Source organism: Antechinus flavipes, chromosome 5 (assembly GCF_016432865.1).
Source record: "Antechinus flavipes isolate AdamAnt ecotype Samford, QLD, Australia chromosome 5, AdamAnt_v2, whole genome shotgun sequence".
Classification (NCBI taxonomy): Eukaryota; Metazoa; Chordata; class Mammalia; order Dasyuromorphia; family Dasyuridae; genus Antechinus; species Antechinus flavipes.
Window position 1 is genome coordinate 54410013 of NC_067402.1, and position 72089 is coordinate 54482101.

General features: G+C 34.5%; 1 protein-coding gene across 1 annotated transcript; it reads left to right on the plus strand.

Moving 5' to 3' along the window:
* The first annotated feature begins 6879 nt into the window (after positions 1-6879).
* ARL5B (ADP ribosylation factor like GTPase 5B) lies at positions 6880-50111 on the plus strand. Its single transcript, XM_052000175.1, has 6 exons — positions 6880-7268; positions 34509-34569; positions 36193-36340; positions 40513-40596; positions 41830-41981; positions 43656-50111. The coding sequence occupies exons 1-6, from the start codon at positions 7223-7225 to the stop codon at positions 43702-43704; spliced, it is 540 nt and encodes a 179-aa protein (XP_051856135.1). The 5' UTR covers positions 6880-7222; the 3' UTR covers positions 43705-50111.
* Positions 50112-72089: the final 21978 nt, after the last annotated feature.

The following is a 72089-nucleotide window of genomic DNA, read 5'->3' on the forward strand; positions in this document are numbered from 1 at the left end:
GGTCTCTTTGTCAAAGAAATCCACTTCCATCAGAATACATCCTCATACAATATCGTTGTCGAAGTGTATAATGATCTCCTGGTTCTGCTCATTTCACTTAGCATCAGTTCATGTAAGTGTATCCAAGCCTCTCTGTATTCATCCTGCTGGTCATTTCTTACAGAACAATAATATTCCATAACATTCATATACCACAATTTACCCAGCCATTCTCCAATTGATGGGCATCCATTCAATTTCCAATTTCTAGCCACTACAAACAGAGCTGCCACAAACATTTTGGCACATACAGGTCCCTTTCCCTTCTTTAGTATCTCTTTGGGGTATAAGCCCAGTAGTAGCACTGCTGGATCAAAGGGTATGCATAGTTTGATAACTTTTTGAGCATAATTCCAGATTGCTCTCCAGAATGGTTGGATTCGTTCACAACTCCACCAACAATACATCAGTGTCCCAGTTTTCCCATATCCCTGCCAACATTCCGCATTGTCTTTCCCTGTCATTCTAGCCAATCTGACAGGTGTGTAGTGGTATCTCAGAGTTGTCTTAATTTGCATTTCTCTGATCAATAGTGATTTGGAACACTTTTTCATATGAGTGGTAATAGTTTCAATTTCATCATCTGAAAATTGTCTGTTCATATCCTTTGACCATTTATCAATTGGAGAATGGCTTGATTTCTTAAATTAGAGTCAGTTCTCTATATATTTTGGTCCTTTATCAGAACCTTTAACTTTGAAGATGTTTTCCCACTTTGTTGCTTCCCTTCTATCTTGTTTCATTAATTTTGTTTGTACAAAAGCTTTTTAATTTGATATAATCAAAAATTTCTATTTTGTGATCAGTGATGGTCTCTAGTTCATCTTTGGTCACAAATTTCTTTCTCCTTCACAAGTCTGAGAGATAAACTATCCTATGTTCCTCTAATTTATTTATAATCTCGTTCTTTATGCCTAAGTCATGGACCCATTTTGATCTTATCTTGGTATACGGTGTTAAGTGTGGGTCCATGCCTAATTTCTGCCATACTAATTTCCAGTTATCCCAGCAGTTTTTATCAAATAATGAATTCTTATCCCAAAAGTTAGGATCTTTGGGTTTGTCAAACATTAGATTGCTATAGTTGACTATTCTGTCTTGTGAACCTAACCTTTTCCACTGATCAACTAATCTATTTCTTAGCCAATACCAAATGGTTTTGGTGACTGCTGCTTTATAATTTTAGATCAGGTACAGCTAGGCCACTTTCATTTGATTTTTTTTTTTTCATTAATTCCCTTGAGATTCTCTACTTTTTATTGTTCCATATGAATTTTGTTGTTATTTTTTCTAGATCATTAAAATATTTTCTTGGAAGTATGATTGGTATAGCACTAAATAAATAGATTAGTTTAGGGAGTATTGTCATCTTTATTATATTCGCTCGGCCTATCCAAGAGCACTTAATATTTTTCCAATTATTTAAGTCTGACTTTATTTGTGTGGAAAGTTTTTTGTAATTTTGCTCATATAATTCCTGACTTTCCTTTGGTAGATAGATTCCCAAATATTTTATGCTATCAACAGTTGTTTTGAATGGAATTTCTCTTTGTATCTCTTGCTGTTGGATTTTGTTGGTAATGTATACAAATGCTGAGGATTTATGGGGATTTATTTTGTATCCTGCTACTTTGCTAAAATTATGAATTATTTCTAATAGCTTTTTAGTAGAATCTCTGGGGTTCTCTAGTATACCATCATATCATTTGCAAAGAGTGATAGTTTGGTTTCCTCATTGCCTACTCTAATTCCTTTAATCTCTTTCTCGACTCTTATTGCAGAGGCTAGTGTTTCTAATATGATATTGAATAATAATGGTGATAGTAGGCAACCTTGCTTCACTCCAGATCTTACTGGGAAAGGTTCCAGCTTTTCCCCATTGCATATGATGCTTAGTGAAGGCTTTAAATATATGCTCCTGACTATTTTAAGGAAAAGTCCATTTATTCCTATGCTCTCAAGTGTTTTTATTAGGAATGGATGTTGGATTTTATCAAATGCTTTTTCTGCATCTATTGAGATGATCATATGGTTTTTGTTTGTTTGGTTATTGATATAGTCAATTATGCTAATAGTTTTCCTAATAACTTCAATACTTTTCTAAGGAGATCTATGGTGATAATGAAGGAATATGATTTTTTTTGGTAGGGTAGGAAGGAAGATATTGTATTAATGATATATATTGACATTTGGAACAACCAATATTTTCCATTTGAACCCAAATGGAGATAAAATCACTCATATGTAAGAAATAATTCAAATATTGGGGAGCCACAATTAGGATTACCCAATACCTCACAGCTTCCACTTTAAAGAAAGGACCTGAAATATGATATTCTGGAGGACTAAAGAGTTTGGTTTGCAGCCAAGAATTAAGTACTCCACAAAACTTAGCATTATCTTTCAGGGAAAAAGATGGACATTCAATGAAATAGGGGATTTTCAATTATTTTTTACGAAAAGACCAGAGCTGAATAGAAAATTTGATCTTCAATAACAGAACTTAGAAAAACAGGAAAGTAAAAAAGGAAAGGCAAAAAACTGTTTTTTAAATGTTAAAATGTCTACATCCCTACATGGGAAGATAATATGTTTAACTCTTGAGAACTTTATCTTTGTTAGGGGTATACTTAGAGGGTATAGGTATAATTTGACTGTATCGTGATGGTACAAAAAATCATTCATGGGTAAAAGATCCATTCAAATGCAAGATAGACCAATAGATCTTAATGTAATAGAAAAAAAATTATTGATATCGTATCAGATTCCACATTGCAACTAAACTCTAAGAAACTACTATTTTGTTGGGTTTTTGTGTAAGATCAAAGAAGAGATCCACAATGACCTGAGAAATAAGATACTCTTATTCATGAAATATCTCATGAAGCATCCCTGAAGCTAAGTTCCAATCTGTGCCAGAGGCCCCATCTCTTGACACATTTGTCCTGGTACTTTTTGGTGGGCCAGATGCAAAAAGGTTTGGCATTTAGTGATATTGCAGCAAATCCTGTTGGATTTAGGAATATCTAAATTCAAATTCTGGTTCAGACATTTAGCTGCATCACACTGGGCAAATCATTTAAATCTTTCTCAGTCTCAGTTTCCTCATCTGTAAAATGGGGATAATAGGAACTCTTCTTAGATTTGTTGTGAGAATCAAATGTAATAAGGATAAAGTGCTTTGCAAATTTTAGATCACTTTATAAATAGATTTATGTTGATCTGAAAATATTTGCTTCTTTGCATTTTTTTTTTTTTTCTTTTCCTCTTCTTGTTTTTTTTTTTTGAACTTCCAGACCCCAGGGCAGAAGATCAGGGGGACTCCCAGGAGAGAAAAAAGAGAACATATGTCCAGATGATATTATGAGAATAGTTACTGGGCTTCCAAATCTTAGCTACTACTTCTTCCTTTTTTTTTTTTTAAAACCTTTTGTGAGCCTTGTCAAACACTAGTAATCTTGAGGATAGTTATTTCCATCTTTGGAGTAAGACTGAGTTGGAAAGTTCCCAATTCTGAGAGTTCCTTTGTTTGAAAGTCAAGTACTCTCAGAGGGATATTTCCCTCTTGTTCACTTTTCAGAGAAGATCCTTCATTGAAGATTGCCCTCTATGTCACAATTGGCTAAAAATCTGGAATTTGACAATATTTTCATAATATTACTATGATTTGTTTAGACAATGAAAGTAGAAAATGAATGGAAATGTGTGTTTATTGGTTCCTTGTAATGGGCCAGATCCTGGAGAAATATACTTGAAACAAGTATTCTTACAACAAGGTGTTAACTCAGTGGAACTAAGACAATGGTTATCTAGTTTAGCATGGTGATTAATAGTTCTCTAGTTCAGTATGACTGACTTAATTTTATAACAAATAATGATTCCATAGTGATATAATGATTGACTTATACTCGGTATGATGAATAGATTTAATTTTAACAGAGTATTTAAGAGGTCAGAGTCAGACCTAGAGATAGACTCAGAGAATATAGAGGACTGGAGCAGGACTCAGAGAGACATTCCTTCTTCATCAGCCTGGTGGCTGGCCTGTCCTCCTGTTTGCCTCACTGAGAGCAATCAATGCCTGGCTGAAGGGCCTCCAGAAAGCTAGCCGTGCCCCAGGCAAGGAGACAGGCTGTGAAGGAGACAATAAAGACTTTGGGACTTTATCTCTGGCTATTCTCCTCGTGATTACTCAGCTGAAACGAAGGCTGGTCCAAAGACCTCCGAAAAGCCAACCAGAACATTATGTTTTTTTTTTTTTTTTAATTTGGATGGAGTTAACTGGCTTAGTACTGAAGATACAAAGGGAAGTTAAAAAACAAACAAACAAACCAGTGTATGTTCTCAAGAGTTCTCGATCTAAGGGAGGAATACAACATGCAAACAACTATGTTCCAAGAAGATATAAAGAAGATAAATTGGGGATCTCAGAGGGGAGACACTAAAATTAAGAAGGACAGGGAAAGGCTTCCTGTCGGAGGTAGGACTTGAGCTGAGTTTTTAAAAGAAGCCAGGAATTAGAGATGAGAAATGAGAATTCCAGGTATGAGAAAATGATTGGATTTGGAAGATGGAGCATCATGTGGGAGGAACAACAAGGAAGCTAATGTCATTGGATCTCAGAGCATATGCAAAGGAATATGGAAATAAGAATGAAAAGATAGGAGGAGACAGGTTATTTAAGAGCTTCAAAGGTAGGAGACAGGTTATTTAAGAGCTTCATAGCCAAACAGGATTTTATAATTGATCCTGGAGTTAATAGAGCATCCCACTGGAATCAGAAAGATCTGAATTCAAATATGGCCTTAGGTACTAGCTGTGTGATCCTGGACAAGTCACTTCACCCTGTTTGCCTCAATTTCCTCATCTGTAAAATGAGCTGAAGGAAATGACCAATCATTTTGCTATTCTCACCAAGAAAATCCCAAATAAAGAATTGGACACAGCTAAAGAAGAAAAATAGGGAGCACTGGAAGTGACTGAATGTGTGTGTGTATGTGTGTGTGTGTTGTGTGTGTGTGTGAGGGGGGGGAAGGGAAGGAGGGAGAGAGGGGGAGTGTCAGGTGTGCTCTGGGATATCAATTTGACAGAGGAGAGACTTGAAGAACTGAGAACCAGCAGAAGGCTTTTAAACAGGGAAGGAGATAAGGAGTCTAGTTTATATTTCTTTGTGAGCACCTGTGAGTCCTGCATCTTTAAGCATTTTCTGGGTTAAATAAAACCTGGCTCATAAAAAAATACCCATACAGCACTTTGAGTACCTTTGGAAGAAGGGCTGTTAACCACCTAAGCTGTTTTAAAAGATTCCTGGGGACTTTTAGTCTAAGGTAGGGCAACAAATCAGAAAGCGAAAATGCACTTTTGGGATTATAACTTTGGCATTCTATCATGACTGATTTATGTGTGATTTTTTTTGGAAGCGCAACGAGCTCTGGATTACCGGTGATACTCCAGCCAAGTGACAGTAGCTAACAATATGTGAGCACTTCACAATTCTGCTTACTATAGTCTCTTAGAAGGAGGTAAGATTCTTTGTCAATTTTCTGTGACCAATATGAGTCATAACAACCGTAATTAGTTTACGTTTTTGTTTCTTTTCCGATTACATTGTTGCGGTTACTAAGTCTATCTTCTTTTAGTCCTGCTGTATGTTTCCTTTTGGTTTCATTTATTGACTATGAGTCTTTCCATGTAACTGGATCCAGGGGCATCACCAGTCGTCCTAATCTGTATCTTGCTCCTGGATCCAGATGGCTTTGGGGGAGAGAAGTGAGGCTGATGACTGCACAGCTTTCCTTCTCTTTCAGTTCACTTTAATGTCATTACATCACCAGAATGACGTCTCGAACTTCCAGATCAAAGGATAAACAACAACTTTTAAAATTGTAATTTCTTATTTCATGCCCGGTGGAGGACAGAATTCAAAAGTCGAAAACTTCGGTTTAAGGGAGAGGTCGGGACCAGCTATCTAGTGGTGATGGCCCAGGGAATAGAAACCTGGACCTTCAGTGAGAAAGACCTGAGTTCAAATCCACCTAGATATGCCACTTGTTTGCCTCAGTTTCCTCAATCTGATAAAATAGGGATAACACCTCCTTCCCATAGCTGTAGTCTAAAAAATATGTAAGGCGCTTAGCACAGTGGTTGGGACGCAGTAGTTTCGCCTTCATTGACTGACCGACTGTTGATTCAATCATTCCCCCGGTTGTTGAGCAGCCGTAGGGTTTCCAGTTTGGTTTAATTCGAAGTCAGGGACGGTCCCCTGGTAAGCCGCACCCCACTTTTTAGCACAGTGCTAGGCACACCGGAAGCGCTAAATAAATGCAGTTTTCTTTCCTGGCTCCCGGCTTCCTTTCCTCCCTCCAGCGTTTTCCTTTCTTTGTCACAGCACAATAGAGTTGGGACGTCCCAAGGAAAGGAAGTTGGGCTCCACCCATCATCCTTATACCCCACTAAGATCGCCGACCACACACTCCTCGGCAGGGAGGGCCGAGCCCTTCAGGGCCCCGCCTCGGCCCCGCCCTCGTCGGGTGCCGGAGGGGATTGAACGTCAGAAGGCGCGCCTAGCATAGGCTCGTGATCTCATGGTTTCGACCTCACCGCGACCCGTGTCCTCCCTCCCCTTCCCTCCCCTTCCCTCCCCTTCCCTCCCCCACTGTCCCGGGAAACTCCTACCCGCCCACAAGGGAATACCCGGCTTTGTGGAAACCAATCGGAACGAGGGTCGGGGCCATGCCACGTCCGTGGCGTCAGCATTCGTCAGCGCGATGACGCAGAACGCATCGGGACGGGGAGGGATCGGGCCCGGAGGAGGGCGGGCCAGGGAATGTGGGGGCGGGGTTTACGAGAGGGCGAGCTGGAGTGAGCGGCGGTGGGCTGCTGCGGGAGGAGGGTCGAGGCCCAGGGCCCTACGGATTGCCGCCGGGCTCAGCCGGCCGAACAAAGAGACCGCCGGGAGCCGCTGGCATCCACACGCGCGTCCTCGCTCTCCGTGACGGTGCAAGCGGGTGTTCGTAGCAGTTTTCCTGGGGGTCGGTGCGAGGAGCTCCGGCCGCCACCGCCTTCCGCGAGCCTCTGCCCGGTCCCGGCCCGCGCCGCTCCCGGGCGTGGGGGCCCGGGCGGCTTCTCGTCCTTCGGCGCCGCGGCACCTGCGAAGGGCCCCGCAGCGGGTTGGCCTCGCGTGATGGGGCTGCTCTTCGCCAAGCTGTGGAGCCTTTTCTGTAACCAAGGTGAGAGGGACCGGAGGCGGGAGGATGCCCGGGGCCGGAACCGCGGGGGAGCCCCCAGCCACGGGTCCCCCGAGACTGGGGGCTTAGACGCCAATTGTCTGAGGTGTGCCCAGTGCTCCGGGCTGCCGGCCCCTAGCTCGCCGGCTTGGCTTCGGTGCAGGGCAACCGCTGCCTTTGTCCGCTCGCCCTCTTCCCTGCCTGTGCGCGCTGGAGGCGCCCGGGAGCTCGCAGGCACAGCCGGGCGCCCACGGGGTGCCTCGGGGTTCCTGTCACCCCCCGCCCGGCGGCCCGAAAGCCGAAGGCGATCAGCTTCAGGTACATCGATTACGTGTCATTGGAGTGAGGAAAGCTCCTGGAGCACTCGGTAGTGGCGGGTCCGCAGACACACACAGTAGTTAGACCTGTTCTGTTTGAACTAGGGAACACAGGACGGTTTTTTTTCCTATAAGGAAGGGAGCAGAGAAGGTAGCAGAGGCAGAGACAGGGAGACAAAGAGAAAAACAGAGGAAAGAGACCGAGAGAACACTTAAAATCTGTTAACCGACTTTCAGTTTAGCAACTTAACATACTGAGGCTATTCCCTTAAAAGTTTTTACATTTGCAATTAGGCCCTTTGCTTCATTTTTAAACAAGTGCTCTTAAGTGTTTTTAGAATTTCTCACTAATTAGATTGGCTTGGATTGGTGTTAAAAATTGTTTAGCTTGATTTTTGTGAACATGTGTTAAGATGAAAAATTTTGTCTTGGTTAAAATATTGGATAAATTTTGTACACATTTTGTTTGATGTATTTACGAAGGGAACACAGGCACGGTGAGTTTAGCTCATTTTGGAGAAAATCATAAATCCTCCTCTTGGTGGATTTAATAATTTAGTATAATCTTTTTTTGGAAGTAGGTTTTTTTTTTTTCAATCTTAGTTTTTTAAGTTTATATTTGTATAAAGTGTAATTTCTTTTTATTTATTTGACATCTTAATGCTTCCAGGAGTTTTCTCAGGAATTAGGATTCCAGAATTTGGTGAATGATATCTCTGTTCTTTCCTATCCAGAAACTTTATAATATCGTGTTTCTTCAGTCTTCGTCTTTACAGACTGAAGCCTTAACCTCTCCTCTATTCCCATATCAATAATTCTATTTCCTTGACTAATTTTAGTCTTTCTTAATTCAGCATTTCTGGATCACTTACCATTTTTCAGTTGCTACAAACCAAGACTACTGAATTTATTTTGTTATGTCCACTATGGTTTTGTACAGGGACTAGAATTATCTATCTTTCAAATGAAGGGCTTGCACTAGAAGTTACCTCAAACCCTTTCCAGATTTGTATCTGTGACTTGTGTCTTTATTGGTTTTCATTACTTTTCTTGATGTTACCAACTTTTTGCTAAGTGCTAATGGACTGAAATAATATCTTAAAGAATCAGGTGATACCAAGTAGACGTAAACTCTAGTCTGGAATTCATTCTATAAGTAGTGTTTGGATAATTTGTCTTCATGTTACATTAATTCATCTGTAGCTCTGGGTAAGTCATTTAATCTGAGTGAGACTCAATCTTCTCATCTGTAAAATTTATTTCAATTGTACTTTCTTTGTCATAAAGCTTACTTTTAAGGAAAGTACTAAAAATTAAATCATTATATGAATGTGAATTATTATTCCTTTTTTTTTTCCATTGGTAAGAAAATATGTCCTGTAGCATAATGAAAACCAAAAGAAACCCTCCCAGTAGCCATATGAGTTAGAGAACAAAGAGGATTGTGTAAGAAGTTGTTATGATTGATAAAAGTAACTAGAAATTCCAGAAAATTATTGATCATTGACTTTGTAATTATCATGTTAGAGATTTCAGATGAAGTATAAGACACCTATACCTTTCAAGGAGTTTACAATTTTATTTGAGGAGACAAAACATGAAATAGAGGAAAACAATGCTAATATCTAGACTTAACTATATGTTTAGTAAGATGTAAATAGTAGTATAAACAGAAATCTCAGAGAAAGCTTCATAAAATTGGGACCAGGTTATATAGGATTTGAATAAGTGGATTAGCAAATGCTCAGGTGGGACTAGTGTGCAGGAGTTATGGCATATTAAAATAAAAGTCTGTGGTCTTTATATTGACTTAGGAAACCACATATTAATATTATGTTGTATTGTACTTTTGTTTATTTTGCTAACATTTCCCAATTACATTCTAACATAGTTTGGGCTGCTTGCAGGAGTTGTGGCCTGCAGGCAAGAAATTTGTCACCTATGGTATACAGTAGTTTTGAACTGTGAGATTCGGATCTTAAGCTTTCCTTTTAGAATGATAGCACAACAATGCACAGGCACATTTCAGAAAGATCAAAGCCTATACTAAAAATTTGTAGGCTTTGTCTCATACCAGAGAGGGGTGTGTTTGTGTGTATAGATACACACATGCATTCTACATGCCAGTAGTAATAAAATCTACTGTTAAGCTTGTTTGATAAAGTACCCATCAGCAATAGTTACCATCTGTTTTCTCAAAAGAATTCTGTTCCCTCTCACCCTTTTCCTGGTGTCTCCCACCCCCCCATGAATATGTGTTTGAGTCAAGGTTGTGGTTGCACTTCTTGCTGCTGCTATCTCTGAAATTGTACCTTGTTGCTTGAAGTAATTGTGTTTTCCATGTTTTCCCAATGAAGTTAAAATAAGCTTTAATTCCTGGTAGAGTAGATCAGCCTTTGCTGGATATTCTTAAATGAAACTTTTTACTCCTCTGGCTTTAGCAGTAAACATAGTAACTCTCTTGTTAATCATTTGTGTCCTGTCTGACTCTTTGATCCCACTTGGGGTTTTCTTGAAAAAGATTCTAGAGTGGTTTGCCATTTCCTTATCCAGCTCATTTTACAGATGAGCAAACTGAGGCAAGCTGGATGACGTGACATGCCAGGTGTCACACAACTGTAAATGTCTGAGGTTAGATTTGAACTCTAGGAGTCTTGCTTCTTATTTCGAGGCTCTACTTTATCCATTGTGCCACCTACCTGGTCATAGAGTGTTATGAATCACCCTATATTTACACTTCTTTTCAGCCAGGCCCTTCCTTCTGTATCTAACTAAATGTCCCTGTTTGTTTTAGTTTCTTTTTAAACTGTCTTTCCGTAGTGAGCTTGCTACTTTTAGAGTTGACATCAAGAGATATCTGATCATTCTAAAATCTTTGGTATCCTTTATTTTTATAAGTGGTGGGTTTTGACTTGGTGAATATCTATTTTGACAATCATGTTAAAATTTACCATATAATTTTTTTATTCATATAATAGAGTGGAAAGACAATATGAATAGTAGATAACTTCAGATAGCCAGGGTTCAAGTCCAATTTTACCATTAGTTGTGGCCTTTAATTCCCTATACTACTAGCAGTGTCAACTGCAATAAGCCACTTAACAGCTCTGAGCCTGTTAGTATTACTTAGCATTACTATTTTAGTTATGGAGATAAGTTGTTTGTGATAACTGAATCATTTTGCTAGAAAATAAATAATGTCTGATTGTGATGACCGGGTATTTAAAATCAGCTGGAGTCAGGAATTCAGGTTAAAGGAAAAATCTTCAATCTTTATTCTCAGTAGAGGTGAAGAAGGATTGCGATAGCAAGCTGCAACAGGAAGCCAGACAGCAGAGGTGAAAGGGGATTGCAGGTGAAAAGGGGATAGGAGGTGAAGGGCAGTAGCCATAGCAATGTGAGCAGCCGTGTCAAGACGCTAGCCAGTGGTCTCTCTTTTCTGCTTCCCTTTCCCACCCCCCTGCCTCCATCCACCAAAGTCGTCATTTCCTATACACCACATCAAGACTTGCACAAAGAGTGGGCTGGGGGGCCATTCTTTCTCCAAGCATATATATTAGTAGAGTATGGTCCAATTACTATTTAGCCTCATGTGCTTGGAACCTCAGTGCATCAACTCAAGCTTCAGCCCATTACACCTGATGATTTTCTTTGCTAGACAGTTTCATTCCTTACGGTATCTCTTTTCATTTGAATATCTTGTTACTGTTTCTAAAAATATTGTTTTATTCCTACTTTAATATTAGTGTCATTGTATTGATCCTTACCTTCCTAATTCTATATTTCTCATATGTTTTTGTATCTGTTACAGCTTTCAGAGTTTAGAATTTTTTCTTCTAGTTCTGTGGTTGGGATATTGGAGTTTGGAAGGGCCAAGGGAGATTTGAAAGGTTATTTCTTAACTTATATTGAGTTCAGGTATATTATGACCTATCATACCAGTAATAAAAGTGAAGCAAGTCAGCAAACTATTAAATACTTACTCTTGGTAAGGCTGGTTTTGGATACTGGTAATATACTGAAATAAAATCAGGCTTTTCATTTTAGAAGGAAACTATTGCATGGAAAGGGGACAGATGACATTTATTGATGATGTTATGATACATTTATGTGTAAATCCATGCTACAATGAATTTTATTATTTATATATTAAATCAACAAATCTATCCTTTCCTCAGATCCCATCATTTAAAAAAAAAAAAAAAAAGACTTGTAACAAATATGCATAGTCTCAGTCTGCATCCTAAGTTCAATTATTACCTCTCTGTTTGGATTGAGTAATATTTTTCATAGTTGGTCCTCTTATCATGATTAGTTATTGAGTCTGTCAGCTCTTAAGTTTTACAAAGTTGTTTGTTTTTGCAGTACGTTAATACATATGTTATTTTTCCTGCTTTACACTGCATCAGCTCCTAAAAGTCTTCCTAGATTTCATGGAAACCATTTTTCCCCCATCATTTTTAATGGCCTAAAAATATATGCCTTAATTTGTTCAGTCATGTTTCAATTAATGTTCACCCCTTTGCTTTCTAGTTCTTTGCTACTACAAAAAAGCTACTTTTAAATTTTTTTGTGTCTAAGGGCATGATGAATTTTAAGTAGGGAGAAATTCATTGTATTGTGATTGTTATGTTGAATATGGCTAAAAATAAGTGAAGTATCAACTGGGCCTTGGGAATCTTTCACTTTTTTCTTTTTCTTTTTCTTTTTTAACAATAGCTTTTTATTTTCAAAATGCATGCAAAAATAGTTTTCAAAATTCACCCTTACAAAACCTGATATCCACTCTTGTCATTCAGCTTCTAAAAATCCTTTCCTTTCTCCCACCTTCCCTCAGAATGTGAACAATCCAATATATGTTAAACATGTGCAATTCCTCTATACGTTTTCAAATTTATCATGCTGCACAAGCACAGTCAAATGAAAAAGGAAAAAAGAGAAAGAAAAAACACCAAAAAAGGTGAAAACAATATATAGTGATCCACATTCAGTCCCATAATTCTCCTTCTGGATGCCCATGGCTTTCTCCCTCACAGGTTCACTGGATACACCACATTTTAAAAAAATATGTTCTGATATTTGGCTTAGTATGAAAATGAGTAAATATTTCATATGTTATAACATAAAAAAAGGAGAAAGTTCTTGTACATTGTTGTAGTGTTATCTTCCTTTCAGATTACATATCTGATGATTAAAATCATTAGACTTTAAATGGAATCCAGACTGATTTTTAGAAGCTGAATGACAGAGTAGATATCAGATTTGAAGATCTCTTCAAGTTCCACTCTTAACACATGAATGTATGAATGAATGAATGAAAAAAGTTTTAAAGTATTTACTGTGCCATAAGTAATATTAAAACAAAGATAAGTAACCAAGGCAAGGAGTATTCATTCTGGTTGCTGATCTGCACTACTAGAGGGAATTTCCTCACTTGGAATCACCTATAGTAATGAAATTAAAAGTCTGATCCAAAAATTTCCTAATTGTAGTCTTCACATTTTTGATGAGTGGTGGTTGTTTTTCCTATTTGATGAACTAATCAAAGAAAGTTGCTGGAATCTTGTATTTCAGTTAACATTGTAAGACTCAACAAATTCCAGGTGTTGGGTCCTAATAGCAGTTTCATTATGTTGGACAATATGTTTTCATATCAATTGTAGCCGAAACTACTGAGTGCTCTATTCTGCCTGTTTGTGTGTTTTGGCATTTTCTGTTATGATGATTTGGGGGAGGGGAGGTTAGGGAGAAAAAGTCTTAAGTAGTTGTTAGTACTACTTGATTTAGACATCAGTGAAAACTCAGGCTCCTTGGTTTCTTTTTCTTTTTAAAGAAAATTTAATTTTTTTCATTTAATAAGATTTCTTTTCCCCTCCCACCTAACCCACCCTATTGAAAACAAAACATGGATAGTAAAAAGAAATTCTCTAATTGGCCATATCAATTTTACACTGAGTCCATTGCCACTAGTATGCTTCATTCAGTCCTCTACAATATGGTTTCTTAAACTGATTCGTGACCCTATATGAGATTTTGTAACTGAATGTGAGGGGTCTTAAAATTTTGGCTTCTCATCAGTAAATGTTTGATTTGTATATCTCTTATATATGTTTATATCTAGGGTCATTATAAAGATTTCTCAGATGAAAAGAAATCATGGCAAGTAACAAAAGTTTAAGAAACTCTGCTCTAGAATCATGATTAATTATTTTATATGTGTTGATCAGAACTCTTACATTTCTTAAAGTTGTGTTTTTTTTTTTTTTTGTAACTTATATGTATTTCTAGTTCTGCTCACTTTAGAACTTGAAGAACTTCCCACCAGTTCATACAGATTTTCTTAGGTTTCTCTGAAATCATTCCTTTTCTTCATTTTGTATAGCACATTAGTATTTCTTCCCATTCATATGCTGTAATTTTGCTAAGTCATTCTTCAAATGATGAATGCCTACTTAGTTTTCATTTCTTTGACATCACAAAAAAAGAGCTACTACAAATATTTAAAAAAAAATGATCCTCTCTCTCTCTCTCTCTTTTTTAAAAATATATATAGTATTGTCCAAGTAGTAGTAATATTAATGGATTTGAAAGCATGCACAGTTTAGTGACTTTTTTGGGCATCATTTCTGATTCTACAGTGGCTGAACCAATTCACAGTTCTACCCACAGTGCATATCAATGTATATGTTTTCCTGACTTGCTTTCATTTTTATTTTGTTAATTATTAGTAATTTAAAGCATTTTTTCCTAGGCCTCTTCATAAATTTCTTCCTTTGAAAGTTGTGTGTTCAAGTCTTAAGGAAGAAAATGTGTAAATTGGAATCAGCAAAGAGAAGCCAGTGAAGTTATAAGAGACCGAGAAATAACAAAATATAAAGAATTAAAAAATAGAGAATGTGAACATCTTATAAGAAAAGTAGATTTGGAGAACAGATCAAGAAGAGGAAACAAGACTAATTGGATTGCTTGAAAGCTATGATCAAAAAAAGAACCTTGACATCATCATACAAGAAATAATTAAAGAAAATTATCCTGAAGTGATTGAACAGGAAAGGGGAGAGTAGAAGTAGAAAAAAAAATCCATCCTTCAAGAAAAGATGTAGGAACATCATTGCTAAATTTTGAAACTCTCAAATCAAAAAAAAATTTTACAAGCAACCAAAAAACCCAATTAGAATTGTACATAATTTATCAGTGACTACAGTGAAAGACCTCAGGTCTTGGAATACTATCTATCAACAATCCAAAGAATATATTATATCCAGCAAAATTAAGTAATTTTATGATTATCTTGGTCTGGTCAGATTTGCTGAGCTTTCTGTTTTTTCAAAAGATCTCATAGTGATGCTGATTTTGCCTCAATCTAGTATTGGAAGCAAATCCTGCCCTAACTTCATCTCTACCTCCTACTTTTCCCCCATTCCTAAAAAGCCGAAGAAATTTATCTGGTTCTAAATTTGGGGATCAGATTTGTTAGCTCCCAATAAGTTATTTATATTTTTAAGGGAGAAGGTGGCAATTAAAACACTACATATATATATATATATATATATATATATAGAGAGAGAGAGAGAGAGAGAGAGAGAGAGGAGAGAGAGAGAGAGAGAGAGAGAGAGAGAAGAGAGAGAGAGAGAGAAGAGAGAGAGAGACAGAGAGAGAAGAGAGAGACAGAGAGAGACAGAGAGAGACAGAGACAGACAGACATTCCATATAGATTTAAGAAAAAACTCACCAGCCTTGTGGATAAAGAGCTGTACCTGGAGTCAGGAAGGTCTGAGTAAAAATAGTCTCATACATTTTACTAACTGTGTGACCTTGAGAAAATCACTTTCTTTCTCAGTAAAATGGGAATAATAGCATCAGCTACATTCCAGGGTTGTTATGAGGGTTAAATGATGTAATATCTTTAAAGTGTTTAATATAAAACCTGGCACATATTAAATGCTTAATATGTCTTTCCTTCCTTCTTTTTATCTTCTCTCTTTTTCATTTTGCAAATGAGAATACTGTTGACCAGAAAGATTAAGTCATGTTTTTGCTTGAAGTCCCACTGTCAGTAAACAGAAGGCAAGATTTGAATCCAGATGCTCTGGCTTCAGGCTAATAAACTTTCCAGTATACCAAGATGTTGCCTTTTTTGGATGGGAAGGGAATGATATAATTTGGATCAGAGGGCCTCACCTTTCACCTTTGACATTTTGTGATTCTCTCATTGTGGTTCTGTGTAACTTATACCCTATTAGAGTTTAATTAGATTCTTTCATTTCATGTATTGTTTTTCTCCTCTGGTATCCTTTTTGTGGCTCTGGCACCTTTTCTTTACCAGAGGTTCAGATTTGCACACTTTAAGTTATTTTTCTGAAAATATGAAGAGAATTTTATTTTTGTAAAGGTAATTTTATTTTAGTTTTGTTTTTTAAGAAACAAAAATAAATGCCTACTACTTTTAGTCTTTGTGAATGAAGGTCATGATACTGTGGATTGTTATGGCGAAAGTAGTTGTATACAGATGGAGCAATGATCTACCATTCTTGCCAAAGGCATTATGTTGGAACTCTCCCCCCACAGGACTATTCATTACAGAAACAGTGATGGATGACTTTTTGAGCTATGCCAGATTTCAAACCTTGTTGTGAATTTTTATACGTGTTCATTTGCTGGACCTTAAAAGTTATTTTTAAAGTATTTTACATTTTACTGTTGTTCCTAGGTGGAACACTCTTTTGTTCATTCCACCATTCCAAACCATTTGTAATTTTTTTTAATACATATTCCCATAAAATGCTTAAGGTTATTGTTTTTCATGCTTTCTTTTTAAAAATTATTATTAAAGCTTTTTATTTACAAAGCATATTCATGGGTAATTTTTCCAACATTGACCCTTGCAAAACCTTTTCTACCAAATTTTCCCCTCTTTTCCCCCACACTCTCCTCTAGCTGACAGATAGTCCAATACATGTTAAATATGTTGAAATATATGTTAGATCCAACATATGTATACATATTTATACAGTTATTTTGTTGCACAAGAAAAATCAGATCAAGAAGGAAGAAAATGAAAAATTGAGAAAGAAAACAAAATGTAAGCAAATAACAGAAAGAATAAGAATGGTATGTTGTGTTCCACACTCTGTTCCCATGGTTCTCTCTCTGGGTGTGGATGGCTCTCTTTCATCACTGCACGAATGGAACTGGTTTGAATCATCTCAATGTTGAAGAGAGCCACGTCCATCAGAATTGACTGTTGTATCGTCTTGTTGTTGCAGTGTATAATGATCTCCTGGTTCTGCTCATTTCACTTAGCATCAGTTCATGTAAGTCTCTCCGGGCCTCTCTGTATTCATCCTGCTGGTCATTTCTTACAGAACAAATAGCATCCATATACCATAACTTATTCAGCCATTCTCCAACTGATGGGCATCCACTCAGTTTCCAGTTTCTTGCCACTACAAAGAGGGCTGCCACAAACATTTTTGCACATGTGGTCCCTTTCCTTCCTTTAATATCTCTTTGGGATATAGACCCAGTAGAAACACTGTTGGATCAAAGGATATGCACTGTTTGATAACTTTTCGAGCATAGTTCCAAACTGCTTGCCAGAATAGTCGGATCCCTTCACAGTTCCACCAGCAATGTATCAGTGTCCCAGTTTTCCCACATCCTCTCCAGCATTTGTTAATATCTTTTCCTGTCATATTAGCCAGTTTTACAAGTGTGTAGTGGTATCTCAGGATTTTCTTAATTTGCATTTCTCTGATTAATAGTGATTTGAAGCACCTTTTCATGTGGCTACAAATAGTTTCAGTTTCTTCATCTGAAAATTGTCTGTTCATATCCTTTGACCATTTATCAATTGCAGAATGGCTTGAACTTTATAAATTTGAGTCAATTCTCTATATATTTTAGAAATAAGGCCTTTATCAGATCCTTTGAATGTAAAAATGTTTTCCCAGTTTATTGCTTCCCTTCTAATCTTGTCTGCACAAATCTTGTTTGTACAAAAACTTTTTAACTTAATATAATCAAAATTATCTATCTTATGATCAATAATGATCTCTAGTTCTTTGATCACAAATTCCTTCCTCCTCCACAGGTCTGAGAGGTACACTATCCTGTGTTCTTTTAATTTGTTTATATTATCATTCTTAATGTCTAGAACATGAGCCCATTTTGACCTGATGTTGGTGTGTGCTATTAGGTGTGGGTCTATACCTACTTTTCTGCCATACTAGTTTCCAATTTTCGCAGCAGTTTTTGTCACATAGTGAATTCTTATCCCAAAAGGTGGGGTCTGTAGGTTTGTCAACTACTAGATTGTTGTAGTCATTGGCTATTTTGTTCTGTGAACTTAATCTATTCCATTGATCAACCTAAGTGAAATGGAGGAATACCTACAAAAATATAGATTGCCCAGATTAACAGAAGAGGAAATAAATTACTTAAATAGTCCCATTTTAGAAAAAGAAATAGAACAAGCTATTAATCAACTCCTTAAGAAAAAAATCCCCAGGACCAGATGGATTTACATGTGAATTCTACCAAACATTTAAAGAACAATTAACTCCAATACTATATAAACTATTTGTAAAAATAGGGAATGAAGGACTCCTACCAAATTCATTTTATGACACAGACATGGTATGACCTGGTAGGGCGAAAACAGAAAGAAAATTATAGACCAGTCTCCTTAATGAATATGGATGCAAAAATCTTAAATAAAATATTAGCAAAGAGATTACAGATAATCATCCCCAGGATAATACACCACAGGCAAGTAGGATTTATACCAGGAATGCAAGGCTGGTTCAATATTAGGAAAACTATTAGCATAATTGACCATGTCAATAACCAAATTAATAAAAACCATATGATTACCTCAATAGAGGCAGAAAAAATATCTGATAAAATCCAACACCCGTTCCTATTAAAAACACTAGCGAGTATAGAAATAAATGGACTTCTTCAAATAGTAGCATCAATTTCAAACCACCTGCAAGCATCATATATAATGGGGATAAACTAGAACCATTTCTAGTAAGATCAGGGGTGAAACAAGGTTGACCACTATCACCATTGCTGTTCAGTATTGTATTAGAAATGCTAGCCTTGGCAATAAGAAAAGTAAAAAAGATTAAAGGAGTTAAGAGTAGGTAACGAGGAAATCAAATTATCACTCTTTGCAGATGATGTGATGAACCCCAGAGAATCAACTATAAAAAGCTATTAAAAATAATCCACAACTTTAGCAAAGTTGCAGGATACAAAATAAACCCACATAAATCATCAGCATTTTTATATATCACTAACAAAATCCAACAGCAAGAGATACAAAGAGAAATTCCATTTAAAATAACTTTATAAAATATTTGGGAATTTATCTGCCAAGGGAAAGTCAGGAACTATATAAGCAAAAATACAAAACACTGTCCACACAAATAAAAGTCACTTCTAAGCAATTGAAAAAATATCCAGTACTCGTGGATAGGTCGAGCGAATATAACAAAGATGACAGTACTCCCTAAACTAATCTATTTATTTAGTGCTATAACAATCAGACTCCCAAGAAATTATTTTACTGACCTAGAAAAAAATAACATTAAATTCATCAGAAAGAACAAAAGGTCAAGAATTTCAAAGTAATTAATGAAGAGAAAAGCAAATGAAGGTGGCCTAGCTGTACCAGATCTAAAACTGTTATAAAGCAGCTATCATCAAAACCATTTAGTACTGGCTAAGAAATAGAGAAGTTTTCATGCTTTCTTTATAAAAGAGACCATCATTTCAATTTGCTGGTGCTACCCTAAAGTTGTTTAGACTTCTTAGCTCTGATAAGAATTGAGAAAATGCAAAGATAGGATCCATACTATAGCCCACATCTTACCTTTATAAACTGTAATAGATTTTGATAACAGGATTACTTCTTCATATTATGAAATATTGAATTAATCTCTGTTTTCTTTATCTTTCTCCTTTTCCAGTTCTTCATTTATTTTGATTCATGTCTTTTTCTTCCCTCCCTCCCTCCCTTTTTTCCTCCCTCCATTTCTCTCTCCCTCTCCGTTCAATGAAGAAGAAAGTTAGCATTCAAAAGCTTAATTTTCCCTTATTTCTCCTGATTTCCTTTATTAGTTTCTTAAGAGTGCTAAGTAATTCATTAAATACTTTACATTCCAAGAGATCATTTTCCTTAACTGTTTTGTCACCAAGCATTTAGAATACAAAAATAACTTTTTACTGTTTTGCAGAGTATAATTTTAAACTGAAGACCAGTTGCTCTGACCTCCCTTATGTTTAAGTTGATGATTTCAAGTCTGTTAGGTTATTTGCTTTTCTCTGTGTTTTATTTTTATGACTTCCAAATGAAAAAAATTGGGGCATATTTAATGCAAAAAGATAAATTGTTTCGAGATTCCTGCATGTTCATTTTCTGGAACAAATAACAGCATCTCATTTTGACTTACTATTTTTTTTCCTTATCTGTTAACTTCTGACTTTTAGTGTAGCTATTTAAGATTTCTCCATTTTCTGACTCATTTCTCCTTCTAGCTTAATAATGTTTTTTATTCTTTGAATTTTAAAAAATCATTCTTTATGTTAAGTTTCAGTCTTAATTTCTGTTTAGTGTTCTCTCTGCCAATGACATAAATATGATTTTTACGATTCCTAAAATTATCTTATATCACAGCAGTATTAAATGAATGTCAGATACCTGTGATATTGTATTAAATTCCTACCACATGAAATATTAGAGCATTGTTATATCCAGTTATTTTTCTTGGAAGGGATTGTTACGTTGTACATCTTTAAATTCATTTTTATTATTTTTTATTCTTGTAAATTGATGCAGCTGGGTCTCATAACAAGTTAATGGCCAAGGTTGGAATTGAACTCAGGTCTCCTGACTCCTCATTTCTTTCTACTGAACTCTTTCAATAGACATGTTGAGATTCTCTTGGTTTTTGTATTTATTTACTTTTCTCCAAATATTTTGTACAAACCTTTGGGACCACTGCCCCAAATAGACTTTTTTGACATTGAAACTAATTAAGATAAAAACCATTTGCTTTGTTAAAATTGAAATTTTCTTTATGTCCCAGCATAACTGCATTGTAAATAGAAATTAAAATATATTTTAAAAATTTAGTAATATATTTCATCATTGGGTGCTATTGAATATTCAATAAATTGATAAATTTCATTGTAACTTAGGTTTTCTACTGATAAAGAGGACTGTTTTTAGGTATTTCTTTTTATGCTTAAAATGAAAATAGTAATCTGTTCTTTAATCAATAAATTATATTTTCCTCAAATATCTGTTTTACATTTAGCAAATAGTATAGATGGCATTGGAGTCACAAAGAGTCAGTTGTAACTGGTTAAACAACTGGGCATTATATGATTATACTTAGAACAAAGTTTATCATTTTATACATTAAAATCTTTGACTAGAAGATCAACTAAAGACTGATTCTGTGATACATAGGATTGATTGTTCTGATTTCAAAATATCTAAATTTATAAAGTTAATTAACTTGTTTGACTTGTAACTAACTAGCAAGTGACAAAAGAATTATAGCTCAAGGTTTTTAATAGCTTTTTTACTACACTGTTCCTTTCCAGCGGTGCACGTACTGTATAACTAGTCCATGGAGTGGCATTAATAGTCATATTTAACTTTATCTTTTTTTCTTTCTTAGGTCTTTTTGATTTTGAATTTATGTGAAAACCTGGACTATGAACAACTTTCTGATTCCTATTTCTAATTCCATTTCTGTTGCTATTATTTTATTTTTGATGCTGACTAAAACTATGATTTTGTTGGATTATCAGACCATATTTATGAATAATTTCACTATTTTTACAGATATATTTTGCCAGCAACTAGTAGGGAAACAATTAAAATTGATGATTCCCTTTTGGAAGTATGATGGTATAACTTTTAAGGTGACCATGGGTAATTAAGTTCACCTCTTTGGGCTCCAGTTTTTTCTTATGTAAAATGAATAGTTTTGATTTATGTGATATCTAAATCTTCTTTCTTATATCTTATCTTATATCTTGTGAATTTTGAGGAACGTTATAAAGGAGATGTTTTTGAAGAATTTTCAGTTAGGAAATTTAATTTAGAGCTGGAAACTAGCCTCCAAATTTAGAAGCCTGGAATTTGAAGTTATAATATTTTGTATGAGGTCTAGCAAGGAGGCCAGGATTAATGGATTAAAGAATATGTGGATGTGGAGGAGGAGTGAAATGTAAGAAAACTGGAAAGGTAGGAATGAAGCTAGGTTGTGAAAGACTTTGAATGTCAAAGGATTCTATATTTGATCTTGGCATTGATAGGAACCAATTGGAGTTTATGGTGTTGGGGTATGTGAAATGATCAGAAGAATGATTTGACCACTGAGGGGAAGACAGATTGGAGTGGGAAGATACTTGAGGTAGGGAGGCCAACCAGCTTTCTACTGCAGTAGTTTAAGCTTGAGGCTGTGAGTGCCCATACCATGGTAGTGTCAATGGTGAGCTGAAAAAGGAGCATGTATACAAGAGATGTTTCAAGGTAAACTTGACAGGACTTAGCAAAAGATTGGATTTATGGGAGATGAGAGTGAGAAGTTGAAGATGATATTTATGTTGTAATGGTACCTTCAACAATAGGGAATTTAGGAAGAGGGAAATATTTAGGAAGTAAAGTTGATGAATTTTGGAATGTTGAGTTTCAGATATTTGTGGGACACTAAGTCAGAAATATCCTATAGGCATTTTGTAGAGATTAAACTGGAGTTCAGGAGGGATATTTACCTTGAACAAAGAAGAGGGGATAAATAATGTCATGGAAACTTGTAGTTTGTTCTTGGTTTTGAAGAAGACTAATGACATCATAGGATGATGTGTTGATCTTCAAGGGAATTGGATTTAAATGTGCAGAGTTGTACAAAAGTCAGCATTCTCTCTCTCCCAGAGTTATTGAAGTCCAATAGCAAGACAAAATTCAGGATGACTTGGTGATGAAAACCTAGATAAAAGAGGAAAAAGTAGAAAGGGTGATTGATAGGGCCAATAGCTTCAGAGAAGTAAAGAAGGATGGGAATTTAAAAAAAAAAAAAAAAGCTGTTAGGGCGAATGAGTGATCGTTAGTAACTTTGGAGAGAATACTTTCAGTTGTCCTGTGCCCTCTTCTCCCTCTAGAATACTTTCCTTCATGTTCTCAGCTCCCAAGGGTTTAATTACCAACTCTATGCTAATGATTCTCAAATTTGCCCATCCTGTCCCCTCCTCTCATCCCATAGTTAACATCTCCAGCTGCTTTTCAGACATCGGATACTGCATGTCCAGTAGATATCTTAAAATCGGTATACCCCAAACCTAACTCATTGTCTTAATCTCCTAACCCTCCCTCCCCACCCTATTACTGTAGAGGGTAATACCATTCTCTCAGTCTCTCAGGCTGGCAGCATAGGTATACCATCCTCTGTTCTGTACTATACTTCAGTACACCTCTCCTCCTTCCCTTCTCCTTCTTCATCTCATTCAGTCTGTTGCCACGGCCTTTTTCATTTCACATTTGCTGTCTCATGAATTTGTCTCCTCTTCTCCACTGTTGCCAATACTCTGGTATAGATCCTTATCCCCTCAGAGCCTGCACTGTTGCCGTTGCCTGCTGCTGGATCCTTCTGTGTAGTTTCTTCCCACTCCAATCCATCTTCCAGTCAGCTATAAGAGCCATTTCCTTAAAAGTGTGAGTCTAACCATGTCACCTTCCTATTCAGACTCAGCCTCCCTATTACCTCCAGGTTCAAATACAAAGTTTTCTAATTGGCATGCAGAGTCCTTCATAATCCGGCCTCTTCCCACCTTTCCAGTTTTTTCCCCCTTTTTTAACCTTCCCATCCTGTATTTTAATGTCCCACTGATCCTGTTGGTTGCTTTTTTTTATATCAGACTATCTACCTCTTTCGCTGGCAGTTTGTCATTCTTGAAGAGTCTCCCTTCTCTCCATCTGTTTGAATCTTCAAGTCCCAACTAAAATCTCATCTGGAGAAAGCCTTTCTCAAATCCTTTTAATCCGAGTGTCTTTCCTCTCTTATAAATTTGTTATTTGTATGTAGCTTGCTTGTACATATTTGCTTATTTTCTCCATTAGATTGTGTAGTTCTTGAGGGCTAGAGCTATCTTTTGCCACTCCCCCCCCCAGCACTTAGCACAGGCATTTAATTAGTATTTGTGGATTGACTGAATGGTAAGATAGGAAGCCAGATTATAGAGAGAGTGAGAAGGGGGAAAAAAACTGATAAGAAAGTGGAGACATTTATAGATGGATTTTCTCAAGGAGTGTAGCCAGAAAAGGGAGAGAGAGATAGGCCTGTAGTTAGTGGAGGTGCTTTGATCAATTTTTGAGTTAGATAAAGCTTTGAGGAAAATAGCGATAAGAACATGCTTATAGGCAGTACTGAAGCAACAAGGGGGGGGGGCATCTGGGGATGATTGAGGGGACATACTTCTGGAGAAGGTGGGATGGGATGTTTATGAAGTTGATATCTAGAAAAGTTAGCTTTGGCAAGGAGAATGAGCTATCTTTTCATGTGAGATGGATATATTATCTTACTTGGTGCTGTAATATCCCCATTTTATAGTTGAAAGGAAACTGAGACAGAGGTTGACCAGGGTGACATAGCTATAAAGTGTGGTTTATATAGATCTTAAGAACACCCAATGCAAATATCTCTAGATATTGTCATTTTTCACTTTGCCAGAGGATTTACTATTTCCCTTTTGGATCCTATTGCATTTAAAACTTAATGCAATTTACAAAAATTCATTTAAAATTTTTCCAGAAACACATCTGTTAGACAATATGAAGTGTAAGGGTAAGCTTTTGTGTTTGTTTTTAAGGGAGCTTCAGAAAAGTCAGCCAGAAGTACTACATTTTTTCATTTTTATGATTTTACTTAATATAAGATAAAAATAAAATTAAAATTAGCATGTGGATTTGCCATATTAGGGAAGAAAATCCCTCAAGCAGTTTGTATAGAATTGAGTCAATCCCATAAGAATTTTGAAGTAGGCAAAGTTTCTGTTATATACTTCCCCACTTCCCCATTGTGTTTTCCCTTTTTCTAATATATCTAAGCCATAACAACTATATAGCACATAGTAATTGATTTAAAAAAAAAAAATGTACACAGTTCGATAGATTTGATGTAAATAAATTTGATAAAATTTGATTTGCTTGCAATACATTTAATTTCTTTCCTACCCTAATATATAAAATTCAAGAATAGTTTTGTTTTTAGAAAGCGGCATATAAGCTACATTAAGAAACACTCTTCAGTAATTCTTTAGTTTCTTTTTCATTCCTTTTTCCCTTGTATTTCCATATTCCTACTCGTTCTGTGTTGGCTGGCTTTGTCTTTGGTAGAGTGAATGGCAAAGATATTTCAAGATGTTTCAAGGTGTTGGCAATGTGAAGCATCTTCTGAGTCCTGCTCAAGGTTCGTGAATTTACATTTGCTGCCAATCCTATCAGTCCCAAGAAGTTCCATAGTGATGCGAGTTAACTTAGAGAGGGAGAAAGGCCTCATTTTTGGTCCAAAAAGAAAGGGCTATTCCCTATGAGGAGATGGGCTGGTCAGGAATAGGAAAGATGGCAAAATTTCCCAAGATGTCCTGAGTAGATGGAGGTAAAATTATGCTGTCAGATTAACTAGTCAGCTAGCTGAGTTTGTGCTGCTTAGATGAAATAACATATCCTGAGGGATTTGTAACTCTCAGCGTACTATAGGAATATCTTTTTTTAAAATCACTCATTAACATCCCCCCATCCTTAAAAACAATTAGAATTTACTTGTCTTATGTGCAGATAACTCAGAGATGCTTTGTCTGCTCACTTGAGGTTTTAATGAAGAAATAATGTCTTAAAATGTTATCTTAACATGGCTCCCTTCAACAATGAGATGATTCAAACCAGTTCCAATTGTCCAGTAATGGAGAGAGCCATCTACACCCAGAGAGAGGACTGTGGAAATGAGTGTGGACCAGAACATAACATTCTCACTCTCTCTGTGATTGTTTGCATTTTGTTTTCCTTCTCAGGTGGTTTTTTTCCTTTATAAATCTGATTTTTCTTGTGTAGCAAAGTAACTATATAAAAATGTATACAAATATTGGATTTAATATATATTGAACTACTTCCCTTTCAAAAGAGGTGGTGGGGGGAAAGAGGGGAAAATTTGGAACAGAAGATTTGCAAGGGTCAATGTTGAAAGATTACCCATGCATATGTTTTGTAAATAAAAAGCTATAAAAAATGTTACTTTAATCTGATAGGAAGATAAGGAGTTATTTATTTATTTTTTTTTAGCCAGAGGCCTCTGAAATCACCTGCTCAATTTTTCCTGATCTATTCTGTAGACATTGAGGGCCAGCCCTAGTTACATGAATGTATTTTTGGAAATCTTATGTAAAATAGGACTTTAGGAAATTCTACCCACGTACTCCTTGGTACATGGAAATGACTGGTTTTTGAAGGCTATCCCAATTGTAACCTTGGTGTCAGTATCTACAGTAGTAGAAAAGTTTCCTATACAGTCTCAATAAAAGACTGTCTTCCAAGGTCCAGTCTAATTATGCTCTGGTAGGTTGACCATTATTTGATGAATTCATAACAAACCATGAAAATAAGAAAATACAAAAGAGACCCCAGTTAATCCCAGTCATCCCAAAGGTATTTAAGGATGAAATTGAAATGAAGAGAAACAAAAACTGAGAGGATTTGCAATAATTTCTGTGACGTACTTTTCCTTGTCATGAGTTATCACATTTGGATTCTATCATCACTGTCCCAGCTGTGCAGCAAGGGGTAATCGAAATGACATAAAACAAAAATGGAAAAACAGCTGGGGCTTCATTAAATATATATAAATAGGTCTGTGCTGGAGGTGGCTTAATTGTGGGGTTTTTCAGGCATTGATTTTCAAGATATTGGAAAAAGATACTGAACAAACTTATAATCATGATTTCAAAAAAGAGTACAGAGAATAATTATTTGTAACTCCTGAACTTAATAACACTTTTGTTTTCTCAACTCTGGAAATCATTGTTGAGAATAATCTACACACATATCAGTGCTTGTCTAGAGACCCATCAAAAGATACTTGATTCAGTAGAGTAAAATTCAGCACTTAAAAGTTTTCAAGAGAGTGTCTTCCATTCATATGTAGAAATTATATATAAAATCTCCTTCCAAAAGGTATCATCAGCTATATCTTTGTTCAACGTCCACTAATTATTAGTTTTGGAGAGGTAACTAGAACATACTGAAATATGCAAACTCCTTGATTTGTTTTGTTCATTGTATTTGTGTCCCAAGCACCTAGCACATTATCATGAATATGATAACCTGCATAAGTGCTTGTGGATTGAATGATTCACTCACCAACTTTGACCTGAAGGCTGTCCAGTATGAAAAGGATTTCCTATAGGATATTAGATGCTCCTGCCTGCTCCTGTTTGCAGGTGATATTGTACTGATTGGGTGATACTGTGGAACACTGCAAAGATTAGAAATAAATGAGATTCATAATTACACATAATACAAAATGTATGTCTGGATATACCAACTCCATGGGCTGTTTTATCTAATAGACTATCAGTCAAGATAGATCTGTGCTGAAATGAGACATCTCTTTTATCCCTTTTATATTATTTTGAGATAGCTTAGTAAAAGTAAAATAAACAGGTAGAAATAACAGAAAGTTAGGAATTTTTTTTAAAGGCATATTTTAAAGGCTTTGAAAGCTTTTAGGATTTTCATTTTTCCCATTGACCTAATTTTTCTCTTATAGATCCTTTTCTTCCCCTCATTTTTTCTCCTTGTTTTCCCTCCCCCCTTCTCCGGCTTTTTTTCCCCTGATAGTTTCAGGATTTGTTTGTTTGACTTTTTGTCCTGTCTAGTAGCACTTTCTATGCCCTGTTGGCAGGAAAAGTCAGGCCAATTTTTTGACTTGATGAATACCTCTTATGTAAGAGTACTGACACCACAAATTGCTCATTCAAATGCCAGCACTGCAGAAAAGCCACAGTGTAATCTGCCGACCAGGAATTTAAGAAGAGTATAGGTCACAGAAAAATCATTTTCATGTTAGGAGCCAAACATATTTTAAAATTGTAACAATAACAACACATGCTTTTCATTCTTAGTTTTTATTCTTTATGTGTCAGTGGCCAGAGATAATGGTGTTTGCACTGAAAGCTTTATTAAAAAAGGTTTTTCATTATAAATTTTGCAAACTTCAAACATAAAATTTCTGGATACAAAGAACAACAAAAAAGAATCATATGTAAAACTAAGTTTCTGTTATGTATAGTTACAGCAAAGTAATTTTAAAATGTACTTAAATAAAGTTCCTCTCGGTATTTCTGTGTCATGGCCTGCCTTTATCCACTGCAGTTTATGTAAACTAATTTTAAGGGTAGCCCCTGCATGTACATCTGTTCTAAATATAATCATATAGCACTTTCCAAAGCGTGTTTCAAAAATAAAGGACTTTTGAATTATCCATGTATTAATTTTTTTTCTGCTCCAGATAATTAAACACTTGACTGTATTTTAATATATGTGCATATTATTGAATAGTTTTCTAACTTGAATATTTTTTTCTAGTTGACAGATTTTATCTTTCAGAATTTAAAAAAAATATATGCATAATTGTATTTCATTTGTTCCTCAAAACAATCTTGGAAGATGGGTACAGTATTTTACAGTTGAGACAGAAAAAACAGGTTGTGACTTGCCCAAGGTCACGCAGCTGTAAGTGTTTGAGATAGAATTGGAATTTAGATTTTCTTGACTCCAGACCAAGTGTGCCATGTAACTTCAGTGTACATGTTTGTAAAATATATTTTCATTGATATTTTCTGATTCTTGCATAACCATAGTTATCCCATGTATCTCCGCATTCTGAAAACAAGTGCCTTCTTATATTTCTTTATTCAGGCCTATTTGATTTATTTTTACAATTTTTTAAACATTTGTTAGTTTTACATTTTTAATTTTGTATATTGATTTCTTGGTTCTAGAATGCATATTTTAAAAATTAGACTTTTTTTTTTAATTTGCAAAAATCTGTTTTCTCTCACTTTCCTTCCCCAATTGCCTGAGAATGAGATAAAAATAAATCCATGTCTCAAACATATAGTCAAACAAAAGATGTCTAAAAAATAAGTGTCTCATTCAGCACTTGAGCCTTTCCTTTTCTATTCTCTCCCCCCAGCCCCTGGGCATGGCTCCCTTCCTCTGTCCATTCTGGATCTGTGACCCAGACTGGGGTACTGGACAACAGATCTTCCTTTTGGCACCTGTTTCTGTACTGTTGTGAGTCTGGGATTTCATCTTGCTTTGGTGCATAGCCTCTCTCTGCTCTGGAGTGTTCAGCAAAATACTCCTGCCGCATCCCTCCCCACGGCTGGCCCCCCAGTGCCCACAGACACTGTATCTCCCTGTGCCAACCTGGGCTGGTAAGGTGACTCAACTGTTACTTTATTGTAAACCTTAAAAATTAATGAGGCAATACTGGAAAAGCACTGACATTGGTGTTAGCAGAAAGCTGGATTTGAATCATGGCTTCTGTTCTTTGCTATTTGACCTTGGGCAAGGCCTTAACCTCTTTGAACCTGTTATCTCCTTCATAATATACAGATGATAGGAAAAACAACAACAATAATGCATTTACCGACTTCACAAGGTTGTTTTCATGAAAGCATTTTTGTAAAGCTTACAAATTGGCAAGTCAGCAAATATTTAGTAAGTCCTTAATATATGCCTGGCATCCTACTAATTGCTGGAGATGCAAATACAAACAAAAGATGGGCCTTGACCCCAGAGTTTACATTTTAAGAGGAGAGAACCACATACAAAAAGGACTTGAAAAGGGTGTGGGGGAGTTGAATGAAATCTGGAATCAGAACTGGCAAAGGAAATGAAGGATTGGCTGGCTTAGTTAGGCCTTTCCTCTAAAAAAAGAGATTATGAGAAAAAATTCACCAGTTGGAAAAGAGGCCCGGGGGGATGGAAGAAGTGAGTGGCCAGGTGAAGAAGGCTACAGCACTGCCAGAGTGAAGGCGAGCCAGACATGGTGCCGAGTCAGGGGTAGAGTGCAGAGGGCGAGGCCATATCATTGTGAATGTCTTGTTATTGACAAAAAGGATACACTGATATGTGTGCAAGATGGAAGAAGGATTTACTGTTGAGTGCTACGTTAATATAGGCAGCCTGCTCAATCCCTGGAGCCCCTTCCAAAATCCCTTTGGTTATTCATTTACTCTGTCAAATGACTGAACTTCACTAACTAGCTGAGAACCACCATAACAGATGTGAGTGTATAAGCGATCAGATGTAGAGGGTGAGAGAAAAGTTACAGGTGTGGATCAGAGTGCAGATGACTGGCTGGATTTAGTTTATTTTCCCGGCTTTAAATTCTAGTGAAGCAAAAGAACATGACCTTTGGAATTACACTTAGTTCTTATTTAGTGCTAATATTAGAGATTTCTAAAGAAACATTGCTTTCTGATTTCATTTTGAGGATTTTTTTCTTTAATTTAAAGGTTAATGGTAAATACTTTTTAAAAGATACCATGAGGTCATCTATCTCCTTCCCTTACATAAAACCACTTTGACAGAGCTTGTGTCTCCCCTTCAAAATTTTTCTAATTGAAAAAAGACCTTGAAAATAAATCAATCAGAAATTCAAGAACTCTTGATTGCAGTAGAAGCATAAAAATATGTTTTTAAATGTTTCTTATGCTTTTTCAATACTGTAAAAATACTTGTTTGTTTTTTTTTTTTTTTTATTCTTAAAGTCTATGCACCTCTTTCTCCCCCTCTCCATTATTTTAGCAATGAAAATCAGGGATAATATTACATTTTATACACATACATGTTTTTATATGTGGATGTATGAAGACATGCCATGTATATATACATGCACACTATATATGTATACAGATGCATATATAATATATAAAATGTTACATTATCGCTGACCTTTTAACTATAATAATGAATAGTAATGGAAGGAACCTAAACCTCTGGAAAATTAAGGAGTATTTCAAAGCCAGGCTTCATTGTAATTCAGGGAAAGTGCAGTAAAGCAGAGAGAGATCATACAAAGTTGGAAGTTAGTTAGTAAATTAGATCATTAAGCAAAATGTAAACACTTTTCATGCCGAAGACTGTCTCTATTCAAAACAAACACACACAACACAGACACACACGACATGTTTTTTCTAGTAGCTCACTCTCTGTTACTTTGTTTTTGCTGACTCATGGTGCCCTGGAGCTTGTTCAAATGAATAGGAAAAACTGGGAGCAGTGGATAGAGTTTTGGAGCTGTGATCAGGAAGGCCCGTTCAAATCCCCCTCACTTTCCAGCTCTGTGACTGGCAATGTTATTTAACTTTGCTTCATCTGTAAAATGAAGGTGGATAATGATTGATACCATCAAATTTTGGTTGTGTGTATTCCATGGGCTGTTTTTTTTTCAGTGCCACAGACTGTCCCAAACTAGTTCTAAAAAAAAGGAGATTGTATTTAGTTTTAATTTCGAGTTAGTTAAGCTGAATGAAGCCCCCCTGCCTTTCAGTTGTCATCCATAATGGTCTGCCAGCCAAGCATAGCTGAGCACTTACTGCTCCTTATTGCTTTTTGTACATAAATGACTTGAAAAGAATATCAGTAGATTGAACTTTTAGTCCCTGGAGCAATTATGTCTTGAGGATGTTTTAAATACCTTTTAAGGAAAAGTTAGCACCACTGTCTATAAGGGTAGAGGAAGGAAATACTTTGGTAAATGGCTAAGTTTAGCAAGTATTAGGTAAGAGATGGAACTTTGACCTGAAAAGAAGATCCTTCCAGTGTAAGGAAAAAATCTCAGAGATTGTGAGGAGAAAGGGATCTTTGCTCAACAGAGCAGATACTTTGTACTTAACAAAGTAAGCTGTATAAACAATACAAGTGAGCACTGATAAATACTTGTAAAATGATCAACACAGAACATTAAATAGGTTGTAATGGAGAGTTTGTAATTCAAAGAGAAGAAACATTACTGCATTCCAAAGAACAAATGAACTTGTTCTATAATCTAGCTTAGGAGAAAAATAAGTGTAAGGATAGGGAATGGAATAGTGATTTCTTTAATTTAGGGAACTCCCAGGTATAAAAATTCCTTCAATCAATACAGATCAGCATGTAACTTAAGTCCTAGAAAGTTGCCTACAACAGTAAGAGGTTAATAAGTAATTTGCCAGGCTCACATAGCCAGTATGTTTAAGAAGAGGTGGGAGAGTGACCTCCAGCTCTATCCACTGAGCCAGATGTTATTCAGCTGGGAGATTAGGGAAGTGCCTTTGATACATAACATAACATTAGCATTTCAACAAGTCATCTGATAGAATACCACAATATCCTTGTTCTCAAAAATGGAGAGATACACGCTAGATGATATGATACTGTTAGATTGGTTGAGTGACCAAACCCCCCCCCCCCAAAATGGTGATTAATGAATGTTTTCTAGTCACTAGAGTGCCTACAAGTATCTGTCCTTTGTCTTTTTTATTATCGATTTGATTAAAGGAGGGCATGTTCTGCAGAATTAGAATTCAAAAAAGATTTCATAAAAGAATTCACAATGAATTGAATCTAATATAAAAAAATAATCGAGATAAAAGTATTATACTCAGGTTAAAAAAAACAAAACAGTTGGGTACAGAATAGAGACAGTTTATTTTAAAAAAATGCTGTGGGACAGTTAGGTGTTTCATTGGAATACCAATGAGAATCCTTATCTTCATATTTGGTCACTGCCTAACTATTCATCCTGGGCAAGTCACTTAACCCTATTTCTTATGGCTTCCTCATTTGGAGAAGTAACTAGAAAAAGAAATGGCAAAGGGCTCTAATAATTTTATCAAAAAAACCCCATACTAGGGCATGAAATGTCAGACACACTGAAAAATGATTGAACAACAGTACATTGCTGCCCCACAAATATCTACAAAAGAGTTTGAGTAGGTTTTCTCTTATTACTCAAATAAAAGCTTTATTTGGGAGTTCGGTTTTATTTTGAATTTTGAAGATCAGAAGAGAAAGAACTTAACGTGTTAGTGAGAAAATTGAAAATATCAAGGACAAGTTAATTGAGAGTTTAACTTGATCAGAGAATAGATCAGTATATAAAAGACTGGAGAAGAGAGAATGAAGGAGTTTACTTGCATTTTAAATAGTTTCTTTTTACCATTCCCTTGTCCCCCTTTTTGGGTTTCATTTTAAATCCTGTTTCCCTTCTCTATCCTATATGAGAGGACATCATTTGATAAAGATTTATAAATATGTGTAAAACCATGCTATGCATATATCTTTTTCTCATTTCTCTGAAGGTATGTAACCTCTTCCTTTAGAGTTGATTTGAGTATTTATAGTAGTCAGAATAACTTGGTTGTTATTCTTTGAATGATATTGCTGTTATTCTATATAATGTTTACTTGGGTTTGTTCACTTCATTTTTCATTATGTCATCTAAATCCATGTATTTTTTTTTCTAAAATGAATCAGCTTATTTTTTACGCTGTCATAATCACATACCTAACCTGTTTAGCCATTCTCTAATGATAACTGAATTTCCAGGTTTTTTTTGCTACTACAGACCAGCTAAAATTTTTTAGAAAACAGATTATATTTCTTTTGTGAATACATTAGGAAACAGATCTAATAGTGATAACAAATGTTATACATAGTTTTATAGCTATTTGGGCCTGTTTTCAGCTTGCTCTCCAAAATGGATCAGTTCAGTTTTACCAATTAGGTATTAATGTCCCAAGTTTTCCATATTCCCTCTATCATTAGTGATTTTTTACTTCTGTCATTTTAGCCAATCTGATAGGTGTGAGTTGATCCCTCAAAGTTGTTTTAATTTGCATTTTTCTAATCAGTAAAAATTTAGAGCATTTTCCTCCTATAACTATAGTTTTGAATTTTTTAAATCACAGAACTACCTGTTCATATCCATGACCATTTATTCAATTGGGGATTGACTCATACAGTCTTTTAAATTGACAGTTTCCTATATATTTGAGATATGAGACCTTATCTAAAGAACTGTCTAAAATTTTATCTCCCAAATTTTTGCTTTTCTTCTGATTTTGTTTACATTACATTACATTTTATTTATACAAACCCTTTTGAATTAATGTAGTAAAAATTATTCATTTTACATCTCACAATATTTTATCTCTTGTTTTTTCATAGCTTATTTTCCTAGTCTTAAGTCTAATAATAAGTCCATGTTTTTCTAATATTTTCATATCTCCATTTATATCTAGGTCATGTATTCTTTTTTCTTTTTTAGAGGTCATGTATTCTTACTTTGACTATATTTATGGTAAATGGTGTAAGATTATTGGTCTGTACCCAATTTCTGTCAGGCTGCTTTCCAGTTTTCCCAATAATTTTTCACAAAGTACTGTGTTTTTATCTCAAAAAACTTAAATCTTTACACTTGTCAAGTACAAGGTTACTGTAGTCACTTATGACTGGGTAATTTTTGACATTTTTTAAAGTGTTTAGAATTCAAATCAATGATAAAAACTCCTCTATGAATTCCTTTTCCCAATCCTCCAGGTACTTTTGTAAGAATAATTCCAAGCAGAGAATATTATCTGAAGTCTTAGAGTACCTCAAAAAAAAAAAAAAAGTACAGCATAATAAGTTAAAATACTCCTTTACTCATTTGAAACTATATAAAATTTAAAACATCACTGATTGATTCTCATTAGTGAATTAAAATAATAACTTTTGAAAATGAATATGATTGCAGTGTACCAAAGTTTTAATGCTCATGATTCTTTTCTTTTTATTTGTTTATTTATTTTTTTGTAGAGCACAAAGTAATTATAGTGGGATTGGATAATGCAGGGAAAACCACCATTCTCTATCAGTTGTAAGTATCAGTATTCAAACTTGTCATTGTTTTTATATTTTTTGGGATGAACAATAAAAATTAAAGTTCCTCTTATAATTTTATAACCTATAATCTCTATCAAACTCTCTAATTACATCTTGAATCAAATTAAAATGTAACTGGGAAATGTTTAACAAAATAAATAAAAATTATTACAGTATCAATGATGTTAATTTGTGCTTTTTAAAGTCAATATGCAGCCCTCCATTTATTTGAATTTGACACTACTGATCTAAAATATTTGAAAAAAAGTCACTGCATATAAACTTTTTTGTCAGAACTCAGATAACTTAAAAGCATAAAATAAACCAAAGCCCTTTTGCCATTGAGGATTTTTATTCCTTTTGGGGGTTCTTGAAAATAGGGTGAAAACTGATGAAGCATTTAGCTAGGCTTCTCAGGGAATGTCCAACATAAAGAACTGGCTGAAAGTAAAAAGTAGATAATAACAACTCAACATTTCTATAGTGTTTTGTGAATCTTTTAAGCAATTTTGGAAAGATCACAAATGTGGTCATAGAAGCCAGGATATCCCTCACCGTAGGTGGAACACATCTCTAAAGAAAGTACTGAAAATTTTCTAATTATGGTGCTTGTGGCATAAATATTTATTTTGAAGAGAGAATCAGATCCAATATCATTTTTGCTTATAAGTAGAAGTTGAAAAATTTTCAGCAGGTGGATAGTTATACTTAATCTTGAAGGAATTATTCTATCAAATCCATTTCTCAGAGTAAACTTAATTTTCCTTTCACGGTCAATGAAATGGTAATCTTTGGGAAATTAAATATGTTGTTTTGTGTTGTAGGCATATAACAAATAGATGTCATGTATTAATGTGAATCTTCTAACTTTGCCTTCTCAGCTCCTCCACTGTTCTACTTATGTTCACTGTCAGTCTGACCATATAAATCTCCCTTCACTTGTCCTCTAAAACAGTTTTCAGTCTTAAGATTTTCAATACTATGAGGAATGTTAAAGATTATTTGATCCAGTCTCCTCATTTTATAATGATGCACAACGCAGCCTAGCATTTTGAAATGATTTCAATCGTGACATCATTAATAATAGTGGCAAATCAAGAGCTAAAGTTTAGAATGCCTCCTTCATGTCAGAACCTTCATCTGACTCTCTCCCATTGTAATGTGATTTTTGAACTACATTTTTGCTGAAAGTAGCTAATGGATAGCACTTAATAGGGTTTAGTTATTCTTAAGTCAATTATTTCTTAGTCTTCAGGTATTTTAGTGTAATAATATTGAAATGTAATCTAAACTTATGAGAAGTTTTTATTATTGTTGAAGCTTTGAAATAAATTTGAAGAGATGTAGAAAAGTCAAGAGTAATGCTTACTCATCAGTGATCATGTAGTTTGGGGCATAGAAAAAATCAAATAACTTGAAAGAAACATAATATTGAAATTAATTATAATTAATATTTTAAAATATTGATCAATGGCTGTGTCACAGCCTGTACTTTGTGTTGGACATTCCCTGAGAATCCTAGGGAAATAGCTCTTTAACTCAAATTAATTTTCAAAGTAAGAAACCTGACTGACTGAAAAGATTAACTGAACAGCTTCTGTGTCTCTCTTTTCCACAGCTTGATGAATGAAGTGGTCCATACCTCTCCAACCATAGGAAGCAATGTTGAAGAAATAGTTGTGAAGAACACTCATTTTCTTATGTGGGATATTGGTGGACAAGAGTCACTGCGGTCATCATGGAATACTTACTACTCTAACACAGAGGTATATTAAAAAATCCCTGGAAAATACACATACACACAAAATAGCAAATCTTGATACATGACAGACTAGATATTGATGTGGGTTCAGAGGTTCCTTATACCAAGCATTCACCAAATAGTTTTCTTTTTTCATTGCCCCTCAGATTCAAGTCTTTCTTTCCATTCTCATTGTTAACATCTTGCTAAGTTTTCATCATTTCACACTATATATTTACTGCTGTTGCCTTGTAGCTCATAGAGTTATGAAATATTAAGCTTGGAAGACACCTAATGTTTAAGACCTTTTTAAATAAATACATTTGGGGTCAGCACAAAGACTTAGATAAAAACAGAAAGGACATTATTAATAAAATAAAGTAATAGTGGAACTACATTGTAAAGCCTCATCATAATGTGGGAAGGACTTTTGAGTTCTTGAAATATCTTCTAGTGGTGTGCCAGCTCTGGAAATTCCTTAGAATATGAGGATGAGACCATCATTAAACTATCTGTGTATTGGCCAAGAATTAGTTTCGATCAAAGCTTCTTAAATCAGGACTCCATGTGGGGTTGCGTAACTGAACAGTGGGAGGTGAGGTTTCACAAAGTTATAATTTATTATCTATAAATGTTTGATTTGAATACCTGTTTTATAAATCCATTCACTTGGAGTCATGTAAAAATTTCTCTGGTTAAAAGGGGTTGTAAGTGGATAATGTTTAAGAAGCCCTAGTCTAGATCAATTCAAAGGATCATCATCAGATCGGCTATTGGATAATGAATTTTTTCATCTATGGTGTCCCTGTCTTATACTAAGGAATAAATTGTAAATTGTATGGGTAAAGGAGTATTCACATTGAAATCACAGATCCTTTATCTGAAATAAGTAGAAGTATATAAAATGCATTCTTCAAAATACTTGGTATGATTTTAATTAATAACCTTGATTATGTCAATTCCCAGTGTTTCCCTTCACTTTGTTTCAAGGTTATACTTGTTAGCATCTGTATTTATAAAATCTAGAGGTTGAGTATTCCTCCTTTAAAAAAAATAATTATTTCTATTTTCCAGGTTCACTTCTGGTTAGGCTTAGAATTTTATTAGATACAGCTCTTTAAGTGCACTATTGTCACCCATTGTATTTTCCTACATAAAATAATTAAAAATCTTCTTTCAAAGTGAAGTCAATATTTATATTAGGTAGAGCTTCTTTTTTTATGCTAAGACTTTTTCTTGCCAATACGTGTATATAGTCAGATATATGTGTACAGTGTGTGTATAGTATAATACGTGTATATAGTCAGATGAAGAGGGGTTTAAGCAAAGGCCTTAACTACAATTACAGGGTGATTTAATTTCTATTTCTACTGTCAAATGAAAATTTGACACACTGGCAGATGTTGTGGAGGGAGTAGGATAACAACAAAAGTTTTTGGACTATAATACTATTTAAAAAGCTCAGCAGCTGGTGCTTTTATCTAGAGCACAAAAGTATCTCCAGCTGGGAAGAGAACACAGTGCCGTAATAAAGGTGCCTTTGATGAATAGGTCAAAGTTGACTACAGCTGATCAATGTTATGTTAAGAAAGCAAATAAAGCATTTCAAAGTGTAATTTTTGAAATTGCAGAAGGCCTGGAAGACTTTTGATTATAGTGTGTATTCTGCTTTCAGACATAGAGATTGTTGCTCTGTCACCTCCTGTTGCAGAGGGCTTTTCAAGTGGGAAATATGTGTGTATAGATGTAAAGAATATTAAAGTTAATTCACTTCAACACAGTATCTTGACCTTTATGGCCAATACATTAACATAATATACGAAATCTTTATGATTCCGAGTTTGCCTTCTTATGTACTAGTGCTTTTAATAGTGCCCATGTTTTTTGTAGACTTGTATGTCTTTTCTTTCTCCTTTTACATCTACAAGATGTCCAGTGTTTCATGGCTCAGTTCTAAATGATATTTATCTTGAAGAGTAACAATAACTGCTAATTTTATTATTGGAGATACTTTTGATATAACTTAAGTTGTTTGTCTCCTTTGTTCCTCATATCTATTCAGACACCAAACATCATTTTTCTTTTTTCATTGCCTCTCAGATTCAGTTCTCATTTTTTCAAATCTCTTTGTAACCACTTTATTCCAAGTTTTCATTGCATTGTGCTACACTTGTTTTCTAGCTCATAGACTAATGGAATGAGGAAAGTGAGAACAAGAAAAAGGTAATTGACTTTCTGGAAGTCACAGAATTTTCTAGTGGCAAAATTGGAAATCAGGGTTTCTTCACTGGTGTTTTTTCCAATGTGTCATCATATTCTCTCTCTTGCTTTCTCTCTCACTTGAGACCATTTTGAAGGTAATTGCCATCTTCCTACATCTTATTACTTACCATGTCAGATTTAAATTCTTTTGCCTAGGTTCAAGGTCTTCCCTAAATTATCTAATTTAATTCTTCGTCACATACCTTCAGTTTCAGAGAATTATATTTCTCTTTTTCTCTGCCTAAATAAATACTTGCTTTTCTTTAATGTCTACCTTTTCTTTAAATCTTTCCTGCCTACTCACATAGAAAAGTAGGAAGAGTAATGAAAAGAACCTTAGATTAAGAAAACTTGGATTCAGATTTTATCTTGGCAATTCAGTTTGCTTTGTAGCATTGGGGAAATGTTTTAGCTTCTAAAATGGGATATTAATACCTGGAATCTGCTTCATAGACATGTTGAGATCTTTAAATTGTTTATGAGCTTATTACTCTCCTCATTTCATTAATGCTATTAAAAACTCTAGCAGTCATAGCTAGTTTATTTTATTTTACTAAATTCTTACCTCTTCTTGCCATCTGTTCTCTTAAACTGGATTTTTTGTCCTTCGTCTTTGTTTCTTTGTCTTTAGGTATTTCTCAAGTCTTTCTCTTTTATGTTAGTGGAGAGTAGAAATAGCATCGAGAGAGTGTAGTCTTTTTAGTAGAGAGCTGACTTCATTGTCAAGAAGATCTGGATTCAGCCCTTGCCTCTAATTCATTCTGGGGTGAAGACATTTAATCTATGCGCCAGATGACAATATAAGGTTATTGTAGCATAATTTTTGATCTGCTTTGTTTGTAGGAGTTGCCTAATTTGGAGGAAGCAAGTGAAGTTGCAGATTAGGATGAGAGGAAAAAGGATTATATTATCTTAGTATTTATATTTGTATATAATTATAGTTTATTTATATAGTATTTATCCTAGCTACAGAATACTTTCCAGTAGTTTATCCAGTAGTTTCCTGTGGTTTATCAAATGTATTAAGCCATTATATCATTTTTAATTGTACTTTATTTATGTGTATTAACACACAAGCATACCATTTTTCAGTTAATTGATGATATTTTGAAAATATCACTGTCATATAAATCATTTCAAAATTGAAATCTAGAACTTTATAATTATCTGACAGTTTGAGGAAGAAGAAAACCATTAATTAAACTAAATCTATTGCCTTCTGATGGAAAGATATTACCCTGTAAGATGAAGCAATAGAAGAATTGTGCATGTTTAATTTATATTGGATTACTTGATGTCTCGGGGAGTGGGGAGGGAGAAAAATTGGAACACAGGGTTTTGCAAAGGTAAGTGTTGAAAACTATCTTGGCATGTTTTTGGAAAAATAAAAAAGGTAATTAAATTAATTTAAAAAATAAAAAAAATAAGATCAAACAAGAATATCTCAGCACTTAATGAAATTGAACCCAGAAAACTCCAATACTTAAGTTACTTATGGTATTGATGAACCTCAATGGAAGTTATAATACATTTTCTTCCTCATTTTTGAAAAAGATATCTCAATGTTTAAGTATATTTAATAAATTCTAAGTAATCATTTGTGATAAGGTTAACAAATAATAACTAGTGATAATGATGATATATGGAATGGAAATTTTTCTATCACTTGATAGTGAATTTGGAGAAATTTTTCACATTTCCAGTTCTAACCTTGAGTTTTATAAATAATTAGATATCAGTTATATCTGTATGCATATATTCTTTCCAACAAGAAGCCCTAGTATGGTTTTATAAAATGGATTGAAAATTTAATGGTTAAACTTGCCAGCTTTTTATTTAAATACAAGAAAAACATGCAAGTGATTAGATATGTTGTGTGATTATTTTCAAACATGTATGTCCTATATAAATGATAAACTTATAATTTCTTTCTAGTTCATCATTCTTGTCGTTGATAGCATTGACAGAGAACGACTGGCTATTACTAGAGAAGAGCTTTATAGAATGCTGGCTCATGAGGTAAAACTTTTTTATTTGTTTTTGAATGACTTCAGTTGCTAGAGCACACAGAGCATTGTCTTTTTACATTAATTTTGCTTGATAATTGTGTTCTGATTAGTCTGATGTGATATTGTTTGGTAATTGTACTCTTAAATCCTTATGATTAACTGAGAACCATAAATGGCTAAAAATTATAAGACTGGATTAATTTATAGATATCCAATAAATAATATTTTATTTTAATTGACTTTTCTTATTTTACTCTTTTAATGTCTTTTTCCAGTGCTACATGCTAGCTTGGATGGCCCCTTGAGTACTCAAAGGCCATTAATACCACCATTGTTTTGAAAGTCCCAATAGATCCTACTTTCAAGTGAGAATCTAGTAATGGACTGTTTTTGTCCAAGGACCAAAATAACTAAATTTGGAGAGTCTCATTCGCTAAGATTGACCAGCTGATAAAGAGAAAGAATATTTTTGGGTATGGCATTACAGTCTACCTAAAGCAATAGAGGAGTTATAATCTACTTTGGCGAGAGTACTTATTACCACTGATGAAACTGATAAAAGTTTTTCTTTTGTTATGTAAAAGGTTCCAGGCATATTTAATGCTTCCAGATAGTCTACAATTTATAGTTGAGTTTTTTATTGTTTCTCTACATGGTAATCTTTTTTATCAACATTTGCACATGGTGAAATAAATTATATATATATTTTTTTATAAATTATATATTTTTAAAGTGAAATAGAATCTAAGATAGGGGACTAAAACCAGAATTATATAAAAGAACTCTATTTTGAACTGATTTTTTTTTAAGACTTCAAAAGAATTGGCTGAATGTTTGACCACACATTAAGAGTAGAATATTAATTTCATTGAAATATAATTACTGTTATATTTTAGTGTTATTATTGAACTTTGACATAGTGAAAGAGACAAAATGCAAAATGAATTATAATTCATTGTCTACCCATTATTAACTCAGCATTTTTAAAATGAGATGTGGCTATTTTGTAAAAATTTATTTTGGCTATAGTAAGTTTTAAAGTTTTTTTTTTAATTAAATTGTATTACTTGATAACTTGAAAATAATAATAATAAATTCATTTTAACTGAAAAGATATTCTTTATTACTTCGTCTTTCTCCCAGTCTCTTGCAGAATACTCTGTACATTGGGTTATCATACCCAATTTCAGTCCTTATATTTTCTTAATTGCTACATTACAAGTCAGAAATATTTTTATTGTAGGATTTACGGAAGGCTGCTGTTCTCATCTTTGCAAATAAGCAAGACATGAAGGGGTGTATGACGGCAGCTGAAATCTCTAAGTACCTCACTCTTAGTTCCATTAAGGATCATCCATGGCATATTCAGTCTTGCTGTGCTTTAACAGGAGAAGGGTAAGTATTATTTATCTTGAAGAGAGACCTAAATAGGTGATATTATTATTATTTTAATATAGATCTTTAAAATTTATAAGGCATGTTATAAGGCTCTGTGAAGTAAGTACTCTTGATATTATTAGCCCCATTTTACACATCAAGAAACCAAAGCTTAGAAAGATTAACTGAGTTGCTAACCTCTCAACATGTAAGTTATATGTTAGTTTTTGCTTCTGTTATTTGTATAACATTTTTTCTGGAAGAAGATGAGGGAGAAAGTGTCATATCAACGTGATATCCTGTGGGTTCTTCCGGGTGGATATAGTCTAAGATTGAGCATTCCTTATCATTCTTTCAGATCCACCTTATACTGATTTTTAAGTCAGTTCTTTAGGAAGAAAGAGCATTACGAATCACTGTGTATGTCTGTTGATTTGGGATGAACTTAATCAGAGCCAGCCTAGAGCTGTCAAAAGAATGTTGGAGGAGAGAAGAGGCACCATAGGTTCCAGTTGTGGCTCTATTACTCTACGTATCATATGGTACCTCTTGGGGTTTTTGTTTCCTCATCTGCAAGATCAAAGGAGTGAATTAGTTGGTCTCTAATGGCTCTTCTAACTCTAAAATCCTCTGGGTTTTGTCATTATTGAAACTAACTTTGGAATAGAGGAATGATAATGAAGTCGTCAGACTTCAAAGTACTTGACATCATTAAAAAGCTGCCTTATCATCCTCCTTCTAAGGGACCTGTCCTTGATAGAGTATGGTTATCCTGAGTGAGTCTGATGGTATCAGTGTGGTTTGGAGCAGTCAGTTTCAAATCCTTTCCAACCCAGGTGACTCACAATAAGCTTTGTAAGTCCCACACAGTAACTTCATTTCTTCTAAACTGGAATTGGAAATGAGCTGAAATTCTTCTGAGATTAGCTAAAACTAGGTTTTTTAGACTGTGCTGTAATCATTACTAAATCTCTCTCAGTCCAGCATAGTTACTTAAACATTTTTCTTTTTTGGCTGGGTGATTTACTATAACAGTTCTGTACTTCATAGTTTGAGTTGCCTGGGTCCCTTGCATCACCCTAAGTATTAGCGGCAACTGTGAGTAAAAGCATTTAGACATGAAGTCAGGTAGACCTAAGGTCAAATCTTACTTCAGATAATAGCTGTCTTGTCTTTGGCCATAGCACTTAATTTCTCCTCGCCTCATTTCCCTCATTTGTAAAATGGGGATGATTATAATAATAGCACTTGTCTCACAGAGTTGTAAGATGTGTAAAGTTCTTTACAAACCTTAAAACATTTCAGATATGTGTGTATATGTATTATATTTTATTATATATTTTTATGTGTGTGTGTTTAATATATATATATATTAGTTCTATGTGTTAGAACTAATAAGTTTGAACTTAAGAAAACCATTCAGTAGCTTATTGTCTTGTTTTTGAAGATGAAATTGAAGAAACTTTCTCACCAAGTTGACCTAATAAAGTCATATGATTTTGTTGAAATGAATCTTTCACTTTGATATTCTTTTCTCTTTTTAAATATTTTCTCTGTGTGAATGTCAAAATGTTCTAATATGGTTGTAGTATCACTGTTGGGGAAAAGTTTTTAAAAAACCACAGAACTCAATTTTTAAGTAAAATGTTTTATTTTTTTAAGTAGTTGAATTGTTACTCTGGTTGTTTTCAGGTTATGCCAAGGTCTAGAGTGGATGACCTCCCGAATTGGTGTGAGCTAACTTTTTGTTCAAGAAAGACTGCTTCTATTTATTCTGTGGACATGAACATATTTCCTGGTACTTTTGACTGCTTAGGCAGCAGCATGTTTAATTTATAACAACACAAACCTCTATGAGCAACACTTGAATCAAGTGCAGCTGAACTGGAACATAAGATTTTTCTTAACATTTTTAAAATGCACTAATCCTCAGTTGGATGAACATAATGTGTCTGTGTTTCAGCAACAAAGTTCTCCTGACTACTTATCCTAATGCATTCAAGGATGGCCTTGCCAGAAACGTTTGTCATAATGTTTTATACTTTCTGTAATATTGAAAACCTACTATTTATCTGAACCTAACACGCCCATTTTCATTTATTAAGTTTTAGGCAAATGTTGATCTGGAAGAACACTAGAAATCACAGACTAATGTTTGTAGATTTCTTTGGGTCTAAAGATTATCTCTCTTTTTTTAATATTATCCATCCTTTGTGTGCAGAAATTTAACCCAATGAAAAATGTGTATGAGTGATATCTGGAATCCTAAGAGTTGTGACAATTTACCCACCAATGGGTAAATGTCCTCACCTCAATGCATGTCATAGAAGAATTTGTTAAATTTTTAAGTATGGCTTTTTAAGGTTTCATGTTTCTTGTTCTTGGCCTATAGAATTATGATTAATTTTCTATCTGTATGACTTGGGGAAAGGGTTTAGATATATATGTGTGTGTGACCTTAAAGTTGGCCAAAAAAAAAAAAAAAAAAACTGAATCAGGATGAGAGATTATTTGAGAGTGAAGGTTTGATATAAAGTTTGGCAGCTCTTTCTGACATTTTATGTATAAATTCCACATTAATTAGTATACATTTATATAGGAAGTCATGAAAACATACCAGCAGTAAATTAAAACAGATCACTTTAAAATATGTTTTACTATCAGAGACAGCCATACAAACCACACCATTTCCAAGTGATCAGTATATAAGGAGTAGTAGCAACACAGCTCTAAGTCATATAATTTGGGCAATATTAAGCCTAAGTGAGTAAATAGGCCATTTCATAATTGATCATATATAAAGTGTGTATGTCTACAATAATATGTCTACCACCAGCAGTACATTACATGGAAAGTATGTGGCTTTTAAAAAACCTGTTTTGATGTTTTTATTAAAGTAGGTTTGAAACAATTGCCATGTAGGTAGGTAGGTAGCCTTCATTTTCTAAAGCCTTACTTTCTATTATCCAAATTCCAGGCAGCTGCTGAAAATAAAACAAGTGTTCATCAGATTGCTTTTAGATTCATAGTTAATATGATAGCATTTATTAATCATCTAGTGTTTAGAAAAAGGAAACAATAACATCCCATTAGTTGTCTGATTTATTAAAGAGTGATAAAAATGAAAAGTTTTCAAGAAATAGGAACTATTTTCAAAATGATACCAAACACTTAGTTGAGAAGGGAAAGTATAGAATTTCAATGTTAATTTTGCTTCAAGTTATTTTTACTCAAGTAAAAAGGCCAAAATACATATTTTTATTGAAGAACATCACTTTAATTCATCAGTATTTAATTTATTTGGGTAAAAAAAAAAGATTCAGTATTCATGAGTACTCATAATTGATCTCTTAAATTTTAAGTTCTCATTAAAACATTTAAGCCAGTTATCTTTTATTATTGTTTTTAGTTGTCATGGCTTTCTTATATTTAGTTAAACTATATTTAGTAATGCTTTCTTGATTTCCATTTGGTGACAGCACATACTAGGACCGAAAATGTTCAGTGTGAAGGTTTTCACCTTTTAGGAATCAATTTTTATTTTCATCTAATATCTAGTTTTCTAATTTGTGTGTTTTGAACCTTTTTCTTAGAGTTTTATGCTTAGTAACGGGAAAAATGATTTTTTAGCATAATCAAAACCATAAGAGGGAAGGAAAAGCAAACAAATTGATATGCATGCTTATGGGGTAAAATTGTAAATACCATTTCAGCAAAAGTACACCATGCCTGTGGTTATTTTTTACTTTGGTTACACTATTTATCTTTAAGTAAATAGTGGGAAGAGAAAAAAGAAGTTATTTTTTCCCCCTAAAACTTTACAGCATATTCAGTACACCTAAATGTATTCTTAAAGGAAAAATTGGTAAACTTACTGCCTAAGAGATGATTGGCTGGCTCAATTTTCTGTCAAACTGTAAAAATTTAAAAATATAATCGGCATTATATTAAACCATTTAAAATAGTTTATTATATTTTGGTAAACATCTATCCATAGAAATTTTTCATTTCTATAGAAATGCAATATGGCTTTTGTTTTCGAGATTCTATTTTTAAATGGCTTGTTTAGGAGTTATTTCATGTTGATGGGGTATTATTGAAAAGAACAATTCTGTTAAGATTCTGTGTCAACTTTTGGCAAAAGTTCAACTATGAAATTCATACAAAACTTTAAAAAGTATTTTAAATGTTTAAATTAGGTGTTGTTTTATTTCACAGTAACATAAAATTTAGTTATCCTTTACTCCAAGAGAATGTTTTGGCACAAAAGTATAGTAAGCATACCATTTATTGTAATACATCATTAGTCTTTCACATTTTATTATGAATCCAGCGTGATAGGAAAGATGCGTCATCATAATTGCTTAGTGCCTTGATTTATATTTTAGTCAAATTATGTTTTCAAAGAAAAACAAATTTAAAAAATTGCTGATTAACATTATGCTTATTAGAATTTATGCAAAGAAACAAATTCCAGTTAGCCTAACTCCCAGTAACTTAATAAATGAACTGATTTGAGTTTTCTAAACTATAGTTCTCTTTCTATATTACTCTAATGACACTTCTTACAAGCAGTGGAAAAGGGAATTGAGAGTCTCTCACAAAATCCATGAAAGCTGATGATAATATTTAGTTTACTTATTTTGTTTTCAGGTAGAGGATGAAGAAATAAAGTCTTGACCACAGATTTATATGTACTGTTTTGAATGATAATTAAGCTTCCTTTCATATACATGTGAAGATTGGGTAGGGATTTTTCAAAGTTGTATTTTCTCTTTAAGCCCATAATTCCTAACAAAAGAAGGTAGTGATATGAGGAGGCTTTTTTTTGAAAACAACTACCACTCTGACTGGTGAAAAAATATATTTGATCCTTTTGGAATCATAAGAAATATTTTGCATTTCAAAATGTAACTTAACTCCTTTATATCCAAAATTTTAAAAACTCTTTAATAATATCTATATTAGAATTTTGACCTCTTGAATTGATTGTGACTATAATATACTTTTCTTTTTTATGTTCATTTGTGAGAAAGTAAGGTTAGTGAGAATGATCTTCCTATACATTGAATTTTCTTATAAGAATCAGTCTACTGGTCCCCCGTGATTCACTACAATACTGAAAGTATTTTGAAAATGGTGACCTTGGCTCATGGTGGTCTTAGTTGAACATAATACATTTTTCTGAATTTGTAATGCAAAGAGAAAATGGTTTGTTTCCTGTGGAAACAGAGCCTTGTATAAAATAGCTTTAGGCTCTTAGACTATTGATAAAAACAATAAAATCTTTTTGGATCATACATAGAAATTTCAGTGAGTTCTGTTCTTTTGAAATGAGGTTCCTAATGCAAAGTATGCAAAAGGAACTAGTGATTACTAGGCAGTTTTTGAATGTTTTTAGAAGTACATTTAAAGTGTCCTCATCTAATTCTTGATTGTATGTATTGTGTGTGTGTAATAGGAAAAACTGGGATTGTGTCTGTGAGTAATTACATTCATTGGCATTTATCTTGTGAAGTTTGATTGACTACATGAGGCTGAGTTGCACAGTACACTAGAAATGTTCAAATTTTAGCCTTAATTTTTATCCACTTTTAAAGTGCCCTTTAAAATGTTGTCAGAGTCAAGAATATTTACAAGTTTACTCTGATACAAATGGATTTTAAGGCCAGATATTGAGGTAGTTTTTTTTTTTTTTTTTTAAAGAGAGTTATATGAAATACAACTTGCTTCTTTGCTGATTTATTCAAAGCCCTTTGTCCTTTTGTCTCCTCTGGGATTTGCCTGGAGTAGATGAAGCAAACATGAAATAATCACTGTGTAACATATATGCATGTCATTTTTGACTCAGGTGAACAAAATCACCATAATATTGTTGAAAAAATATTGCAAAGCTTTGCAAAAGCGACAATATTATTTGCAAGCACTGTGTGGAAATTCAACTTTTCTTGAGAGTTTTCCTTGTCGGAATGCAAGTGGTACAAAAGTGCCATCTTATTTGGCTTTTACTAGCTCCTAAGAACTTCAGCATGGGTGTAAAACCAGCATTTTAAATTTGAGATTGAGTCTTACATTAATTGTATTTCATATTTAGAAGTTTTCCCAATGGTGTCTCTCTTGTCTACATCTGCTTATTATGAATTTATGCTTGCATGCTAATATTTCCAAAGATAGTATTCTATTATAGCACTCAGGACTTTGAATTAGTTACACAGGGCCTGACCAAGAGTATACTCACCACTGTTAGAAATACAAACAATTGTCTAAGCAAATAACAAGGTACACAATGCCTAATGAGGACACTTAAGCAGACTACAAAAGTAAAGTGAATGCTTTCATAGAAAGATCAACAGTGTGTTAGGAAATTCTGTTCATGGAAGTATTGAATTCTTACATTTTGAAGCACTTAAAAGTTTCTGAGAAGCACAATCTTTTTAGATCAGAACAAGGTAACCCTAAAATGTCTTTCTGCACATCTTTACCTGGCAACATGACAGTAAAAAAGCAAATGTTTAAGGATTTAGCAACATAGTTATACCAAGGGGCATCCTGTGCATTTTTGTCAGAAAACTATATGTCTTTCTAATAAATGTAGATTGAAACAATGTTCACCTCATTAGTCTCTTGAAATGGAACATGTGTTTTGGGAGCAAGTGGAAGTTGCAAGAATTTTTATTGTATGATCTTGTAGGATTTGGGATCATAAATTTACCTCATTAATCACCAGGTGGTGCTTTGATCAAGTTGTGACATATCATTATGTGAATTTTGTAGTGTTTGTTTTTAAAACTGTATTTGAAACAGTACAACTTTTAAATTAAGAGGGAACGTACCTTTTTTTAAAAAAAATGTATTTGCAGTAGCAGAATTTATAGTAGCAGATAAGTTTTAGATAAACTAAGATAGGAAGTGTTCACATTTCAAGGACAGGACAAATTGTAAAGCTTGATTAATTTCATACTACAATGTATTTCCCCCTATGTTTGTGAGGAGGTGTCAAATGAGTATCCTTTTATCTCCATTTCCACAAAGCTCACTTGTTCATTTTGAATTCTTAAAAAAAAGAAATTTATCTATAATTACTCTTAAGTGTAGGAAATATGAATCCCCCTGATATGTTCTCTTGGAGTAAACTGTTCAGTCCAGAAGCAGTGACTGGGTTTTTTATTTGATAAAGATATTTAACTGCTGCTATTTGATTCAAGGATAAACAATTATGGTTATGATTTTTAAGCTTATGTAGTAGCTAAGATAGATTTTCCATTTGCATCAATATGATGGAGCTTTTTTTTTTTTTTCCAGAACTGTCCATAAAGCAAAGACACCCTTGCCCCACCATTTATTCCAATCTGGTTTGATGTAATGATTATATTTGCACATCGCCATCTTGACATAAATGGGTGCTTAGAGTTAAAGTGGGAGCAGCAGGCTCTGTGTATAGCTTGCTATTTGCCTTAGAATGTAATACCATTTCAAATATTTATGTTTTATATGATATGTGTACATTTCTCAAGATTTAAAAGTGAATAGTTGTCATCCACCAAGCATCAGATTTCTCTAAAAACCATAATGTCTCTTCTGATCAGCTCATTGGTTAGAAAATGGTGCTAATGAGGCCAAAGTCATGGTTTGGATCCCTCTGTGGGCCACTTAATTTTGCACAAAAAAAGTTCCATAGCAACAGACTCTGCCCTTGACCCCAACCAGCTGACTCATAGCTATGTGCCATTATTCATAATAGGAATTAAGAACATGTGAATGATTCTGTGCAAACCTATTACCACTGCTGGAACAACAAATTCAAAGCATATTCTAATTTAGGGAGCATTTATCTCCATATTTATAAGGTAGCAAAATGTCAATGAAAAATTCAAAACTGCATTCCTTTGTGGGGGAAGCTTACGTTGGGGAGGTATGGCAGAGTTTTGTCTGGTGAAAGAGAATGGGTTTTCTTTCTGCTGTTGTGTTTTAGTGGATTGTTTGCATGACTACTTACCCAACTAAAGGGATGCTGTTTGCTCTGGAATGTCCCATCTTTTTTCAAACAGGTTTTAGCTTCTTTGCAATCACAGTGCAATATTGTGTACTATTCATGTGTTTTCAGTCAACAGTTTATTTTTGTCATAATAAATAATTACTTTTTCAATATGAAGTGTCATTGTGTTGGTTTCTTTCGTTGATAAAATGAGAAATATTTAAATTCATCTCTATACCCCTATTCAAAAATGAAAAAATATTTCTTAAACTTGATAGGCTAATAGTGCAGGAAATTACTTGAATTAAGAGTTCAGTTTTTTCAAATTCTCCCAGAACAGCCTGACTTCCATCTGTAGTTTGCCTTCTTAATGGTATGGTGGTCAAGAAAAGTCTTCTTATCACTACATTAGGAGCAGCAGAATAAATGTATTTTGGGAAACACTGTGACTTAGCACATCCTTTTTCAGTCCTTTGTGTGCAGTGTTCATGTTCATCTGTTTTTTTTCTTGTTTGTTTCCTTCTGAATTTCCTCTTTCCACTCCAACCCTCCAAATAGGTTATTTATAAGATTATCTGGAAAGACTTAAGTTACCAAAGTTGCCTTTTCTATTCCTTCATTCCCTCCCCCCCCCCCCAAAAAAAAAAAAAAAAGAAAAAAAAAGAAAAAGGTGGTTGTTGATAATTGCCAAAAACCTCTAAACTTGATGGTTATAGTTTTCTCTGTTCCAGGCTAAATCATCGATCATAATTCTTCTGACCCTTCCTAGACAAAGTACAGAAAATAGGTTGAGTATATAGGAGTTAAATTATCCCTCGAGTGACTCTAAAATTTTTTAAAGAATGAAATGGGTTAAATGAGAGAACTGATGCAAAGTACCTTGCAAACCTTAAAGTATTATACAGATAACAACTTCTTATCCCTTAAATCCAAATTGGCTTTAGAGGAAAGCCTTCATGGTTCCCTAGGAGTACTTGAGCTTGCTGAAGACCCAGCTAAAATCTCTCTAATTGCATTTTTCCTGCTTGTCCAAGAACATGGCTCTTGTATTTTTTTATGGGGTTTTTGGTGCTCAACCTATGCTACTAGTTCATTGGAATCCCCAATATTTCATAGGTAGAATCAATTAAGTTACTTTCAACTTTAAACCTGAACTTTGCAGAATCCTTGATAGGAAATGCTTTTCCAAGTAGCCTTTCCTCATAGATTTGTATTTGCTTAGTTGTACACGTGCTTGCCTTTATCTTCTAATTAGAATAATTTTCAAACTAGAAATTACAGAGTAAACATAATTAATTGGTGGCATAATGGGTGAGGGCAAAGGATCTTTTAGGTGCATTAAAGTAATTGATTCCCAGCCTCAGACAAAGTAATTGTGTCTCACTTTTATAGTTCAAATTAAACTTTTTAGTTCAAAATTAAAGTTCAAATTAAAGGTTTCATCATGAAATTTATCAGCAATCTTTGAATGGATAAATAATAGAAGATTGGGACTAGGCAAATGTACAGTTTTTGTTTTAGTTTATTTTAATAAGGGAGAGAAAATGTTCCCCATCATCAGCATTTGATCAGGCAAAATGGAACAATGCCATCTTAAACAGATTAGAGAAAGATAGAGGGCCATTGAAAATCAGGTGACCTGACTTCCACAAATTACAGCAATCTCTTCAATAAGATCTGGTAATTCTCAATCATAAGAACCTAATTGCTCCTACCACTGACATCACTGCCTTTTGTGAATATCATAGACTTGAATTTTAAATGAAAGCTGGTAGAATAGTAAAATATGAGCTATTATGCCAGCATCTGTCATATAGAATTAGAAAAGCTCTTCATAGAAACTAATACAGTGATTGTGGGAATTATTGGAGGTTGGGGGTCTAATCTATATCTCTCCATTTTCTCCACAAGAAGAGTATGAGGTATTGTATCAAAAGCTTTGCTAAAATCCCTAGCATTCCCCTTACCTGGTTAACCTTGTCAAAGGTTATGATGTTAGTCAAGTCTGACATGTTGTTGATGTTGCCAGTGCTTTCCTCCCTAAATTTTACTTGTCTGTCTAGATTTCACTGGGATTCTAAATCAAACTTATGCACCTATACTTTAGGGATTGTTCTTAAAATTTTGCCTTATTTCCTTTTTTATTTCTCCCCTTACCTAATCTTTCAAATATCACTTTCAAATAGCAGTATTGCGAATTGGGTCTGGAGACAAGAAGTCATTGTTTTAGTTGTTTTCAGTTATATTAGACATTTCATGACCTCTTTGGGTAGGGGGGAGGGGGTTTCTTGACAAAGATACTAAAGTGGTTTGCCATTTCCTTCTCCAGTTCATTTTACTGGGGGAAATAGGCAAAGATGATTTATAAAAGTGTCAAAGGCCAAATTTGAACTTCTTGACTGGACCTGGCACTCTTTCCATGGCCACCAAGTTTCTCAGGAGGACCTAAATTTTAATCCAGCCTCAGTCACTTTCTGTGTGATCTTGGGCAAAATCACTTAAACTGTCTTCTTCAACTTCTCAGCTATAAAACAGGGATAATAATTGGACCTACCTGTGGAGTTGGTTGTGAAAATCAAAGGAGGTAATATTAAAAAAGTGCTTGGCGTAAGTGCTATATAAATGTTAGCTATCATTTTATATCCATTCCTCCCCTCCCCCCCAATAAAGTATTGGGGGGAAAAATCTCCTTTTTTGGCTATTGTCCTTATTCTTTTGTTAGACTTTTCTCATTCTGAATTTTAGTGCTATTGACACTTTTTTTTATAGGGCATTACTGTGTTCTTATCTTCTCTTCATTTCTTTTAAAATCAATTAGTTGAATTCCTCATGTCCTCACATTCTTTTCAAATAAATCCCCTCTCCTCATTGAAACTTTCTCTTAGTGCCAAATTTTTGAGCATTTTTCATCCTTCCTGGGCTAATTTCCATTTTAAATATTATATGAAATGTCTTTTATTTTTTCATCTGAACTCCAAACAGTTATTTCTCAGAATCTAAGATGCATGTTGGATTATATCCAGATTTCCCCTTTTTTTTCTATTCCAAGGTGGAGTGGTCACTTGACCCCAATGTTCACATGATTTCTACCCTAGCAACACATTCCTATCAATTGGGAAGAATCGTCTAGAATAAAATTGCTCCTTGTTGGTTCCTACACTTTTTAAAGAAATCGACCTGGAAGTCAACAAAAACTCAAAAGGGTTGTTGGCTATCTAAGTCACTGACCTATCATTTTAGGCAATCTGTTAGGTATGGGATGATATTACTGATTTCAGTACTGGGTACTGGATCTGGAGTGAGGAAGTCATTGTTTTCAGTCCCCTGATGCTTCATGATCCTTTGGGGTTTCCTTGGCAGAGATACTGGAGTGGTTTTTCATTTACTTCAGCTTAATTTTACAGATAAGGAAACTGAGGCACACAGGCTTGAGTGACTCGCCCAGGGTAGTCACTCAAGCCTGTGTGCCTCAGTTTCCTTATCTGTTCTTATCGCCCAGGGTAGAGGCCAGATTTGAACTCAGAAATATCAGTCTCTTTGACCCCAGGACCACGCTCTGGGCATTATGGTGCTATCTTAGTTTCTGTGGGTGAAACAGTTATGTAAAGATACTGGGACATCAAGAACTACAACAAAGAGACTCCCTCAAAAGTCCATCACACTATGTATAGGTGGTATGTATGTGTGAGGTGCTTTTTGAACAGGTAGCACTGATAAAGCTTAAAAATAAGCTTTGTTTATGTTTCATGATAATGTAGACATCATTTCTGTGTGTACTTCTTCCTTTATCACCATCCACAAGTGCACTCTCTCTTGTAGCAAAGAGAAACAGTAAAGCAAAAACAAATAAAATGACTGCCTACAGTGTAGACAACAACATCCTACCCTCCTTCTCCACCACCTCTTTACTAAGGAAGAGGGAGATAGAGCAGGTAACATTTTACAGGAGAAAATAGGCAAAGAGTATCAAGTGATTTATAAAAGTAAGTGTCAAAGACCAGATTTTGATACTTTAACCGGAAGCATTAAAATGGCCTTTTTATGGGGTTTCACCTCAATATTTGTCATGAAGAATCTTCATCACTAAACAAGTGGAACTGGTCTGAATCATCTCATTGTTGAAGAGAGCCACGTTCATCAGAATTGATCATCATATAGTCTTATTGTGGCTAGGCAACTCTAAGGTGAATTTCCCTTAGTCAAGCTTGGGTGGAGATTGATCCTTGGGTCTAGATTGCCCAAGACTGGGAGTGGTCTGGGTTTTGGGATTGTATCAGTCCAAGAATGACATGATGTCACAGCTTCTCAGAGGAGTGAGCTCACTTCTCTTTCTAAAGTACACTTCTCATTAATTGTTAACCAATCAAAATTGATTGCCACCCTCAGGAACACCCCTTTTCCAGGAACTGAGTACCTCCCTGTCATCTGAGAGTGCCATTCACCTTTTCTTGAAAATGCTAGCATTAGTAATAATAAGGTGACTAATTACCCAAATTATGTCTCAAACTTTTAAAATTTATAGAACGAAGGCTAGTTTATACAACTAATTTTACTTAAGTTTCTGAAGAAAAAGAACATTCCATTTTAAGGCAAAATTGTTAAGGCTTCCATTATTCCAATGATTTACATGATAGGAAACTCTAGGGCTTAGGGGAGGGGGATCTGTAGCTCTGATGTTGAAGATCTGATCTCTGAAGAAGTAAAAGCTGAAGATGAGGAGAGACCTTTATTTTTTATTTTAGTATTTATTTTTATTGCTCTCTGTTTTGTCAAGAATAAAGCCTTTGGCTATAAATTGCATTATAAAAAGTGAATTTTGCCTTTGGCTTTGTTGGCCAAACCCTGACTTCCCAGTTGACCTTTCTGAGTTCTTCCCTATTATTCCCATGCCCTTTTCCCCCTGAGGTAAACTATTTTCTTTATGCCTTAGTTATTCCTTCCCTAGAAGGCAGTGAGAGGAAAGTCACTGATAGAAACACTTTAGGGAAAGAGCACCTGGAATTAGAAACTAAGCACCCCTGAGGCTTACTTAATTTGATCTTGGGCAAGTCACTTTAATGTCCTCAGACCTTCCTCATGTAAAATGGGGGTGGGGGAAGGTGAAGTGTTGGTCTGGATGACTTTTAAGGTCTCTTCTAATTCTGGATCTATTAGCCTTTGATTTAATTTATCTGTGTCATAGATTTACGTTTTTAAAGTGAATGTGTAGAAAAGAGTCAAAGTTTAACCCACTGAATGAATCAGGAAAAATGAAATTCTCAGAGGCTTCTGAAAGAGAGTTAGTTTTAGATGAGAAAGGTAACCTTCAAGCAATATCAATTTTTTACTTTGCTCAGTGATGGATGAATCATTAATACAAATAGTTAACAGACTGAATATTAACACTAATCTTTATTATGTGCATTTGTTTTTTTTTTTTTTCTATTTGAGTATTTTATTTTTTATTTTATAATAACTTTGTATTGACAGAATCCATGCCAGGGTAATTTTTTACAACATTATCCCTTGCACTCGTTTCCGTTCCGATTTTTCCCCTCCCTCCCTCCACCCCCTCCCCTAGATGGCAAGCAGTCCTATATATGTTGGATATGTTGCAGTATATCCTAGATACAATATATGTTTGCAGAACCGAACAGTTCTCCTGTTGCACAGGGAGAATTGGATTCAGAAGGTAAAAATAACCCAGGAAAAAAAAATGCAAATAGTTCACATTCTATTATGTACATTTGTTAAGGCAAAGAGTGTTTCTTTTGTTTTTGTGTCCTCAAGAACTAGCAAAGAGCACAATAGATGCTGTTGAATGCATGGATCGTCAATGTAGAAACAGTTTCTCTATTTACAATGGAAAGAAGAAAAAATTTGGTTTTTATCTGCAAATACATTGCTTGATAATTTAATGTCTGGAATGAAGGTTAGTTAAATTTCATGGACCTCCACAGTAATTTATAGTCTCCAAAATTTCTGCCTGCTTTACATGCAATTTTCTGGCATTCTGAATTCCAGGGGCCATTTAAAAGCAAATTGTTGATTACCCATTTAGTATATGTCCTCTAGATGGCAGAAAAGGATTTGGTTTTACAGTTTTGAAGCTTTCTCAGCTATTGGACCAAAGTATCACCATAAACAAAAAACTCTTGGTCATTTGGTAGCAAAAAAAGTATTTTGCTTTTCACAAATGTATATAGCACAATAGGCTTTAGTGACTGAGACGAATTGAGAGAATGGCCAGTCTAAGTTAGTGAAAAAGTCTGATTTCTAGAGTTTCAAAAATAAACATCCTTTTTATTATTTTTCAAATACATATAGGAACTTGAGTGAAGTTGCCAAATTAGCAATAGCAATCTTGGTATAGGTGGCAAAGAACCTGTAGGTCCTTCATAGTACAATGAAAAGTCAAGGCTGCTTAATTAAGAAAATCCTATTTATTTACAATATAGAGAGAAACTGATAAGGAAATCCTATTTATTTACAATATAGAGAGAAACTGAAGTATCTATAAAAGATTTTTCTGATTTCCAATTCTTATGCATTTTATTTCTCTACTTTTTTTTTTTTAAATAGGACTTCTGTCCACTGTAGAATTTTATAATGTGAAGTTCTGGAATGGAGCTTAGTGTTTTTATGACCTTACCATCGGTGGAACAATAAATCATATAGGTGAAGGAGCCTGAAGGAATAATGACATTTTTTCTTAATAACAAAAGAAACCTTCTGGCTTTGGGCTCTTCTGAAATTAGTTTTTGGATGTTCTCTTCTAAGTCCATAAAACTCTCTTAAGGAAAATAAAACAGCAGCTGTAGTTCTGATGTAAAAGTTTCAGAAGGAAAAAAAAGTCTTTATTTAAAGCTGCTTTAATTATTTTATTTTTCTGTGCTTACTATATTTAAGACCTCAGGATTTTAAACAAAATCTAATCCAACTGACCTCTTCATAGTGTTTTAAATATAGAAATAACATTGTTGTGCCACAGTTCCTTTTTGATGTTCTGACCTAGTTTCCCCATTATCTGCCTCAGGTTATAACCTTTCCCTCTTAATGTCTGATAGGATAAAGGTCTTATATCTTAGACTTTAGGCTATACTTATTCTCTCTTTTTTTTTTTTTTTTTTAATTTTTTTATTTAATAATTACATTATATTGACACTCGTTTCTGTTCCGATTTTTTCCCCCTCCCTCCCTCCACCCCCTCCCCTAGATGGCAAGCAGTCCTTTATATGTTGGATATGTTGCAGTATCCTAGATACAATATATGTTTGCAGAACTGAACAGTTCTCTTGTTGCGTAGGGAGAATTGGATTCAGAAGGTATAAATAATCCAGGAAGAAAGACAAAAATGCAGATAGTTTACATTCGTTTCCCAGTGTTCTTTCTTTGGGTGTAGCTGCTTTTGTCCGTCATTTATCAATTGAAACTCAGGTCTCTTTGTCAAAGAAATCCCCTTCCATCAAAATATGTCCTCATACAATATCGTTGTCGAAGTGTATAATGATCTCCTGGTTCTGCTCATTTCACTTAGCATCAGTTCATGTAAGTCTCGCCAGTCCTCTCTGTATTCATCCTGCTGGTCATTTCTTACAGAACAATAATATTCCATAACATTCATATACCACAATTTACCCAGCCATTCTCCAATTGATGGGCATCCATTCATTTTCTAGTTTCTAGCCACTACAAACAGGGCTGCTACAAACATTTTGGCACATACAGGTCCCTTTCCCTTCTTTAGTATTTCTTTGGGATATAAGCCCAATAGAAACACTGCTGGATCAAAGGGTATGCACAATTTGATAATTTTTTGGGCATAATTCCAGATTGCTCTCCAGAATGGTTGGATTCGTTCACAACTCCACCAACAATGCATTAGTGTCCCAGTTTTCCCGCATCCCCTCCAACATTCATCATTATTTTTTCCTGTCATCTTAGCCAATCTGACAGGTGTGTAGTGGTATCTCAGAGTTGTCTTAATTTGCATTTCTCTGATCAATAATGATTTGGAACACTCTTTCATATGAGTGGTAATAGTTTCAATCTCATCCTCTGAAAATTGTCTGTTCATATCCTTTGACCATTTATCAATTGGAGAATGGCTTGATTTTTTATAAATTTGAGTCAGTTCTCTATATATTTTGGAAATGAGGCCTTTATCAGAACCTTTAACTGTGAAAATGTTTTCCCAGTTTGTTGCTTCCCTTCTAATCTTGTTTGCATTAGTTTTATTTGTACAAAAGCTTTTTAATTTGATGTAATCGAAATTTTCTATTCTGTGATCAGTAATGGTCTCTAGTTCATCTTTGGTCACAAATTTCTTTCTCCTCCACAAGTCTGAGAGATAAATTATTCTATGTAAAAGGTACTTATTCTCTCTTAATGTTTAATGGGATAAAGGTCTTTATCCATTTTAGACATCATTACAATATCAGTAACCTTTCCAGTACCTCCCATTATGTCATCCTAGGTCCTTCCCCCCATTAGATCATCCCCACCCAGGTACCTTCCCCATTATGTCATTGTTCTTGTTACCCTATAAAAGAACCTTGTTATCTGATATTTACTCCTAGACTCTTTGAGATGACAGTCTCGTTCAGCCCTGGGACCAACCATGGATCCATTGGTCCCAGTATATCACTCCATTTAATAAATTATTAAATTGATCTCTAATCTCTGTCTTGCTCAGTTTCTCCGGCATTACAACATAAGATAGATTTCAGAGAATATGGAAAAGCAATGCTTTCCTGCCTTACAGAGGTAGAATGACGCAGAGGACATCTAAGCTCTAAAAACAAAAATTGCTGTTTTGAGATGTGTGTCCAGTTTGGGACAATTGGAGGCAAAAATATCCTTATCACAAAATACACCACTGGTCAAATCTAACCTGTACCTGTGGAATTTCAGGATCTCAAGAGTTTGGATGGTGTTTTTATGGACAGGGTATATAGGAGGTCAGTGCTGGTATTATGATGAAGTCTATAAAGGGAAAAAAGGATGAATATTTGAAGAATTCCATTCATTGAAGAAAGAGTTTCTGTGGAGATCTTTGGAAAAAAGATAAAGTTATATGGAAAGATTAATTTTGAGGCATCATTATCATTGAAGTTACTGAATCCTTTTTGTTTTAAATTCCCATGGTCTGGCACAATGGAACAATTTCTTGTTTTAATTTTTGTTTTAATTGATAGGATTTAATGAACTATGCCTAATTGGGGAGAAGTTCACATTATCTAGGGATAGGGTAATGCCTACAATTTTGGTAATACAGGGAACTTCCAGAGAAGAAGCCTTCCTCTATCAAGGAAAGTCAGCACCTTTTTATAACAATAGTTTTAGAGAATGCCTTTGAGAACTTTGACTTGCCTAAGATTGATGTAGGTGTGGTCCCTTTAAGATTCCTTTCTTTTCTGATTCCCAGCCCCTCTTAGTTAATGTAATTATCCACTAAGGACCTTTTGATTCGCAAATCCTGGTTCCTTTGAACACGCCGTGTCCTTGTGCCGAATCCAATGGAGTTGCAAGGGAATTCTATTTGACTCCCTGTACCCTGAACCTGCTACTAGACCTCAATTAAACCCTAATTTCATTTAGGTACCCCCTATCTAGACCTCATCAAGATTACATATCTAATATGTTTTAGAAATGAAACTTGAATGGAGATTTTCTTAGTTCTGATTCCCACTTTTTATTCCCTGTGCATGATATCACTACAATAGTCTATAGTTGTCCCTAAATTGTCATGGCTACTTTCATGTAGTCTTTTCCCCACTCACTAGTCCCCCACCCACCGAATAGGTCCTTAAACGTAGGGTAATGACAGTTGGCACCAGAATTTTGTTCTTAAAACTAAGGACTGCTAAAGTAACTAAAGAACCTGTTTCCTTGGGAGGAGGGAGATGTCATATGGGCAAAAGCTCATAAGCAAAATATTAAAAGTAAGCTTGGGTCCAAGTTAGGTTTATTCCCCAGACTATTTTTCTACTCTGGAATTAACTACTGAGTATATTCCTAAGTCTCACTGTGTTATTGGAATAAAGAAAATCACGTCTATTGAATTCTTTACAAATTTTAAAGTGCTATGTCATTGACTAATCTATTTTTACTTACTTTTATTTTTCAATTAAGAAGCAATTTATTTTCTTTCAACATCCTTTCCCAGTTTAAAAGAAAAAAAAGGGAAAAAAAATGTAACATACACCCATAATCAAACCAAATTCACTTACTGTCCATGATCAAGAATGTATGTCTTTATTTTGAAATCATGTCTCTTATCAGCAGGTAAGAAACACTATTAATCATCAATTTTCTGAAATCATGGTTGATTATTGCATTGATAGATCGTAATTCTTATGTTTTAATTGCTTGCTTTATAACATTATCATATAGCATGCCCCAAAAATCTTAGTTCAGTTTTTTGCTACTAAAGCTTAAAAATGCTCTTAAGCTTTTGGATTATCTATATAATTTGTTCTTTTGGTTCTGCTAACTTAACTTTGTTTATACAAACCTTCCCCAGTTTTTCTAAATCCATTTTGTTGTGCCAAAGTTCCCTTTTGATGTCCTGACCTAGTTTCCCTAATTATACTATTTAGTTATTCTGCCTCAGGTTATAACCTTTCCCTTTAATGTTTGATGAGATAAAGGTCTACCTCAGTTGCTCTGCCCTAAAACCCCAGGCTATAATCATTCCCTCTTAAATGGTTGATGAGATAACGGTTTTATATCTTTAGGTTATAGACATTCCTTCTTAATGTTTGACAGGATAAAGGTCTATCCATTTTATATGTCATTAGAATATCAGTAACCTCCCTCCATTGTGTCATCCTAGGGGCCTCCCCCCCCCCCCCCCCATTAGGTTATCCCCATCCAGGTACTGCCCCCATTATGTCATTGTTCTTGTTATCCTATAAAAAAGCTTGCCCTCTGATACTTAGGACTGGATTCTGTGAGATGATAGTCTCTCCCAGCCCTGGGCTGGGGATCCATTTGGTCCCAGTATATCTCTCCATTTAATAAACTACTGAATTGGTCTCTAATCTCTGTCTTGCTCAGTGTCTCCGGCATTACAATTTCTTTCATAATTTCTTATAACACAATATTATATTACTTTCATATATTATAATTTTTTAGTCATTCCTCAATTGATGGGCAACACTTAGTTATAATTATTATTACTCTGTCTTCTCTGGATTTTGCTCAAGTTATTTGTCTAAAATGAGACATCATTTGTCTGAAATTGGATAGTAGAAAAAGAAAAGATGTTCAACAAATTAAAATATTGATAGGTCTGTTACTTGGTACTTATCATGGACTGGAAAAATATGACTTCCTAGGAAAGAGGCTGCCAGTTATCATATTACTAAGTATATATAGTTAGTATAACTTTTAAAGCAGCATTCCTTTCCTGAGCTCATCTAAATATCCTATTCTGTTGACTCCACATCCTGCTTATTTATTAAGAAGCAATACAGCACTTGTTAATAATGTCTGTAATTAGAGCCCTTTCAAGCTAACTGAAAGGGATTTATCAGGGGGATTGGCTGAATAATTCAAGAACACATAAGTAACAGCTGGGAACCTAGTCATATTTGTGGGAGTAAAGTTAGTGAGAACAAAGGAGATTTGAGGCATAAACTCGTAGATTGGTAAGAAGTATACCAATTCTCTTTCAGGAGAGGTGGGCCAGCCAGCCACCAGCCACCAATCATATGAATCATATTATAAGTGCAGAAGAATCAAGATGGTCACACACATATACACATACATTCTGCTAAGTAGATTCCTGCCCATATGATATAATTCTAGGAAGTGCCCTAAAAACAATTCTTAACTACTTTTCCATGGACAAATTTCAAGAATGAGAACTCTTGATATGAGAACTTAGATAATTTAGAACTTACATATTTTCTTTTACCAACTCTGACTAAAATTTAGCATTTCCTTCAATTATGAATTAAAAGGAAGAAATATTGTTTTTATAAACAGATCCATAGATATTCATGATACAAAGAAGGTTAAGAACTTCTGCCCTAAATTATATTGTATACTGGCTAAAGACTATAATTCCAGAACTTTATTCTTAAAATCTGTTTAAAGCACTAATTTTTGTAAAAATGTAAACGTCATTGGGAGAGGGACACATCAAGCTGTTATCAGCCACTTAAATGCTGGTGTGAATGAAGGTTGTGAGAGATGTTTTTTAAGAGTGGAAAGGGGTCTCTAAAGAAGACTAAGAACATACTTAAGATTTCAGTAGAAAAACTGCCACATTTTTGTTTTGCTTATGAACATCAGTTTTGAAGTATTTGTAACACATTCTTTCTGTTAACAAACACAAAACAAAACAACAAAATACTATAACAAAAAAACCCCTGGAAATAAGGTAGAAGTCCACTGAATGGGAATTGACTGAACAAACTGTGGTTTATCAATATAATAGAATATTATTACCCTATAACAAATAGTAAATATGAATTGGCAATTGGCTTTCAAAAAATCAAATAAATATATGCATGACACACTTTTATTTTTTAAACAATATTGTATTTTTTCCAATTGTATCTAAAACAATTTTTAACATTCATTTTTTAAAAATTAAGAATTGAATTTTTTTCTTATTCTTTTCTTTCCCCTGCCCTAATATGGTAAGCAATTTAACTTAGGTTATACATGTATAATTATGCAAAACATTTTTATATTAGTCCTACTGTAAAAAAAAACATAAACCATAACAAAATAAAGTAAAAGTAAAAAATATGCTTTGATCTTCATCCAGACTCCATCAGTTCTTTCTCTAGACACAGGCAACATTTTTCATTATGAGTCCTTTGGAATTGTCTTAGATTATTGTATTGCTGAGAATACCTAAGTTGTTCACAATTGATCATCATACACTATTACAGTTACTCTGTACAGTATTCTCCAAGCTCTGCTCACTTCACTTTATATCAGTTCATGTAACTCTTTCCAGTTTTTTTCTGAAATCATCCTGCTCGTCATTTTTTTACAGCACAATCATATTCCATTATAATTATGTACCACAATTTATTCAGCTGTTCCCTAGTTGATAGAAGTGACCTCAATTTCCAGTTCTTTGCTACCTTAAAAAAGAGCCGCTACATTTTGTACAAATAGGTCCTCTCCCTCCCTGCCCCTCCATTAAAAAAAATTCTTTTTGAGATACCAACCTAGTAGTAGTATTGCTGGACCAAAGATTATACAGTTTTATAACCCTTTGGACATAGTTCCTAAGTGCTATCCAGAATGGTTAGATCAGCTCACAATTCCATTACTATCCCAATTTTCCTACTTGCCTCCATTATTTATCATTTTCCGATCAATAGTGATTCAGAGCATTTTTTCAAATGACTATGGATAGCTTTGAGTTCTGAAAAGTGCTTGTTCATATCATTTGACCATATATCAAGAATGATTCATATTCTTATAAATTTGAAAGTTTTTAGAAATGAGAGACCTTTATTATATATACTTGCTATAAAAATTTCCTTCCATTTATGGTATCATCCTTTGTGTATGATGTACTTTTATTTAAAGTTTAATCTTCACTATTAACATTTTGCTTTCTTAAGTCTAGGTGATCAACAAAACAATAAATCAAGAGCTATCTTATAGCATTTGATAACTTCAGGGGTGTAAATTCTTAAGATGAAAACTTAACAATTAGGTCTTTTGAGTTGATTGTAGTACAACTCGGGATATGAAGAAATCAAGAGAAATACTGGAAGAAAAATATGAACTTATAAATCAGTAGAATCAGGGAAATAATCTGTACAATCACTACATTAATGCAAACAAAAAGATTATTAAAATAAGGATCATAATCTCCTGTGTTGATAGGTAAGAAACTACACCTCCCATTTTTCCTTGGAGAGTAAGATACAATAGGTATGGAACTTTGCATACTTTGCAGGCATGATTACTATGTTGGTGAGTTTTGCTTAGTTGTTTTCCTTTGACATAAAGAAATATCCATTTGGTAGCATTGATGGCGATGTTGTTATATATAATAAATGGCAATGATATAAATAAAAAGAATCGCTATTTTTCTTAAATGAGAAAGAACATAAATTTTTACAGTTGGAAAGAACTTTGGAAATCTTCTCTCCCAATTTATTTTTCTTCCCCCACATCTTTAAATTAATTACTTTTTACTAGAGAGCAAACTAAAACTATGAGGCAATAGTCAGAGGTAATAAATAGTCAAGATTTGAACACACACATATATGTGTATATGTTACATATACACACATATGCATATGTATGTGTATTTATGTGTGTGATATATACTCAGGCTCAATGCTCCTTCATACCCTACTTGAAGAGTCAGTTACCATTACATTGGAGAATTTAGGAACCTTGCTTAAAACCTAATTGACCCTCAGATGTGTTGCCCAAAGTCATATAAACACCTGCTCATTTTATGACCTTGGAGAATATCTGTTATATATCTTTGAATTCAGTATAACAATTGAATTTAATTATGAAAAAGTGAGCAAACTTTTAGCTTCAGAGGTTTGTTAATATTCTATTGGGAATTGACAAGATAGGACAATTTCTAAAAGTTTCTTCTAGCTCAAAATCCGAAGAACCTGTGGGGAGGGAAAAGGACTTTTATAATTTTCTTCACTTCTGTTAGATTTTTTAAAAGTTTTTTTTTTTTTTTTTTTTTTAGGACATTCACAGACAGCCTGATTTGAATGATTATGAAGAAGAAAAAGGGAAGGATAACTTTAGGGCCAGTGATCAAAGAAAGCAAGCTTTGTGTCTATTCCTCTGGCTAGAAGGCCCTAGGGGACCCTTGTGGCACACTGCATACTTTGATGAAATCCTTAGGATTCCTGAATTATGGTAAAATCTTTGGTTCTATTGCCAATACCCAGATGGCCGCCATTGCGGTCTACAAACTAAAAATTACTAAGAACACTAAGGGAGGGATATGTGGGCCAGTATTGCAGGGTATAAATGCTATTTTTTTTTGAGTATCATTTTATCTTCATAAAAATTACCCTAAATCATAACTTTAGAGCTAGAAGGCACCTTAAGAGTATGTACAGCAGGGAGCTCTGAAAATAGATTGAAAAACATATTTTATTCACTGATTCTGATTTTAGTTCCCTTTGAGATAAGTTACCTGAGTTTCAGGTCTTATTGTAAAATATACCTTCATTCTATCATGTTTAATTACTATGTGACTTTCTTTTAGTTTCATTCTTTTTTTTTTTTTTTTTTTTTTTTTTTTTTTTTTTTGCTGAGGCAATTGGGGTTCAGTTACTTGCCCAGGGTCACACAGCAAGGAAGTGTTAAGTGTCTGAGGCTAGATTTGAACTCAAGTCCTTCTGACATCAGGGCTGGTGCTCTTTCCACTGTGCCATCTAGCTGCCCCTCCTTTTTATTTTTTTTTTAATTCCAAATTATCATGTTTTTATATAGAGGGTTTTTTTTGTATATATATTTTTCCCCAGTGGATTATAAACTGGTTTAGAGTAGGGACTGTTTTTGATTTTTTTGTAATTTTTTAGCTCTTAGTATAGTGTCTTACAGATAATAAGCTCTTCATAAGTTGAGCTCCCTATGCTATAAAATGGGGAAATTAATAGTACCTACCTTGAAAAGTTGTTGTGAGGTTCAAATAAGATAATATTTGTAAAAAGCATTTAGCACAAGGCCTGGCACATAGTAGGCACTCTATAAATGCTTATTCATTTCCCTTTTCTTTTATTAAATACTTGACTTGCCTAACCTTTTGGTAAATCAATCTGAAATTTATTATTAAGCATCTATTATTGCCAGGGATCCTGCTTAGCATCTAGAAGACAAATGTGAAACTGACCCTGACCTCAAGGACTTTACATTACTGTTTCCATTCCCATCACTTTTTCTTTGATCTTCTGATTATTCCCTTTAATTCCTCCAGTGATTAGAGAATTGCTTCTTCAGGCATTAAACACATAGGTTAATTGATGAAAATTCAACAGTAGAAAACTATAGCAGCTGGTAGATAGCTTGTTTGTTAGACCAATAACTGAATAGTGAACATCCTCATTAGGGTTATTTTCCAAGCCTATTTTAATTGAAGTCTTGTAGTCTAAACACTGTGCAGATTCAAAATGGATTAACCTTTAGAGTCTTATTTATAATGTCTTGGGGTTCTTCCAACACATAGCTTTGTGTAAGTCAAGTCCAAGTCAAATTTGCCTTGAGGTAAACATTGTTAATATATACAAAATGGTGAAATTTTAAGTAGGTTAACTTTAAAATGAGCCTTATTTTGAAATCATATACAAGACACACAAATACATATATACATATATGCATGTATTTACAACAAATCTGCAATATGAATACATTATTTAGACAAATATATGTGAAAAGAAATTTTATTCTAGAAAAGAGCTATTGCACATTGAACGAAAAACGTGCTTATTCATTGAGTCATGCAGGGCTCAGTATATGTACTCAATCAAATACAAGAACATTTTCATGATTCCCAATATAGATAGGAATTTGCAAGTTAATGTCCCCATCATTTGTTATTTTAAGTTTTTGAAAATTTATTTTAGAATTCTCCTTATTTTGAGTTCCAAATTTGTTTCTCTCTTCCAAATCCATACTAGAGAAAGCCAATATTTCACATAAATATATACGTGAAACCATAGAATTCATAGTTCTATGCATCAATTTTTTCTCTGGAGATGGAAAGCAGCTTCCTTTATAGGTCCTTTTTAGTTGACTTGAATATTTATATAACTCCTAGTAACTTAGTCATTCACATTTACTCTTTGAACAAAATTGCTGTTGTCATTCAACATTCTCTTAGTTCTGCTCATTTCCCTCTTTATTTCATGCAAGTCTTTCCATGTTTTCCTAAAACCAACCTGCTCATCATTTATTACAGCACAGTAGTATATCATCACAATCATATATCACAACTTGTTTAGCCATTCTCCAGCTGATGGGCATCTCCTCAATTTCTAGTTCTTTGACACCAAAAAAAGAACTGCTATAAATCTCTTAGAACAAATTGGTTCTTTTACTTTTTGCCTGATCACCTTGGAAAACAGACCTAATAATGGTATTACTGGATCAAATGGCATGCAATTTTTATAACTTTTTGTGCATAATTCTAGATTGATCTCCAAAAGGGTTGAAACCCTTTCATAGTGGAGTAGTGTATTAGTGTCCCAATTTTTCCATATCCCCTCCAATATTTATCATTTTCTCATTCTATCATTTTAGCCAATCTGATAGATGTGAGTTATCTCAAAGTTCTAATCTATATTTCTCTAAGGAATAATGATTTAAACCAATTTTTCATAGTCTATACATAGCTTTGATCTCTTTATCCAAAAACTACCTGTCCATATCCTTTCACCATTTATCAATTAGGAAATGACATATTATAAAGATTTTGACAAAATTCTCTATATATTTGAGATATGAGCCCTTTATCTGAGCAACTGTGTATAATAATCTCCCTCTAATTTTCTGCTTTCCTTCTAATCTTGACTATATTGGTGTTATGTATACAAAAACATTTTGATTTGATGTAATCAAAATTACCCATATCATACAATGCTCTCTACCTTATTTTTCATAAATTCTCCTATTTCTAAATCTGATAGGTAATATGTTCTAATTTTTAGATGCTATCTCCTTTTATGTCTAGGTCACATATCCATTTTAACTTTATCTTGGTAAGTGGTATAAGATATTGGTCTATTTCTGCCACACTGTTTTCCAGTTTTCCTAACATTTTTTACCAGTGAATTCTTATCTTGAGAGCTTAAATCTTTACATTTATCAAACTCAAAAGTTATTATAATAATTTACAACTTTGGCCATTAACTTTATATTAAAATCCAACTCTGCTCCCTGGATTTGGGGGATAATGTGTCAGGTTTCATGTTTTTCATGCTTTTGTTTTCTGAGCTCTATCTGGAGGCCTTTGACCTCTTGATTTTTCCAATTTTATAATCCAAGGACAGGTGTGGACACTGCTCCTCAGGTTCATGTCTTTGTCTATAAGTGACCTCAGGTACTCATTTCCACCCCTGAGCTATAACCGGGACTCTCAGCACTCCTGGTCTTGCTCCTTGCAGTTCTCAGGCAGGGGTACAAGTGTTAGCTTGTCCTTCTGGTGGTAAACCCAAACCGGGGTTTTTTCTCACTTGGGAGTGACCACAAGCAGCAGGACACCTTCCCCACATGGACCACAGTTGTTAGCGTGTGCTGACTTCTCCTGGTCCACAGCCACAGCTTGGGACCAAGTCTGTTCAGCACATCTGGGTCTCAACAGGCTTCTCTTGCTCAGCTGCTCAACCCCCACAAGGTCCAAGGCTACTTACTACAGGTACCCCCAGGGCTTGTAGTTTGTTAACTGAGGTATTAGGGCAACCCACCACCTGGGAAGATCAGACCTTTCCTAACATCCTCCAAAGCCCTCAGGCTAAATGACTGCTTTGTCCTGACTTTTAATTATTTTCTACCACTCTAAAATTGAATTTGAGGTCTTTATTTGTGGGGGAATCCTGGAGAACTAGTAAATTCCTATTCTTATTTTCCCATCTTCCCACAATTCCCTTCCTCAATTTGTTCTTAAAAGATGTGATCCCTAAAATGTGAATTTGTAAGGGGAAAAATGAAAAATTTCCTTTTTTTTTTTTTTTTTTTTTTAGCTTTGGCCTGAAACACTGAGAAAAAAGGCTCTTTTCTTTTTTCTTTGTCTTCTCAGTAATTCTCTCTTTAGCTGATTTTTTGTTTAAATTTGCTATGGGCTTCTCATCTGCTCTGGTTTCTCATTTGAGAGGTTCCTATTGGGTGGAAGGGAGAACAAGGGGGATTCCAGTAGAAACTGTTAAGAGCTTCAGCAAAGAAGATGAGTTCATTTTTTAGTAGCAATAACACACACACACAAAATCACAAATCTGAGTATTTATTATCTGAATGACTAAATGCCTGCATTTTTTATTATACAGAAAAGTCAACCTGCTAGAAATTCCATAGGATTAAATTGCAGTAGGAGATTTGAGTTTTTGTTTTTGTAAAATGGTAATATTTGATTCCAGTGATTTTATATTCTCATAATTCTATTTAGCATTCTATTTATTCTGATGCCTGGTTTCAATTTCAATTGCTCTAGTTATGTTTTTGTTGCTGTTCAGTTTGAAACTTGTTACTAAAAGGTAGCAACTTCTGCAAAGGAAAATCTAGTGTGCATTTATTGAGCACCTAATTTGTGTCAGGTACAGTTTTAGTTCTTGGGGATAGAAAGAAAAAATTAAATCAGTTTGTACCCTCAAGTAGTTTACATTCTACTTAAGGAAGGCATCACAGAAATAGATGTTTTGATAATTTGAGGGGAAAAAGAGAGCACTCTCAACGAGAGTGTTGGGAAAAACGTAGCTTCTTTTGGTTATATTTAGCTTTGATCATTAAGAATATTTTTCTTGCATCAAATTCTATAACTTCCTCTCATCATTCCTAGTTATCCCAAATAGGATAAGTCTAGTTCTTCTCCACCCAGCAAGCAGCCATTTAAATGCTTAAGAAACTTATACTATCCCCTTACATTTTCTCTTCTTCAGGTAAACATTCCTATTTCCTTCAATTGATATGATTGTCAAATGGAGTTGAGGCCTTTCACCATTCTGGTTGTTGTACACTCAGTATTAATCTTTATTTTATTATTGTTTTTCCTAATATGTAGTGCTCAGAAGTGAATAGTCTGATCAGGGCAAAATATAGAGGGAGAATCAGATTCCTGATTCCCTGAAGTGAAACCTTCCTTAGTTCAGCTCAAGATCACATGAACAATTTTTTGGGGGCTTCCATATTAACATATTTAGCTTGTTGCCCACTAAAATCTTCAGACTTTTAAAGAATAATTTATGGCCTAATTATGCCTCTTCTATCTTATACCTTTCAGGTCATATACTTGAGCCCACATGTGAGATTTTAGGGTTTGGGATTCCATTGTCCACTAAAATCTCTTTAATAGAATAGGAGTATGGGTTCTGGAATGTCTCATTGAAGAAGGGAAATTCTCCTTTTCCTCTTCCTTCATCAATCATGGTTTTACCAGGAGCCATCCTCTCCAGAAGTTTGGGAAGTTTGTCAGTTTAAGAGAACTTGATGCAAACCTGAATGAGCAGTTACACACACACACACACACACACACACGAACACACACACATATGAGAGAGATCTATAAATGTAGATGGCCATCTATCTATCCATCCATCTATCCATCTATCCATCATCTGTCTATCTATCTATCTATCCATCCTCTCTGTATATAGTAAATTTCACACAAGATGAATTTTAAAAATGCAATCACCAGAGGGAATGAGTTGCTAGGAAAAGTGGAACTCTTAGAAGCAGAAAAGAGAAGTACATATGGAATGGAGAGAGCCAGCCCTGAGTAGGATTGAATTATAAACAGTGTCAAACTCTTGGACCCCATCTAGACAACAAGTTGCACAAGGGGTTTGTGGATTGAGAAAGTCCCATTTGCACAAGAGGTTGTTGTTGCTGCATAAATTTCACTATTATATTCTAAGTTTGAGCCTTTTTGTATGGATATCATATACATATTGGTGGGAGACTATGCCCTAGGTTTATGGGAGGAATGTTTTCCATTTTTATTATGTCAAATAAGCAATAATTGTGTCAACTAGCTGATAGTTAAGGAAAAACACATCAATAGTGGTTATGAGCTATTGTATTAAGAGTAGTCATCCAAAGAATTAACCCTAGAACCTAAGGAAGCAGTTACTTTCAGCACAAGTTGGGGAAGTAACCCAGAAAGAGTATTACAAACACATTTTTAAAATTCCTTAGTAATTTAAGTCAAACTCACTGGTCCACAGTATAAGAATTTAATTTGCTTCCTAAAAATATATTTAAATTGCTATATTCCCCCTTTTTGAAGTCTGTAGTAAATCTTTCTGTAATTTTTCAACAATTACTGATAGTAGTTGAACAGTCATATCTATCTTTCTATTCTATAATGTAGCTTTTATGGGCTCAATCATAGTAAGAGTAATACTTAGCTGCTCTCTCATGGTCTTCCTATTTATTGTGGATATGCACTCCCTGTTAACCATTTTTTATTCTGTCCTTTCCTATCTAAAGATCACTTTTTTTGACAAAGAAAAATAATTGTTGAGCAGCTCTGATTTCTCTTTGTCATTCATCATCATTATCCTCTCTATTCTGTCTTTCATTTTATCATCTATCATTCATCTCAGATCAATATATCTAGCCCTAATATCTATCTCCCAAGTTTCAATCTTATCACCAACTGCCTAGTGGGCATTTTAAGCTGAATAACCTATAGGCATCACAAATTTAACATGAGCAAAGCAAAACTCATTACCATTTCCCCCAAGCCCATTCCTCTTATACACATCTTGATTACTATTGAGAGCACTGCCATCTTTCTTCTTTTCAACCAGGTTCACAACCTCAATCTCATTTTTAAATCTTCCCTCTTCCTCAGCTCATGAAAGCAATCAGCCACCAAACCTTGGCATTTCTATCCCCACAAGATCTCTTACCTTTATCCCCTTCACCCTGATTCACAAGTTTAGGCTTACTTGTATTATTTCAATAGCTTTCTAATTGGTCTTTTCTCAATCTAATCTGTCATCTTAATAGCTGCTGAAAAGATTTTCCTAAACTGCAGTTCTGACCATATCATTCTCAATTTAAACTCCATTGGCTTTTTAATATACCCCAGAACAGATATTACTCTTTGGTTGGGCATTTAAAACCCTTATATCTGATCTCAACCAAAATATCTAGTCATATTACACATTGTACCTTTTTACATATGTTCTGATCAATCTGTACTTTTTGCTCTTCCATGACATTCCATTTCCCATTTCTTTGTCTTTGAACTGATAGAATCTCTATCTACTGTCCTTTAAAACAGCTCAAAGATCACTTCCTACATGGACCCTTTCCTGATGACTTCTATCATTTGCCAGTTCTCTTTCCCACCAATAAACTGGTATCTGTTATGTATTCATACACAACACACACACATATTTACACATACATGTATATATCTTCACACATCATAATAAACACACTGGGTTGGGTATAGTTATCTATATAGGTCATCTTCCCAAAAAGAATGT

What these genes read in the sequence shown, in the direction of transcription:
- ARL5B (XM_052000175.1), top strand. Translation starts at nt 7,223, where the DNA reads ATGGGGCTGCTCTTCGCCAAGCTGTGGAGCCTTTTCTGTAACCAAG. An exon ending in GAGCCTTTTCTGTAACCAAG is followed by an intron (nt 7,269 to 34,508) that starts GTGAGAGGGACC and finishes ATTTTTTTGTAG; the next exon opens with AGCACAAAGTAATTATAGTG. An exon ending in CTTACTACTCTAACACAGAG is followed by an intron (nt 36,341 to 40,512) that starts GTATATTAAAAA and finishes ATTTCTTTCTAG; the next exon opens with TTCATCATTCTTGTCGTTGA.